Raw genomic sequence first — 72,089 nt, forward strand, 5'->3', positions numbered from 1 at the left:
TCCACCTTATTTCTTTGAGACAGTTTTGCCACAGAACCTGTGACCCTACTGACTGGCAGCCAAGTCCCAGTCAGAAAACATTTGCCCCTGGGTTCTAGGTGTACAGGCCATACAACCACACCTGGTTTTTACATGAGTGCTAGGAATCTAAACCTAGATCCTCCCCCTCACAGAGCAAGTGCTTTAATCCACTGAGCCATGTACTCAGCCCACACAATTTTTGTTTTTCTTCTTTATCTTATCTGATAAGGTATGGATAACATATTACAGGATTCAAATGTGAGATACCACAGGAGAGAAATGTCAAAGTGATCAAAACTGGTAAACTATAAAGACTCATTTAGTGTATTTTTGTGTGCACAGAACCACATGAGTATATTATACACATATTTGTGAATGTGCACACCTAGGTATTCACAAAGGAGGAAGTTGGTACCCTCTTTTCTTTCATTCTTTTGTTTTGAGATAGGGTCTCTCTAAGACACTCAGAAACTCAGGTTTTCTCCTCCTGGCTAGAAGGTAACAAACCCCAGCAATTCATCCCTTGGAGCTGAAGTTACAGTATTTGACTTTATGATGCCCATTCAAACCTATAAATTTATGGCTCTTAAAACTGTCCATCCCAGACTTCTTCTACATTCCTACTTGCTACCATGGATAATTGACATCTTATCTGCCATTTTTGTCTGAGACACCCACAAAAGCAAGCACTGCCCATTGCTGACTCCCCAGAACCAAGCCTGAGAGAGCATTAATTACAAGTCTATGTTGAATTGATTAGGTTTTGTGCTGAAAAAGCAAACCCTTAACTTTGAGCAAATACCCCTAAAAGTGATCTTCCTTTTATGTTTTTGTTTGATTGAATTTAATAGACATCCTTGCATTTTTTCTTATTTCTTGACTCATTGAATTTCACTATGGCGATCCATGTGTGTATAGGTGTGGATCCTGGTGGACTAGCCAATGGGTAAGCCAATGAAGTTAATGACTCTCTCTCCTCCTGCAGCTATCAACTCTCATCCGATTGGACGCTTCCAAGTCAATTCCAGAGTAGTAACTCTAAGTTCTATGTCTGAACTCTTTGCCATACTTAGCAACAGGGACTAAGCCTCACATTCTTGCAGGCAACCAAGAGCAACAACAATAGCTTGTATTGATGTGAGATAGTCTCTTGAACCACCCTTACTAACTTAATGGCTAGTGTTCTAATCTTGGCACTAGGCTTTTTGACTAGTAATCTATGGCTTCTGGATCCATATACAAGATAGAACATTAAAGTGTGTCTTTCTGAATATGTCTCTTCACTCAATGTAATAATATCTCCTTATTTCATGATATAATAGATTTATTTTTGAGAAGTCTCCAACATGATTTCCATTTTCCAGTTTTTATTCCCAACAACAGCGTATAAATATTCCCTTTTCCTCAGATCCTTCACAGCACCTGTTATCATTCTTCACTATGATTCTAGCCATTCTGACAGGGAGGAGATTTAATCTCAAAGTCATTATAATTTGTACTTTCCTGATGCCTAAGAATAGTGAACATTTCTGGAGGTAGTTACCAAGAACCACAGTGGATCAAAATGCAGAGAATCTGGGGAGTATTCGGCATTACATAGGACTTCTATATCACCCCCCCCCACCACTGCCACTGCCTATGTCTCCGGAAATATTGAAGAAGTGTTAGAAAGAACAACAAATTGGAGAGGATTATTTTCAAACAGTGTCTTCTAGATATGGCAGTACCACTGTACTCAGTAGCTCGAGACAACTGTGGTCACCTATACGAGATCTGTACAAGCTCTCTGGTCAACATTTTGGCCTTTGTAGGGGAGGGGCATGCAAGGCCTTCCACTAGGAGAGAGAGAGAAAGCATAGTTTGTCTCAGTGAGTTATTAAAAAGAGTAAGAGAAAGAGACATAAAGTTAGGAGGAGATCCAAAGAGTGAGAGGATCAAGGAGACACTGGAGACAGGAGGAGACAAGGGGCAGATGCAACTAACATACATTGTATAGATGTATGAAAGTCTCAATAACTAAATTTTTTACAAAATTAAAGGAGCATTTCTGACAAAGTCTGAGACAGTCCCACTCTATGGATATAAATATAAGCATTTTCTTAATTTCAAAATTTCTAAGAAATTTTTTAAATCCTTTTCCCTTCACCTCTCTAGTTCACCAAATCCAATACCTTATAATGCACTAAAATTTGAATCTCATCTTTCCTTCATTTCTATGAAATGTTACCTATAACCCACTAAGTAGATGTCTCAATCCATTCTTTCTCCTTTAAGCACACCATCCCTAGGTCACTATGATGCAATGACATAGTTGTTACAAGAAACACTTGAAATCTAATACTAAAGGGCCACTCCAGTATACTACGTGCAGAGATAGTACAGGTCAGCTCTGGGAAAAGAAAATTAGTTCACAGAAGAACTTGGACAAAAATCCCAAAATTATATATAATTTAAGAACCACAATGTGATATTACATACAGACAGTCTTGTGGTCCAAAAATCTACATCTGGTGCCCGACTTTGAATTAGAAACAGTAGATGTATGTAATAACTGAACATTTTGTCCATCAAAATCATACCTCAGTGCATACATCATACATCGGTGTCCTTCCATTCTGAGAGTCTTCTCCTGTTCACTTTCCACTCACCAGAGAGGATGCTCTAATTTTCTCCATGAGAAAAAGGAAGAGCTGTGTCCTTACTGACTCAGTATTTTTCACTGAGTGAATGTGGTTTTGATAGAATATAAGACAACAACTGAATTTATTTGGCCATTCTTGGTTGATTCTTCTTAATTCCTTTTAATGGGAACAAATCAAATGGCCATTTCTCTGTCTGTCAGAAATAAGAGGATTTTGACTAAGCAGAATAGGGATGCTTGCCTGGGCCTGTTTTCAACAGTGATGATTTGTGCCACCATATCCCCTTGTTGGGTAAATGCATCTCAACCAGGAGAAAGCATCTAGTGCTGCTAGATCACAGGCAGATCTCCTCAAATAAACACTCCCTGATCACAGCTTAGTAGACGTTCACTGAGAGCCAGCAATATGCCCCTTTAACAAGAACATCAGGTGATTCAATTGTAGGAGATGTGGGAAGAAGTCCACTTTCTGAAATGCCATGAATATCACAGCCAGCAGGTAGTTTACTGATGCCAAGAAACCTCTCAGTGATGGTTGCGCGATTCATCCTATACTAAATTGAATGCAAATTTACATCAAAGCTGGAGGGACAAACCCAGGTGTCTTTTATACATTATTATACATTAATGGGGAAAAATTATCAAACTCTATTTATTATCTGAAACTGCTCACTGGTTTATACTTAACACAGAACAGTGTGGCCGTATTCTCTGGGCATCTTTTTATAGTTTTATATATAAGAAATCAAGAAAACTGAGTCTTCTGTCTGTAGATCAGTTGAAAATTTAGAGAATTCAAACTCAAATCAAGAAAATTCCAACATGTCATCTTTCCCACATTATCACAAATATACTTAATTTGTTTGCAAATAAACAATTACATTTAAATCTGCATAGCCACATATGCTTAAGGCCAAAGAGAAAATTTATTTTGACTTCTTCTCTAGCAGCAATCCATTTCTGAACACAGATTCATTCACATGCAGGTTAGGCATTTAAAATGCTGAAGCCTGTTGAACAACAATATTGTATATAAGTAGAAAATTCTATGTCCGACTTTGTCTGACATGTCATCACCAAAATTTAGGCATATTAAAAACACTGCATAAAATGTTCTTCAAACATGTACAAAAGGTATTTATAAAATCCAATGAATTTCATGTTCATACTCAGATTTCATATATATTATATGTCATTTCTTATTTATAAACATTCCAAAATAAAAAGATGGCAAATTCAAGATGCTTTGGGTCCTAAGCATTTTAGATTACACATTGTAAGAGGTTGCACTTTTCCTCTCTCTGGTTAGTTTATCAGTTATCTGGCGAGTGCTATGATCTTGATATGTTTGGTCTCTGTTACTAGTTAAAATAGCAGGTAGACAATAACAAAAACTGTGTTTTAGATTAAGGGAAGCTAATTTGTACTTTATTAGCTCACAGTGAGGTTAATTAAAGTGCATTCAGAATTTGAGATAGAAGCACATCCTTAGCTAGGTTCTTTAGTAATAAAGATCAGAGAGCAGTAATTGTGGTCCCTGGACTTTCAAAACATATGATTAGTTTTATCTTTTCACTTGAGTAAGGCGATGCTTCAGGGAACTTAGAAAACATTTCATCAATAAGAAGCCACAGAACATAAAAATCTCATCATTTAATAAAGAAACCAAGACTCAGAACAACTCTATATGTCTGAATAAATATATGCAAGTGAAGGTATTGATTTTCCAAGCACAGAAATTTTATTTCATTGAACATCAAAAAGTTTAAAATAAGTAGCTGTCTACTAGGGAAGGCAGAAATACTTTTAGCAAATGAATGTCAGGTCCTTGTATCTTGGAAACACAGTTGTCTTTAGAAATCACATGTCAGCCAAGTACTCTGAGTCCTAATTCCTCAAGAAACATTTGTCCCTTATTACCAGTCCTCTCTCTAAATGTCTCATAATGGCAAACCTCCCAAAGAAAGGAAAGTACAGAGAGAAGAGAACACACTGATCCTAAGTTCTCTAACTGCAGAGTCAAAAAGGTGAACATCTCGGAAGGAAACAAGAACAGAAAAGAGGAAACATGCAAGTGTTCACAAAAATAGTTTGTGTTTTAGTCACCTCTAGTATTTGGCTAGTATACTCTATTCTGTGTTAACAAGTTAACAAGTGAAACTAACATCCACAAATGGTTTACCCTATAAACTGTGGCCATGGCTTTCACAACTTTTACAGCTTTCACAGGGATCATCCGCATACTTTGGAAGTCCTAAACTGAAAGGCCAAATGTTGGGTGAACCATTAAGATTGGCAATAGGAGTTAGATGTTCAGTGATAATAGGCAGAGAACTGTTGAAAAGTGAAGGAAAGGGGCAGCAAGGCAGGAGGAGAACACAGATGGTCAGACAGCCAATGGGAAACTAGTTCAAGAATTGCAGGAGACCTGGGCACCAGAGCCTGCCAATCCAAGAGAGGAAACTGTTCTAAAAGGAGAGGAAAAGTGGGAAGTAAGAACTTTAGATTTACCCCTTCATTCATTCAGAAATAGTAATTCATAGTAAATAACCCGGGAGTGGTGAAAGATGTTGGAATGAGAGAGTGTCTGCCTTGAAGAGCTCAGAATGACAACTATACAGAGGAAAATTAATACTGATATTCTCAAGCTCACAGAGAAGTTAGAGTTAGAATACCATTTGGTTATGGATCTATAGACTACAAAATTCTAAAACGTTCTGCATTTGCTTAAAAAAGGTTGTTGCTAGCTTTCAAATGATAATACAACGAAGTGGTGTTTTTTTTTTTTTTCCTGTGATTATTAAACATTTATCAAACCAGAAAAAAAATTATTTTGAAAGTATAAACTTGATTTTAAATTTATATAATTGTGCTATATACCAAAAGAACAAAAAATCAATTGCTCTATAGTTTATTTCAAATTGATAATATTACATACCAGGCATGAGGTATCTTATTTCAAATGGCCTGTCAGAATGGTCCAAGAGACTCCCAAAACAATATAGACTGTCCATGTAGTCCTTAGTGGCTTCTCAGAGGTTGAAGCTCGGCACCTATCACTGAAGACTCCACACACTCAGGACACACAACTCTGATCTGATCTGAAAGTCGCTTTCCTACAATCTAGCTTCCAGAAAATACTATGCAAGCTGTCAAGGAAAAGAAGCAATTAAACATGTCTACCTAGTTGCAATACCAATGAATGAGAACAATGACCAGCATTGCAGTATATCTGGAAAGGTTCAATAAGTTGCACTTATGTATTGATCATGAAAGACCAGGATAAGTCCTGACCCCCTAACAGGTAAAGTAGAAGACCCCTAGCAGATAGAGTAGAGCCAAAAAATGTAGGATAGCAGGTTCAGTGACTGTTTCAGGAACTGGCTGACCATAAAGAATTTATGGCCTTAAGGTCAGGGTGACTCTGTTTCAGAAACTGACTGACCATAAAAACATAAAAGTTAAATAACACATCATAAACAATCTTGAGATACCGGATGTTCCCCCTTGCGATTCGTCACTGGTAGTTTTCATGCTAATGCAGAAGGGATATCATTTCTACACAAAAAAACATAATCCTGGGAAAAGGAAAATTTGCCTTTCCTAGGGATGATTCCCTTCACTGGTGGTCCAATGAATAGTGGTCAACCCTGAAGCCATGTATTCATAAATAATAAAATGGAACACAGTAGGCTGTACTTAGCATATTTAACAGCACATATACTTACACATATGTACAAGCACACATATGCATTTTCTTGATATTTAATAATACCAATAATAATAAAAACCAGAAGACTATCAGTCTAAGAGTGGAAGGAAGGGAACGTGATAGAACTTGTAGAGAGGTACTTGAAAGGGCTGAAAAGAACAAAAGGACAGGAAAGATTATATAGTTAAATTTCAATTAGAAAAATTAATAAAGCTAATGATATTCCCCCTAAATAATCAGTATCACAGTATCCAGTTATTAGATTGCATAGTTGATACAAAAATAATTGATTTTTGACCCAGCTTCTATGTTTAGATGTTTTTCCCTGGTGATGCTATTCTAACTCCTTAATAGTCTTTCTTTTTGTGTGTGTTATTTAAGAATATAAACTTTGGGAGTCTTTGTCGTTGTATGACTCATCTGTAAATATCTACATTTTTTCCTTAATATAATGTTCAAAATCCTTACTTCTTCCACTAATTTGGGTACCTGCAAGTGACCTGCTCTGTACAGGACAGTGCCTTCTGTTCACAATCTCATTGTTCCTGTTGATAATGTATTTTTCCCATACATAACGCTCCCTGAAAATCCACATTTATTGGTAGTCTTGTATAATCTCTCGAATTAAAAAGTGACCTACACAAGACCAAAGCATGCTTCAAACAGAATGTGCATCCGACGACACAGGCTGTGGTCCATTGGAGATGTCCCTTAAATATGGCTTCCACAACAGATAGCTGGATCTTTTGTAGCATGAATGAAAACTCTTGCTTTATTGATTTTAACTTGGATGTTTCTGGTAATAGCCTGCTTTGTTTTATGTAACTTTAATTTTTAGGTGATTACAAAACAATAAATGTCATTATGACATTGTCACACAGATTAAAAAATATATAAATTTTAGTGGAATATTTTGCAACATTTAACAATCATGCTTTCTCTATGCCATGTATTTTCTATATTTTTCCTTTTTTAATTGGATATATTTTATTTACATTTCAAATATTATCCCCTTTCCTGGTTTCTCCTTCATACTCCTTGTCCCATTCCCCCTACTCCTGCTTCTATGAAAGTGTTCGCCCACACACCCCCTCCCACCTCCCAGCCCTGACATTCCCCTACACTGGGGCATCGAGCCTTCACAGGACTAAAGGATTCTCCTCTCATTGATGCCCAATAAGATCATCCTCTGTTATATGTACAGGTGGAGCCATGGGTCCAGCCATGTATTCTCTTTGAATAGTGTTTTAATCTCTGGGAGCTCTGGTTGGTTGGTATTGGTTTCTTTTATGGGGTTACAAACTGCAAGCTGGTACAACCACTCTGGAAATCACTCTGGAAGTTCCTTTAAAAAATTTAAACATAATACTACCTGATGACCCAACTATACCACTCCTGGGCATATACCCAAAAGATGCTCTAACATACAACAAGAACACATGCTACACTATGTTCATAACAGTCTTATTTATAATAGCCAGAAGCTGGAAAGGACCCAGATGTTCTTCAATATAGGAATAGATCCAAAAAATATGATACATTTACACAATGGAGTACTACTCAGCTATTAAAAACAATGACTTCATGAAATTCTTAGGCAAATGGATAGATCTAGAAAATAACCTGAGTGAGGTAACCCAATCACAAAAACACATGCATGGCATGTATTCACTGATAAGTGGATATTAGCCCAAAAACTCGGAATCCCCAAGATACAATTCACAGACCACATGAAGCTCAAGAAGAAGAAAGACTTAAGTGCAGATGCTTCAGTTCTTTCTAGAAGGTGGAACAAAAATATTCTCAGGAGGAAATATGGAGACAAAGTTTGGATCAGAGACTGAAGGAAAGGCCATCCAGAGACTGCCCCACCTGGTGATCCAGCCCATATACAGTCATCAAACCTAAACAATATTGCTGATGCCAAGAAGTACATGCTGACAGGAACCTGATATAGCTGTCTCCTGAGAGGTTCTGCCAGAGCATGGAATACACAGAGGCAGATGCTCACAGCAAACCATTGAACTGAGAACAGGGTCCTTAATAGAGGCATTAGAGAAAGAATTAATAATCTTTCTTATGGAAAGGCTACAAAACCAAAACCAGTCACAGTTCTACTGAACCATTTCCTAAAGGAAAATATCTAATGAGTGCATTAATAAAAGCAAAGGACTGCATATTTAAGTCAGATAGCTCCTCCACATTTTTTAAAGTGTATCTCATTCTATTGGCATGTTTCTCTAGAGCACCAAGTGGGAGCTCAGGCTAAGGGCTTTGTCTAATGAAAGGGATCAGGATTTGGTTTAGGAAAGCTATTCTGGACAGTGAGAAGAGATGAAGGAAGAAGATGCTGGGCAGAAAGGCAGTGTTATCAGAGTAAGTGCAGGTGAGAAAAGAGTGCAGGAAAGATCAGCAACACTTTAGGGCAAAGAAGCCAGTGTCATACCCTAAAAGAACAGGGAAGACTCCACTGCCTAATGATCAACCTAGCACAACGATTTGGAGATTATTATGATTACGGGCCATAGCAAATTCATAATTTCTTTCTAACTTCTAATGAAGAGTAATGGCTGAAAGACACAGCTAGTAATTACAGTGATAACAGAAGAGGACTTACTCTTCTAGTCAATAAGCCAGTTTTACAAACTGACTGTTATTCAATAAAGGACAGAAGCTTCTTTCAATCAGAGGAATGGCACAGACTACCTTGTAAACAACACCAAGCTTCTTACTCAGTCATTCAGAACACAGCTACTAACCACTTAGGAAGTCCTTGGTATGACTAATTGAAACTACACTACTATCTTCTGCATCCTTCTTCTTCGGGTAGTTAGTTCAAGTACAAGATCTTAGGCAGAATAAGAAACATTTACTAGTTTCTTGTCACTGATATAAAAAATTTATCATAAATTTTATGACTTAACACAGATTTATTATGTCCAAGCTCTGGAGGTCAGAAGTCAAAATGAGTCTCATTGAACTAAGATGGTAGTGTTGGCTCATCATCAAACACCTTCTAGAAGCTCTAAGGGAGAATGCATTTCTTTGGACTCAAGCCAAAGAACGTTATTACCTCTAGTCATTATCTTCGCAGTCTCTAGCCCCTCCAAATTTTTAAATCCAACAATGGCAGAATGAATTTTTCTCAGAGAAAAATTCTGAACACATCTTTGGTCATCGCCGCTTCCCCTCTGACTTTGATTCCTCTTTTGCATTCCGCATGCATTAATGATCTTGCGCTCATCCGAATTTCCCAGTGCAGACACTACAATGGACAGACATCTGATTGGAAACAATCGCACCAAGAATCATGCTCATTTCTTGCCATGTATATACCCATCCAAGACATCCAGAAAGTAGAATATAAACTTCTCTTTTTTTGAGCTTTTATATTTGTGTTTATTTTTTCATTTAACTTTTAAAACACTACTATAGTTGAAAAATAAAACAAAAACAATAGCTAAGTAGTGAGAATATTGTGATTACAGTCCTTCCCACATTCACTACTGCACACAGAATATCAATGAGTGACTGGACCATTAAGAGGTTCGACACTGAATGCTACCTCTGGGATGATGTTCATCATCTTCCTACACTTCTCCATTCTAATGATACTGTCTTTCCAGAATTGGATCAAAGTCCACCAGTTCTGCCTGATCCATTTTATCAGTCTCTTCTACTTCCTTCCTTTCAGGAAGAAGTTCATCTTTACGTTGCTTCTTAATAGATAAAAGAAAATTCCTCCCACATATTACTTTCCACACGTCACAGACCCTAGGTCAGGTGTTCTTTATGTCATTTCATCCCAAAACAACCTAGTCTATAAGGTTATTCTCCTTTCCAGTTTTATAGATTAATAAAAGCTAAAGTGAACAAGGAATAAGTAAGTCATTTACCAGAGGCTATGCAACTATTCAACAGTAGAACCGGAACTGAAAACCAACACCTTTTATCTCTGAGATCCGCATTCTTTCTCTCCACTGTGCTTCCTCCAAGGACCAAAAGCATTTAATTAACTGATCAGCTATTATGAATATTCCCAACAATCTATATTCTATATTGATCAGGAAAGTCCAATAAATTACTTAGAACTAAATTCTGAGTCATGTGAGTTATTTATCATTAGGTAAAAATGTAGCACCTCCTTCAATGAAATTGCAATCTGGGTTAATAATACTCTGTAATATTAAAAGGAAAATCAATATACAAAGAATAAATAAGTAGTTAATGTAAATGCTAAGGGTCTACTTGGAATACAAGTCTTGTTCATGAATGACTTGATGTTATTGAAAGATGCTACTGGAAAACGTTGAATTGCTGGGGTGAGATTGTTATATTCATGGCCTGAGCCCAGCTAAGCAAGCACATAGTACTGCCAGGCAATTTCATTTGACCACTCAGTCTTGAACAAACAGTAGCTGAATATCTACAAAATCTCAGTCACTGAACAGAAGGGGAAAGAATATGTTTTTATATTTCAAAAGGCGGCCTAAAAACCCATATAAAGAATTTTGAAGGATGAGATGTACCAACAAGTTTTATGCAGCAAACTAGGATGAATATGGTATTGATTGACACTGAAATAAAACAGAAAGGCAAGATCCTTTGGCCAACTGAGTGAACCAGAACAGAGGGAGACACCTGAAATAGGAATGAGAAGTATGTCCAAATTTCAAACATAACAAGGTCATAGCAAAGAGTCTATGAAGCTAGCTAGTCTTCTCCCTGGAAGAGGCTGTACCTTGGGGCATACCAGAGGATCTGCTGCACCCAGACCATTTGGTTAACCCCCCCCCCACTTCAAAGTCCTACAGGAATCTCAAATGGCAGAGAAGCACCTAAAGAAATGCTCAAAGTCCTTAGTGATCAGAGAAATGCAAATCAAAATGACCCTGAGATTCTACCTTACACCAATCAGAATGGCTAAGATCAAAACTACAGATAACAACACAAGGTGGAGAGGATATGGAGAAAGAGGAACACTCTTTCATTGTTGGTGAGATTGCAAACTGGTACAACCACTCTGGAAATCAATTTGGAGTTTCCCCATAAAATTGGAAATAGATAAATCTACCTAAAGACCCAACCATACCACTCTTGGGAATATACACCCCCCTTAAAATATGTCCCACCATGCCACAGAAGCACGTGTTCCACTATGTTAATGGAGTCCTTACTTATGATAGCCAGAAACTGGAAACAACCTAGATGTCTCATGACAAAAGAATGGATACAGAAAATGTGGTCCATTTGCACAATGGAATACTACTCAGCCATTAAAAATGAGGCCATCCTGAGTTTTGCAGGCAAATGGATGGAACTAGAAAATATCATCCTGAGTGAGGTAAGAAGAAGGAAGACCAAAGTGCAGATGTGTCAGTCCTTCTTAGAAGGGGGGAACAAAACTATCCACAGGGAGACAAAGTCTGAAGTAAAAACTAAAGCAAAGGCCATCCAGAGACTGCCCCACCTGGGGATCCAGCCCATACAGCACTAAACCCAGACAATGTTGTTGATCCTAAGAATTACATGCTGATAGGAGCCTGATACAGCTATATCCTGAGAGGCTCTGTTAGATCATGACAAATACAGAGATGGATGTTCACAGCCAACCATTGAACTGAGAATAGGGTTCCCAATGGAGGAGTTAGAAGAACTTGGTACACACACTCACACACACACACACAGAGAGAGAGAGAGAGAGAGAGAGAGAGAGAGAGAGAGAGAGAGAGAGAGAGAGAGAGGAGCAAAGCCTCTCTTGGGAAGTTATGCCCAGTTGTGTAGAATCTTGCAGAGCCTTCCAAGCATGAGCTAAAGTAGAAAGGGAAATCTAAAAGGGAAGAAGCTGTGTGAGTCCAAAGGCTCGGGTATGGCATATGAGTGCTGACCTGCAAGAGCCTCTCTGCTAAAATGGCATAAAGTAGAAAAAGAGAGCTCAAGGAAACAGGGATGCCATAAGTAAAGGGGAGAGGTCTTAGGAGAGGCCAGCTCTGTCCTCAGCCTTCACTGTGTAACTGTAAGAAACAAATGTCTTCTGCTTAGGACACTTGGCCTATGAGAGTAAATAGAGTTTCTAGTAAAGCTGGCAAGGGTGCTACAAGAATGTCCTCAAATCTAGACTGGCCAAGGAAAGAGGCAGAGCCAGAAGGGGGGCAGGGAAAAAGTTCCTCGGCAGGGTCAAAGGTCTGGTTGTCCAAAAGCTACAACAACTGGCAACTAACAGCTGTGCCTTACTTTCTGTGATGAAAAGGCCAAAAAATGTCTCTGATCCTAGACCCTTCTTTTGTTACACACTGCAACCTTTTACAACCACATCAGATCTTAAATCCTTTACTATGCTAGCAACACGGGTGTGTATTTTAAGTACACAACCACATATGCTACCTAGAGATATTTCAGAACAGGGTCTCTAGGGTCTGGAAATACTTTTAAACTTGGTGCTACTACGTTACCCTGCAATTATTCTAAACATACTTTCCTCACTGACTACATGCCAAGTTCTAAACTGAAAGCCTTTGATCTCCTCATGAAGGAGCACATTCCACCCTGCATAAGACACTGGTGCTCATCAAAGAAGCCTCCAGGCATACCCCAAAGACAGATCTAAAAGCTTGTTTGTTTAGTTCCACATCGCTGGCACTGGTGGTCTCAAAAGCACATGTTCTACTTCATGACTTAACAAGTTACAACCACAACAGACCAACTATTACACGATTCTGTACATACCTTCACAGCTGGTTCATTTTACTTTGGTCCTATATAATTACAAGAATACTAAATATCAATAGATGGCAAATGCAGACTTCCTGACTATTTAAGCTAGTTAAAAGATGCCATTTGCTTTTTAAAAAAAAATAATAATAAAGACCTTAAAACTGACATATCTATGGCAAATATTAAAACAGGAAGAAAATTTAATGGCATGCTACTTTAGCCGAACGGCATCTATTACAGAAAATAAGGTAATATGTTTAAGAGATTAATGTAGAGAGATTGCTAGAGCAGCTTACACTTGTCCCTGATCTCCACTTTTCTTACCTAAATCGGATCACCAGCCTTTGTAAAAAGAAGCAGAAAATACTATCCATGTCTAAGTACTACTGGAAAGATTTATCCCTTCCTTGGGTATAATCCACTTTTCACCCATCTGGCTAGAGGGATTTGGTGCAAGGACATAGCTAGAGGCAAGGACCTCCAGACATGTGAGGATCTCAGCCCCATTCCCAACAGGGAGGCTTTTGGCTGCCAGCACACAGCCTCATCTCCAAAGCAAATGTGCTTATTTTTGATTCCCACCTTCCATTCATCTTCATTTGTGTTTGCTAATGGCTCTTCCTTAAACTTAAAATTAAAGCAGCGCTCTCCAGAACATGTAGCAAGCTTCCAGGTTACTCTAAGAGATAGAGTTCAGAGAGGGATGGATGCTGGTTTGTTTCGTTCTATTTCTTTCTGGTTTTGTCTGACTGCTTTGATCCTAATTTGCTCAAATCATATATGAGCTGCTGTTAGACAGAGTTTTGATCTATACAGTTACTTAAACAAACTCCTTTCTTGAACATGGTACCAAGCAAGAGTGGGTTGTCACATATAAAAATGTTTCCTTTCTCTGGGAGGCTCTGGCTCAACCCCATGAGTATTTCTATGTGGCACGCTCCTCGACCAGCGAGGAAAGACGACCACCACCAGAGGATTCTTCTCATATCATGCTTTATGGGAGCCTCTTGGTTGAAGGGGAGAGCAGAAAGCGAGAGGCCCGAACTACCCTAGCTGTCCACTTATATAGGGAGAAGCGCATACGGGCTTGCCATGATTGGTTGTCACCAGTCTGCTGACACCAGAGGCCTCGGGATTGGCCAGAGATAGGTTATGTACTGTGCATGCGCAGGGTGCAGCGCCTTAGCTGACAAGAGCATTACTATATATGGAGTTGTTTACCTCAAACTGTGAGGGAGCCAGCGCCATCTTGTAATGGCGTCCGCATTCAGCTCCCCACATTTCTACTCCCCCTCCTTCCTGGAGGTAAGAGAGGACTTGGAGAAGTAGAGTTTGTCACTGCACATACAATTATCTGTATAGAAGATCAAAAGCCAAACCACCTAGGGATAGATAGATTAGAGAAAAGGCAAAGCAGCTCTGGTTCCTATTTTGTTTTGACATTGCAGACCTACAGACCATGGCTTCTTGCTGTGTCTGTCATGCTATAGAATGCACCATAAGAGCAAACCTGTATGTAATTTTCTACAGCAGCTAATCATTATGCAGAAAAGGGATACCTCAGAACACAAAGTTTCCAGGTTGCCTGGTTTCTATCTCACAAACAAACCTTTGCAAAAATAAGATATACAGGTAGAAGAACAAGTGTGTTTTTAGATACTACCACACGATGCTCATTTAATTCTCTCTCCCTTGCTTTACAATAGAAGGCTCCCACTGGTCAGTTACTAACTTCCTCAAAGACCCTGAGAGCTATAGATTCTAGGAGGTTTTTTATTTTGTTTTGTTTTTTCTGATGTCCTCAGTTGTCTAGAAAAAAACATTTTCATAGGAAACAAGACATATTTCTTCTGTTGTTAGGCACAGTATTGGTACGCAGAAATTAACATGAATGCATAGCAGCCACCAATGTAAATGTAAGTCAGTGAAACTGTAGAAAAAATAGAAATGAATTGGAACCAATCCCTTTGATGTTTCTTTATAAATGTTTATGACCATTTCACTTCTCTAAGTCATGGCTCTCTTATTAGTAAACGTACCAATTATGCAATCATTATAAGTTGAAAACATAAATTGAAATTGTCACACTGTACCCATAAATATCTTGGATTGTTATGTGTTGCTTCTTTGTTTTAATTGCTAAGAGTGTAGCATTTGTGTCCTATGTGTGAGCCCATAAGATTGTGCCTCAGCATCTCAAAGGAAGACAGGGAGAAGAGGAGGTAGATTAAGTAATTTAAGTACTATTTAAAATAATTTATTATTAATTAAATTTTTGATAAATTTATATATGTGTATAATCTATTTCTCTTATACAATGATTAAAAACAGCACCTGATTTTTAGAAGATACCTCAATTGATACAGTTCTTCTTGTATGGGAATAAAAATCCAGGTTTGATTCCCTAATGAAACACATGAGCAAGTACATGCCTTGTATGGGAATAAAAATCCAGGTTTGATTCCCTAATGAAACACATGAGCAAGTACATGCGCACACACACATGAAAGTATTGCCTTCTTGTATTGTCATTAGAATAATTTATTAAGAGAATCCACATATGCAAAGTACATAACTTGGTGCCTGGCATGCAATAAACGTTCTTGGTAATTTTAACCCATCAATATTTGCAAACTGTAGACTTATGTACTTTCCAAGTTGGATGGTGTTTTAATTATTTCATATCTTGGAGATTTGCTTCAATAATATTGATACTAGAAAAGATGATAGCAATTGTGACCCTACCCCCACACACACACCAAATTAAAATCTTTAAATAGGAAGTCTTAAGGAATAGTCACTAACAAAAGAAAATCTAAGTTTAGAAAAATTTAAAATAACTGGAGAGGTTGATTTCAAAATAGGTAGTTTACTAAGAGTGTCATTGAACAAGACAGTATTCAGGGAGAAGACAGAGAGCAGAAGGTTTGGTTTAAAAAGAAGCACATATCAAAATGGGCTCCGTGAGTCATTTCCAAGTCATGCTCACCTGAACAGCTCTCTCCAAGACTGAAAGTTCAATTACTGAAAACGAATATGTGGCTTTGAGAGCTGGACAGGAGCCCCATGGAGGGATCTGTGACAATGAGACGAGGCACTATGGAACAGAGAAAAGGCTGTATTGAAAGAACCATGCCACATTCTGTAGCTTGGAATAAAATGTAAAAGAACAAGAGATGCCTCCCAATTCCAAATCAGTCCAAGGGCTTCAATCCACTACTTCAGAGAACTTGAAGCACCCTGCAAAGACTAATGCTGTCCCATTTTCGGTGTAGGGTAAACGTGGAGCTAGGTGTTAGACACCACAGTCATGGTTGACTCAGTCTTTCAAAGCTACAGAGAATTGCTTCTCTAGGCTGTGAACACTACCAAAGTACTTTAGGCAAGTGTGAAGGGTAGAGCAGCAGAGGTAACAGGGAAGATCTAGTACAACAATGAGTGATGCTCCCCACCTGCTGAGCTATCCTTGATGCCCGTTCTATGCCTGTCTTTTCCTCTCTCCTCTCATTTTGAGGATAAATCAAACTTTAAAAGCTCCAGGATGAAAGTGAAAGTGGAGTGTCTGTGGTCTCTTTAAAACATTACCAGGGATGGAGCAGTGGCTGGGGGAGGGGTTAAGAATATACACTGTCTTTGCAGAGGACCCTGTTTAGTCCTTAGCACCACAATAGGCAGCTCACAACTGCCTACCTCCAAGTATGGGTGACCCACCACCTTTTCTAGCCTCCAAGGGCACCCACAGTCACTCGTATGCACAAATATACACAGAGAAATGCACAAATATAATATTTTTTAAAATAGAAATAAATCCTATAAATAGTACTTGTCTGGATTCTTAGAAGAAAAACTTAAGCCCAAGAAATTAAAAAGCAGTACACTTAGAAAGCTTCAACAGCATAGTCCACTACTCACTACGTGATAAATGTAGAATTATAATAAACACATATAACTTATTTTGGGGTCCTTTGCATATTTATTATATATATATATATATGTGTGTGTGTGTGTGTGTGTGTGTGTGTGTGTGTGTGTGTGTACATATGTGTGTAAGATATATTTCTTATGTGAACATGATGATATACAGTCACACCTCTTATTACTAAAATGTATTGTAGATACTAATCTAATTTTAAGTATTTTACATCTATTTATGATAAAGATGAGTTATTTAATCTTCACCAAAAACTATAGTGCAGAAAAATACATAATATACTGCTGCAGCAGTCCTACCTACTCCCAGAGTCTATGTCATTGATGCTGTGGCAACTCACCCCCCAATCCCCAAGAACAGGCAGGGTCGGACTGAGAGCTATCCAGGGCACAGACAGCATCTGGCTCCCAGCGTGGTTGATAGGCTACTTCATCTTCCTTGTTTTGTGGCTGCTTGCGAACCTCCTTTTCCGGGGGCTCGTTTTTTGCCTACTGCGGCAAGGACTGTGCTGGAGGGTCGACCTGCTCTGCTCTTCTCCTCGAGGTGCTGCTGTTGTGCTCCCTTAGTTTGCTTCTTCAGTGAGTTGGCCCCTTAGTGTTTTATGTTATGGGTCCCATGAAGGTGAGCTGGTGGACCTCATTTCTGCCTTCTTTGTCTTTTCTGCCTGCCCAGGCTGATGATCTCGCTTTTGGTCTCGGTTCGGTTCAAGGTAAGCATACGACAATCGTGAGGCTGGCAAACCCGAGACAAGTGTGCATTGAGCATGCGGCGAACTTGCGGAGGCCAACTTTTCATTGTTCTTTGTTTTTGAGCATGCTGTGGCAAGCCTGCTTTGAGCGCGCAGCAGCCATCTTTGTTCTTCTTTGACTTCGGTTGATCGTGCTGTGGCCATCTTTTGCTTTTGTTTTGTTTTGATTTTTCACTTTCGGTCTGGATTTTTTCTGGTGCCTGATGTAGGGGCTGGTTTCCCAGGTTGTGGTAACAGGGATCAGCTCCAGAACATCTTTTCCTTTCTTGGCACAATATCCAGGCTTTTGAACTGTACCTGAGGAAATTCCCTGCTTAGTATACCATGACTTTCATTGCCTCTTCTGTCATATTTGTCACATCTGTTCGTCGTTTGTTTCCTTTGTGCTCATTGTCACCATGGATACTTTCCCTTCTACCATCAAGGAACACCAGATTAGGGTTCTGAAAACCCTTCTGGTTACTCGTGTTCTCAAGGTTGCTATATTGGCCCCCTGGATATCCCTGGAGAACATGTGGAACCCTGCCTTCTGGATACATGTTCTCTTCCTTGCGCGAAAGTACAAGGTATAGTCTGGAATTATCCCTCCCTTGTTTTTTTTTCCCCCCCCCCATCCTCCTTATAGTCATTGCCAGTCTTAAGAATTCTTCCCCAGAGGAAGTGCTGGCTGCCGATAACAAGCACTGTCAGGATCAGGCTAATATTCACTTTTTCATTTCTGACCCTGTTCCACTTTCTCCAGGCAAACAGGTTGATTTTAGTGATGAGGATGAGGGCGCCTCGGTTCCAGCCCTCCAGCCATCAGGCACCAAGCCCACCTCTACCGCCGCTGTCCAGGGTCCCTCACTCACTAGCCCTTCTGCTCCGGCCCCATCCGAGGTAGCACCAGCTTACCCCTGGCATGATCTAGGGGGACTTTGCCTTCCAGAAGTCACTCAGGCTGTGGTCGCTCCTACAGTGCCCATCCCTTGTGCTGGACTGCCTCTTCCCCAGGGGATTCATACTCCTCAGATATATCACGAATCTTTCCCCGTCAATCTTGGCCCTGATGTGGCAACTAGGCCCTGGATTCCAACTCATCTGGAAGATTTGGCACTAATTAGAAAAGCTGCCAATTATTCTGGCCCAGATTCTTTTTATTTGGAACAGGTATGGAAGCAATAGGCTATGCACCTCCAGACCTATTATGATTGGTATAATCTCCTTAAGGTACCTGACTCCATTCTATTTTTTAATTGGAGGTCTGCATATCATGACTTGGCTGAGAATCAGGGTAGGACTAACCTGGAATATAACCTTAATGTTACTTTTGACATGCTTACTGTCCATGGACCAGGGGATGATGAAAAAGCCAGAGCACCAGGATGTGGAGACATAATGTACACATGGTGTTTGTTAATTTTTCTTCAGCCTGAAAGGGCTGATAAGCTCTGCGCTTTGGTGCGCTTTCTCTTGCCTGTGGCAGTTAACTCCCCAGCCTACCCTGCTCTTTTTTCTTCCAATGTGAGTTTGGGTTTGCCCTTCGTGGACTTAGTCACTATCCTGTCCACCCCTGCCTTGCTTTCCAGGTGTCCCTCAAATGAAATGCCCACTTTCATTGGACTTCCTATCCCTTATGAGTACTACCAGTCTGCACTAGTAATTCCAGCATGAATTTAACATTGGCCAAATTAAGTTTTCTGGACCAGTTCCCAGCACATCGTGAGAATTCTGACATCTAAGCCCATTGGTGCTACTCCCTAAGTGGTCCAATTTGAACCTCTTTTCCTCAAATCTTTGTTTCTGTTTTACAAGAAGCTCATTCATCAAGAAATTAGGGTAGAGATAGTTAATATTGTCCACAACATAATTACACTTGGGACATCTATTACTGCCCTTCAAACTCTGAAGAATACCCTTGTAGCCAAAGCTGTGGCCAAATTTTGTCATTTATGTCTTCACAGTCATATCAAAACGGATGGGGCTGTATGATGGAGAGGTTTAAAATTCACTGGGTACTACCCTATATTGTCATCTCACCTTACCCTTGCTATATAGAGGTTTACCTCACATGATGCTTCCAATATTACTCCCTATAGTAACAAGAATTCCATTAGATTCTGATATGACCCCATTATAAACAATTGTGATTTATGTGTCCCCTCTAATTGTCTTGATTTATGACAGGACTGTCTCTATGTAAACATTGGGGGCCATGCAACTGCAAAAGCATTTCCTGTAGGAAGACCTAATTGAGGGCTGCCTATGACACCAACATTCCTGAGGAGGACTGCCTGAGAGAGCAAGGATTTCTGGTACAAATAATGCCAGCCCAGCATCTCATTTAACAGAAGTAAATTGGCCTATGTATTCCTATTAAGTGTCTTCCAAAAATTCATGTATTAAGACCTTAGGACCCAGAGTAGCCCTTCTAAGATGTGGTGATAGCTTTTGAAGAAGGGACCGATTTCAGGCCTTTGATCACTTGGGGTACCATTGAGAAGCTGATGGGTTCTTGATGTTTCCCCTCCTTTTAGACCCTAGCTACAAATTGGGAAGTTTTACTTTACTGTGAGCTTCTACCATTCTGGACTGCCTTAGTACAATCTTCAAGGAATGAGGCCAAGGTTATGGGATTCATCCTCTGGAACTGTAATTTTTAATAAACTTTTATTCTTTTAAAAAAGTAATTATAATGCAAGCCAATCAGAAACTGATGTTTAGAAAGACATGCTCTTGGAACCACTGGGGGAGGCTATTAAAGGAGCTTGCAGCAGTGCTCAGATGAGCTTGCTACAGCATTTTCACCTTCTTCCAGAGTCTGTGTCATTGACTCTGCACCAACTCACCCTCAACCCCCTAGAAGGTAGGGTCAGGCTGAGAGTTGTCCATGGAACAGGCAACATCATATTAGTGCCACAGATCAGAATGCCTAGTCTCCCAATCCAGTGGATTCCTGAGGAAGGTTAGAGAGCACAGTGAATAACATGCTGAGCCCCTGCTGCAGCATGGAGTCAGGTCTGACTCTAGAACCTACACTGCATGAGAAACTTTATCCAAGAAATAAACAAATGTTTCCACATAAACTTATAATGAATAGCCCAAAAGATTTTTCAGCAACAAGTGAGTCTCAGTGGGCAAAGTGCTTGTCTGACGTCTTGTATTCAGAGCACAAGTAAAATAGGTACTGGTCCATCTTTATTGCTAGCCCTCCTAATAGCCAGTTGGAAGGTAGAGACAGGAAGAGTCTCTGAAAGCTCGCAGATCAGCTAGCCTGGTATACACAGCAATGAAGACTGTGAGATCCTGTCTCAGACAAGGGAGGTGGGGTATCCCAATTTGTCTTCAGGCCTAGACACATGCACTCAAGCACAGAGGAACACATGAACATGCACATTATTAATTTTTAAAAAGGAATGAATGATATGGAAATAGTTAACTTTCGGGCTACACCTAGATGACACTAAAAAGTAGTAGCTTCATGAGATTCAAATTCTTGTAGCTTTATTAGCATTATCATGCATCTGCTAGGATGACATTTTTTTCCCAGCACAGTGGAAGCTAACTGTACTCTCAGCAGTCATTTACAGTACCAGGTACTGTGACAAACACCCATGTCACGCATACCTGCATTCAAATGGAATTTCCCAAATGTAAATTTTTCTAACCAGTCATTATTTTTTAAACAGAAAAGAGAACTAGGCATATTTTCAAGATATCTGTAAATGCTTTGCATTTCTACAAAGGGTTACTTCTTACGCCTGCTAATATAAAAACAATCAGGTTAGTGTTGGGGTCTCTGCTAAGGTGGCTCCTTGCTGTCCAGGGGAGATGTCAGTCTAAGGCCAGCTCTGCTTTGTTTCCTTGTCCCTGCCCACCCTCCCCCTTTTTCTTTTTCCCTGCATGAATGGCTTACAGTCTCTTTGGTCTCCATCCCTGTAATTCAAACATTACATAGATCTCTTTTTATTTAGCTTTCTTTGAACATGGTAAGTGCTTTCCATCTGCGTGCTCTTTCTTTTCCAGCTCAGGAAACATATTTAATTATACATTTAAATCTTTGCTTCTGTTCTCCTTTCTATTTATTTTCCTCCTGGAATTCCTATAATGCTCAACTTGGTTCGTTATTTTCTATTTTCTTTTTCTCCTATTGTCAGTCTTGCCCTTCCCTTCACTATCCTGGTAAAACTTTCAAATTTGCCTTTTTAAGAAAAATAATAATGAGACCAACTTTATTGTTTGTGTTTTTTATATTTTCCCTAAATAGAATTACTTGCTGATGTGAATTGCAATAATGCCTATTTCTACCCAAGTGCAATTTCATCAAAGATGGATTTTTTATACTATTTTAAAATAACCTCATGTCTCTTTTCCTTTTTATTTTTATTTTTTTATCCCATGGAGGAGGCTAGGTTTTCCTTTGGGTCTGAGTTCTATAGTGAATCTGTTCCATGCTTATGTTTTCCTTTAGTATCTTCTAAATGGTGTTCTACTTCCACTATTTGAATATGTTTGAATATTTTTCAATATGTCTCTCTTTTAAAATAAAAAATCTGTCTAGACCCAACATCTTAAGAACAGGATGCATGCATAATGTTCCTCTGTCATTTGATTTCTCTATCAGGTTCTTTTTCAAGAACTATACATGTGGACATAAGATGGAGGTGCAGAGATATTCTAACTTCCCTTTTCTTTCCCATTAGGTTATTTATTTACCCACTTTTCATCCCCATCGCTGCTTTCTCCCACTTGCCTCCTCACATAGTCCCCCTCCTCCCCCTCCTCTTCCCCTCTAAGAGGGTCGAGCACCCTCCCCTGGGTACACTCCCATCATAACACATCAAGTTTCTGCAGGGCTGGGTGCCTCCTCTCCCACTAAGGCCTGACAAGGCAGCCCAGATAAAGAAATGGAATCTGTAGGCAGGCTTTAGGAATAGCTCACACTTCTGTTGTTGGGGGACCCACATAAAGACCAAACTGCACATCTGCTACAAATGTTGGGGAGACCTAGGTCTTACCTGTGTACATTCTTTGGTTAGTAGTTCAGTTTCTGAGAGCCCTAAGGGTCCATGTTAGTTTACTCTGTTGGTCTTTCTGGGAGTTGCTATCCCCTTCTGGTTCTTCAACACTTCCTTCTTTTAAAGTAAAGAACTCTTCACTGAGACAGACCTTCCCAACCCTGCTCTTCAGTTCTCTACTATGTGTGACCGAGTTCAATAAATAATGAAATACAATGTGCCTGGACCCCTTCCTCCTGTGGCCCCTTCTCTGCAATCACCCACCATCAAGTTTGGCTGCTGTAACATCTTTCCTTCATGTTGCACGGCTTCCTAGGAATTGTCACTGAAGTGAAAAGACATGTCACTGTGGTTCAGTTCTTTGTCTTCTGCTGCCTAAAACAGGTTTGCTTAAATCCTGCCTTCTTTTCTGTTCTCTAACTTCGGTTCCCCGTACCAGCTAAACTGAGCTGTAATTAAGAGAATAATGCAGAAGAAACTGAGGAGACAAAATAGAAATTGAAACTTAATTAAGATTAAGTAAAATTGGTTTTACTTAATAGACACACACACTAGCCTGCAACCATAAGCTTATTAGTTTTATTGATGTGAACTCATAAGCGTTTTAAAAGGTCTCTATTACTATTCTGTTCTTTAAAATGTTGCTCGGTATCAATATAAGCAAGCGGTAATGCATCCTAAAGACCTCATTCTTACTGGCTTTAGAAACTTTGAAGATTGGATCATCTTCCAGTGTAGGTAAATGGAGAGGTCAGAGAAAGCGGAGCCAGGAAAGAGGCACTATACCATGGTATGCATGCATTACCTCCTCTCCCCACAGTACACATACACTGTTTCCTCTCTCCATGCACATATTATATTACCCTTCTCTTCCCACCTTAAAAGCCTCTAAAGACAATTTCTATGGAAATAAAAACTGAATGTCTTTGTGGAATTTTAAACTTTGGTGACTCTGTGTTAGATACAGTCGGGGCAAGTTGTAATCTTTCTCAGAATGAATGGTCATTTTCTTCTTGAGGCCATTCTGATGAACACTCAAAACCATTCATAGTCTCGTCTGACCTAAATGAACACTTTTTTCTTTATTGAGATCTGATGGAAAACAGATCCACATGTGCAAATGCAAGATGTAATTACCAGTCTGATGAACGGTATTATATGTGTTTGTCCTCTATGATTCTCCATATTACTTCATGCTCATCAAAAGACAGTTTTTTAGAACAAACATGAAATCAACTTTAAAAAATACACAATTTATTTTCAATCTACTACCTTGAAAAAAATGGTGTGTGCTTACAGTTAAATAAGTAATTTCTACTAAATTGATGGATCATTCCTCATGTCTCACCTATAGTTGGTGTCTGCAAAGCCCTCTGAAAAGGTATTGTGAATGCCCACCTTATTCTGGTTTATACCTGGAATTCACATTAGGAAAGTGTTTCCCTTTCTCAACAACAACATATTCATATTTTGAGCTGAATAATTCTGTGTCAGAGGGGAATCACCTGAGCATTTTAAGTGAGCAGTAGCCTCTAATGATGTGATATCAAGGCATCTCAGCCCACACTCACACTAGTAACGATGAGCAAAATGTGTCTAGTCATAACCATGTATAAGTATCCCTTCTGAGGAAAATAGTTGGGGATGGACCTGTCCCAGATCCCTGATAAGTGTGCTTACTTTAAACACTGGTGGGTCTCTCCGTTAAAGAAAATGAGCCTTGGATATCTGATATATGGCATTACCCAAATGTGTTGTTGGAGCTCACAAAGTGCCTTCAGATTTTGAAATAGATCAATCTATTATCAATCAGTTATAGGAAATGCAATCTTCATGGGAGTTGGAATTGAGGGCTTTTGCTATTTGAAACTGACAAGTTTTGCTACTTCTCAGAGATGTTCAGGAGGCAGAGAAGTATGCCTACCCTCAACTGTATTTTTCTCCAGGTTTCAATTTCTTTCTTTATTTCCTTGGTATATTTAACTTAAACCTACAGATTTTTTTCCTATTTACAATTTCTGGAAGGAATTTTTCCTTTCCTTACTCCTATTTCTAGACCTCTTCCTAATAGCCCTCCTTCTCTAGCTGCTCAAAGCTGCCATATTTCCCTGTCACTCATTGTTACACTATCTCAATGTATCCTTGTAGGCAGCACAAGAGAAACCAGAGATCTTTTCCCTACCCACCTACCTACAGCAGCTCTGAAACAGAGGCACGACAGCAGGAAAACAAAGAGTGAGAACACTTGATTCTTAAATACTGAATGAGCTGCTGTGCATTTTAAGGCATCCAAAGTAGACATCCAGGCCTGATATGGAATCACTTAGATAAATGTTATTTGCTTATCAGGTTTTATGGAGATGCCTCTGGCCTAACCTCAGGGTGCAGGCTCCTTATCTGAATGCCCTTTTGATTTCTGGAGCTTAAGGAAACAGGTATACTGAAAAAGGAGAGGCCCTGACTCTTCTTGTGTCTAGTATCCTCTGCCCTAGTCCTTTACAAAAGATACATCTACTTCTAGGTCCTGGGTAATCTGTATATACCAGTTGACTCCAACACCAATTTAGGGTTGATTTTACTTCAGTTGATAAGAACTTGGCATGAATAGATGAACCAAAGTGCTCATAATCAATCTGTAGACAAAGGTGGTAGCTCCCAGGCTAAAAAGAATAATATTTTCCCACAATGGGCTAGAAGTGAATTTTTCTCATGAGACCCCTAAAAGTCAATTCATAAAGAAGGACTTCCCAACATTTTAATTAGTTGTGGGGGTAAATATTCAAAGCCCAGAGGATTAAGCTATGAGCCAGTGTCTCCCTTTCCTCTCCTCATCTCTCTCAATCAGTTGACTACTAAGGATAAGCTTCTCTCTTGTGTGTACACATCTGGTTCAACCCTGGTATCAGGCACCTCTCAGAAGTACAGAAAGCAAATTTGGTTTTAGTTTTTATTTCTGTTTTAATAATAAATTTGAGGTTTTATTTGGAATATCTATCTTACTGGTGAGTTTGAAGACCCCACAAACCAAATATCACACAAGACAGAACTATTCCTATTTATGAACAATTCGATCTTGTGAGCAAGTAAAGGCCAAGACCTAGAAATTCAGGTGTATTGACTGACCATATACAACCTAGAAGCCAGCTGGTCTCAACTCTTTGGTGGATGAATTACAGACTCACTTGTTATGAATGATTCTTTTCTGTAAGACTTTCTTACCTCCACACAAGATCCCTCCAGAGTACACAGTCAAAACATGTCTAAGAATGAGAGACCTCTGTAGGATTATTGATGATTTATGTCTAAATACAGTCAACTGAGCCCCTCTCCCCTGGCCATAGAAGTATAAAAAAAGAGACAGATTTTTTTTATTTCTAAGCACTAGTGAGAAAACATTCTCCTGAATTCTCAGAAAAACTAAAGCACCTGAAATTTCTAGAGAGACCTGACTTGTTCTAGACGCCCTTTTAAGCCTACTACCAGTATCTAAGCTTTGTCTACCAAAGTTGACTCTTTTCCCATGAAAATTACTTTGAGAGTTGATCAAAACAGGACAACGGAGTGAAGAAATAGAGGTGTGCTCTCCCCCATTAGCACATCTGCATGGTTGCTTCTCTAGAATCAACCAAGCTTCCAGTTCTTTGTGTTGCAACAGTTTTCTTGGAACATCTCTTGAAGTTCATTGATCAATGTCACAAACTGCTATGCTTTCCCTGAGCAATCATCCCAGCTTGAATGCAAGCTTCTTAAGACCTAGAAGAGTATAAACAGAGGTGAAATCCTCTACTTTTCTTGGAGTTTCATTAAGACTTGGGAAGTAAATAGCTCAAAAGCTTTATGAAATCATCGAAACTGAGCAGATTCAGTAAAGCCACTACCTCTGCAAACTTAACTAATCAGTAGGGATGGTGGGGAGAGTGTCTTAAACATGTTGAGTTGCCTGGAAGATGCTCAGAGTAACTGAGCTGGTAAAAGCCACCCCCAACCCTGCTGAGTTGTCCATTAGTACCAGACCTCTAGCTTTTGTGAACTGTCACCCATGCTGGGTCTGATGCCACGGTCTTTGAGTCATTTATGCCCCATAAGAAAACCCTCACCTATAATATTTTATCATTTACACTATATATGCTGTGATAGTTTAGTAAATGTAATAAAACTCGTTGAGTTACATAGTTGAATTTTGATCGTGGCCTTATTTTAATCTGTTGTCAGTTCCTTATTTAGGATGAGTAAATATTTGCTAATGTCACCCAAGAAATGGTGTCACACAATATCGTCTTCATCATCAAAGAGTATGAGTGCCACCTCTCAGGCTAGACAAACTCCAGTGAAATGTTTCCACCCACATGACAGCCTTTCCCATTTCAGACTGCTATGTCTTCCTGAAATACAGATTAAAAGAATATTCACCATTTTTCTATCAGTCTCTCTGTGAGCCTACTTGCTAGTGCCTTGTATTCAGAAATCTTCTTGGTAATTAAGATGACTATTTCTTAATTATCTAAAATGCCTAATAATGCCTGGGTTGCCACATTCATTAAAATAAAAAGCCTAGGTCTCTGAAGCTCCTTTAATTACAGAACAATAAAGCCATTAAGGATTAAAATAAATCATGTTAAGTAAATAAGACAATTTTAATAGTACTCAGCCACATGTACAAATGGAAGATGATCAAAATACATTGTATAGCATTCTCAAAGAATTAAAAATTGTATATTCAAGAAAGAAACTTAGTATCTGCAATTGGAAGGAGTAAGACTGGATTCACTTCATTTTTGTTGCAGATATCAATTAAGGACTCTATATGATAGTATTGTATTTATAGAAAATAAAACCAAAAAATGTGGTATTATTCTTCTTACTATTTTTAATACATTCCTTTAATTTTTTTTTTTTTTTTCTTTTTGCCAAATGTTAACTATTTGAATTGTCTCCCTTTATACACAAATAAGATAATGTAACACACAGTGGATACAACAATGGCCAACAATGTGACCTCAGAAGAATGGGACAAAAATCTGTCTGTTAGAGATGTAAAAGCAGTCTGCTTTACCCATTATAAAGAACAAAATTAGGGAATATAAAGGATGTTCTATAGCTAAACTATCTCCTGTGAAGCATGACATCCTGAATTCAGATCTCTAATATGCACATAAAAGCCAAGGAGGCAGTGTGTTTATAAATCCTAACACTGGTCTGCCAAAGTCAAACAGACCCTGGGAATTCCCTGGCCAGCAGGCTTAGTTGCTTGAGAGAGCTCTAGGCTCAGTTAGAGATCCTGTCTCAAAACATCAAGGGAAGAGTGACTGAGAAAGAAGCCCATTGTTGAGCTCTGGATTTCACATGCACACAAAGAAGCCAGTTTATTCACTTAGAGATGTGCATCCTCAGACACACCTACAGGAGTGCATAGTCACCTACACATGTGTATACTCACACATACAGGACTCTACAGTCTGCACACTCATACAGCACACACACAGTAATGTACAGTCACTTACATATGTGCACACTTATGCATACACACAGGGTACACAGTCATCTACACATGTGCACATTCACACATACACACTCACAAAGGTTCACATTCACCTCCATATGTGCACACTCATCCACCACACACATAGAGGTATACAGTCACCTACATATGTGCACTTTCACAACCACAGTTACCTATACATACACATACTCATACACACACACACACACACACACACACACACACAGAGGGGGGAGGGAGAGGGAGAGGGAGAGAAGAAACAGATACCAAGCTCCAAAGATATAAGCAATTAGAATAAATGGAAGTGAAAGATGCCCTCTGATAACAACCTTGTAGAAAAATAACCTCATTGAGTTCAAAATGAAAAGATTCCTTGTCTGGAAGAAATAAACACACAATGAATCTCTTAAACTCATTAGATCTCCAAGGAAATTAAATCTAAGCCAAAATAGTTATTCATTTCTACAGCTTAGCTTTCCTTTTTCTTGAAGATGCCTAATACACTAAAATCACAGAAAATATGAATGCTATATCTGGTTACTGTTTTGATGTTAAAGTGACCACTTGTAAAGCAGTATTTATATAGCAAACTCAACAAAACCTAAATTTATAAGTAGATTTACCATGTGTAGAATTTAATACTATGTGTAACCCACACACATACACATACATCCATGTACACACATATATATATGCATACACAACACATACATACACACATACCTGTATATACACAAATACACACATACACATATATGTATGCATACATACACACACACACACACACAGCCTGGAGAAGATACTTAAAACAAGAATTGGTTACTATATTTTTCTATAAATAGAGCATATAAATTTACAATTTGAGTGCAGAAGCAACTGTTTGGCTTTCTAGCAAATTTAATATCCAAGAGTTTCTATCCTAGGATTAATCAACCTCCCCTTTCAAAATTAGATTCTTGGAATTATCTCATATATGGATAAAGAACAAAGAAAAAACATGCAAAGGTTTTGATTCTTCGAGTATGTGGGGTTTTCATGGTTATTCTTCGAGTATGTGGATTTTAAACAATGTCTTTGGTGAAAAAAAATATAGTTTTAAGCCTTGTTGTCCAATCGTTTAAAAGAGATTACTCTTTGGTGAAAAAAGCTAATAAAATTGACAAGATACCATCCCAGATTACAGAAAGAGAAAGATACATATCTGTAAGAGAGACTAGGGATACAAGTGGGTCTCCTACTGATTCTATAATATGGAGAGCAAATTATTAGACCTTGACTAGAATTACTTCTTGTTCAGATCAACTAGAAGTTCTCAATTTTCTAAAAGTATGGTATGTCTAGTTGGGCACTGTGAATTATATGAAAATTTTTAGTTTATATGCATCAAGTTGCTATCCTTACACAGGAGAAACCCCAACCTCATTTGTGAATGACAGATTCTCATCAAGCCCCCACATAAGCCATCTCCACACTCCATAATCCCAGTTCCCATAAGAGAGGATTTCTGTCCCTCCCACAATAAGAAACGAAGGAAATGTGGGTATCTCTAGGTTTATGTAAAGGTGATACATGATTGGACAGGAGAGAGGTAGACACAGAAAGGTCTAGGAAGGCAGAAGAGAAAGCAGGAGGAGAAGAGTCCAGAGGCAACATGGAAGCTGATGTGCATTTCTTTTGGCACATCTCTAGCTTATTATTATTAGTTCTAAGGGTTTCTATGGACCTATTTATCTCATATAGATGAGCAGTTTATATCATTGTCTATTGGTTGTAAGCTTATTGTGTAGAGAGTTTGTGGATTGAGAATTTAACATACAAACCTGTTTGATAAGTTACCAGGCTGTGGAGTCAAGTTTGTACTGGGTGGTGAAGGAAAGGAACATGCTAGAGAATCATATCCACTTGGAGCAGAAGCAGCAGGGGCAGTAGAGTAAACCATGCCTGAGTTCTTAGAGGTGGCATAGAGCACCAAGATAGAGATCCCATAGTGCCAGATGGCTCCATGCAAGAGCTGGCACGGCACAGGATAAAAAGTTAAGTGCTATCTCTCTCTCTCTCTCTCTCTCTCTCTCTCTCTCTCTCTCTCTCTCTATCTATCTATCTATCTATCTATCTCTATCTATATATCTATCTCTCAACTGGATATTCTGGATATTCTCTGTATTCTCAGTATTTACATTTCAGGTGTTATCCTCTTTCCACCAATACCATCCCTCCCCACTTCCATTGCCTCTATGAAGGTGCTCTCTCTCCCACCACAGCGCCCTGGCATTCCCCTACACTAGGAAAATGAGCCTTCACTGGATCAAAGTCCTCTCCTCTCACTGATGCCAGAGAATGATATCCTCTGCTTCATATGCATCTGGAGCCATGGAACTCATTGGGTGGTGCTTTAGTCCCCAGGAGCTACAGGTATCTTTAAGAAAGATGAAGTCATACCTCTGCAGAGAAAGTATACAAACCAGGTACAAAATGACAAGTCCCTGGAGACCTAGACTCCTAGATGTAGCCCCTTTATTGTCTCCAGGTGGTTCTATATAAAAATAAATGACAGGACCTGAGAGTGCCAAAATGCTGCATTAGGCAAGAAGCTAACACATTTGTAACTCTGTTCAAATTTCATTATATATTTTTAATATATAAAGAATATGGGATTTTTAATAATAAATTAAACCTGTGATATAGTGTTTTGAAAGAAAATGCCCCCTATAGATTCATAGGGAGTAGAATTGTTAGGAGGTATGACCTTGATGGAATAGGTATGGTGTTATTGGAGGAAGTGTGTCACTAAGCATGGGCTTTGAGGTCTCAGATGCTCAAGCCAGGCCAGTGTCTCACTGTCTCTTTCAGCTGCCCGCAAATACAGATGTAAAACTCTCAGCTATTTCTCCAGCATCATGTCTGCTTGTATGCTTCCCACCATGATGATAGAGGACTAAATCTATGAACTGTAAACTAGCCCCAATTAAATGATTTTCGTTAAAATGGTTGCCATGATAATGGTGTCTCTTCACAGAAATAGAAATCCTAACCAAAGCATGTGGGAAAATGCATGATAAACTCAAAAGTTGAAGTTTGTTGACTGGTAGCAGCATTTACAACAGAAATCACCAATTACCAGGCATTTAAGAAAAACTCTATACATGGTTTCCCTTGTTAATGTGTCTATCAGCACTATAGGGTACATGAGCTCTCTTTACTTCCAAACTACAGAAAGGAAAAAGAAGGCAGAATCTGATAGCCAGTGTAAGTGGGAAACAGGACCTCTATCTCCGTACCACTTGGACATGGACTAGTGGTTTAGGTCATTGCAGCTACAGGAAGCTTAGACAGGTAGGAAAATGGCCACTTTGAGGATTGCCTGAGTTGAAGGCTAGCCTGAACAACCCAGTGAAACACTGTCTCAAAAGATGAAGTTAAAAATGACCTAGGAACACAGGTCAGTGTGGGAGTCCTTGCCTGTCATGCTCATGAACCTAGCTTTAACACCAAGAACTTGATATATAACGAAAGGCCTGCTCAAGGAACAAGTCCAGCGCTTGACCCCATAGTCACTATCTTCATTATCATTCCATTACAACCCCCCTCTTCCTCACGACAAGAAATAATCAGTCTTTTCATATTGAAATGGCTTGTTTTAATCTCTCATTTTGAGATTAGAAAGGTTGAATCCTTCAGTTTTAAGCTAGTTATTGAATTCCTTCAGACCAATGACTGTATTTTATTTCTCAAATAGTATGTTTTCAAGGTTCTGGGAAGAGTCCCTGGTATAATAATGGTTTAGAATCCTTTCAACCTCCTTGAAGAACAACAAGGCATTTCCACAAAATTCTATAAGATGTACATGTGGCCCCACTATGAGTACCATTAAAAGTTTTGACTGAACATGAACTAATGAGTAAGGAAAACCCATGTTTCCTTCCTGTATCCCACTTCTCATGCCCACCACACTGCCTAGATTTCTCTCTTTGTCTCCTTACATTTCTTTCTCCCAATGCTCAAGAGAAATCACAGTGAAGAGAACATTACAATAACTTGAGGTGATGTTGCAAACTCTGTACATGATACCTATGACTTTTAAAGGGAATACTGAGTTCCAAGAATCAGCTCATTAACCACATTCAAATTTTGCCAGTACTGCAAGTAAAGGTTTCTCAGTTCTCTTGGGGGTGATGAGGAAGTATGAATTTACTTCACTTTACCAGAGAAAATATGGGTTCACTTCATCTTACCAGAGGCAGATGACTGGGTGTGGGGTGACACATTCCTAACACTGTGTCTATGTGGCCCAAAGCTTCTGGCTTCTGGCTTCTAAAGCCAACCTGGACACATTTAGCCATGGAGTTCTGGGATGCAAACCATTGATCTTAGTACTGAAAATTCAATCGTTCAAATTGGACACTTGTTTTTTTCTCTAGTGCTATGTCCACCCTTCTATTCTTATTTTTCTTTCTTTTGCTGCTATTATTTTTCTTCTAATATCCCATGGTTTTTTCACCTACCACCTATATACACTTACCTGGTAAGTAGTATAATGTTGTCCCCATATTTCCATACCATGTACTAGGTTTATCATATTAATTTAAAGAAGAGCAACTAATTGATTTGATCCATTGCCTCAATCCTTCATTGGATGTGGTCTCAGCTTAGCTATGATCCTTAAATACCAAGCAACCTAACCATGACATTCTTCAAAATCAATTCAAATGATCAATTTCGGGATGTGTTACAAATGAACACAACATATGGATTTCGTGTGATGGGCTTCTTAATGGTATATAAGTGAACATTTCCACCAAATCAGCCTCACTTAACAGAACAGCCTGTTCTGGATTTGAAAACTCTTAAAAAGCATAGATTTTTCTGTCTGCTCTGTTATAAAAATAACTCTTAGTTCATTCAATGGGTGACTGCTGTACTAAGAGAAGACTATTCAGAACAGCAATATTAACATGAATATTAGCCTGCCAATATAAATTCAGACCATGTCCAGTAACCCATATTTTGGATGCACAGTTATCTGAAATACCCTGTGGTGAGTGGCAGATATAACAGTAAGTCTAGACTGCACACCAGCATCTTTAAGTGCAGTGTCTCCTCTTTCTGTTACTAATTGCTTACATGTAAGCCTGAAAAGACAGCTAAAGTGGAAGATGTCAGAAATTCCTTTATTCAGTGTAACTAAAGATTAAGAAAGCCCATACTTGGTATTGCAAGTCTAGACAAGAACCTATGTTTGGAATCTCCCGTGCCCCAGGGGCAAACCTATGTTTTGTTTTGCTGAATGAACATAATATCATATTTACTTTACATTCATATTTTCCTACCCATAGTTTGCTGTAGCTCTCAGAGCTCATCAGAGAAGCTTGTTTGTACAGTGGATGGTGGGTGGTTAATGTAGAGCATCACAATTGGTACAAAGAATCAGTACCTGTGGAGTTCTCAGCCATAGATGGAATATCTAAATACACCCCTCTGCCAGGACTTGGACTAATATTGGTAGAGGGAGTAAAGAGATTCTAAGAGCCAGAAATCAGAGAAGAATGGAGTGGAACTGTGGGTTTGGGACATAACAGCTATTAATGCCTGCACAAGACCTGAACAAGATGAAGCCAGTGAACTATCTAGCATGAAATAGGAAGGAGGTTCATCAACTAGATGGTGAACTATGAACAGATGATGGCTTTTGAAAAAGGAAGAAACAGTTTATTTTAAGGGTATGGTCCAGGAGAGTGGCCTGAGCTTCAGTGTATGGGCCCCCTCTTAAAAGTATATAAACAGCATAAATTGAAGTTGATGGGTTATTTTAAAAAAGACATAAAATTGAGATATAAAGGTAGAATGGTTATGTGAGGAATTTAAAGGAAGAATTACGAGTGATTGTAATGAAAAGTACATTGTATAAAGTTATCAAAGAATTTAAAAATATTTAAGTAAGACAAATTTATATGCATATAAATATATACATGCATATGTATAAGTACTTTCAGGGATATATATTTTCTATTTTTAAAATCTCTCCAGATTCCTTTATCAGGCATTTCTGACCTCCAATCATGCCAAATTTGTAAAATCCCCAAGAACCTCCCCCTTCTCTCTCCCTCACTTCCATTTCTGGCTCTTATGCACCAGGCAGTGTCAACTTACACCCTGGCTTCTTTCTTCAATTTCTAATATCCTGGCAAATTTTTTCTGACATTTCAAACCCTATATTATTTAACCAATCTGTAGTTCAGTCTATAGACCAGGGATAATGGAAGTATCTACTTCATGGAATGGTTGAGGGAGCTTAGCAGCCTAAGCAGACAGAAAACTGTAGAATTGCACAAACACGGCAATAACTTTCTTTGCTAGTGTCAGCTTCAAGTTGAACCCTCATATTCACCTGTACATAGGACATAAAATTTAGAAAAACTTCCCTGGACTGTACATGAGGGTATTTTAGTATGGGTGTCTTTTCTGCATTAAAAGGAACATGTCCAGATAAGGAACAAATTAGTTTAGTCTTTGTTATTCTTGTTTCTGATCCATAGTTGTTACTCATGAATTCTCATCAACCACTGGTTTTGGCTTTTGGTTTAAGACACCAAATAATAACTGTGGATAATTATGCTATTTGTGGTAGTAGTGGTAACAATATCAGGATTCTGAGATTCTTAAGATCTTACTTGTGCTCTGAAGAACTTATTGTTAAGATCTACATAGTATCTAAGCTTTACTTTATAATATTTCAGCAAATCAAACAGAAAGAAAGTAGGTCATCCTAGGTAGAGCAGGGCATCAACATGCTGCTTACTGTTTTTTTTGGAGGCTCAAGTGGGTCCTTCATAATTCTTTTCTCTCTACTTTCGTTAACATCTATTTTTTTTCTTCATTTACATGCTAGCATAAAGGAACTAAAAGTTTCTATAACAACATACAATAAAATGTCAAAACATTAACTTTTGCATAAAACAAAACCTATGTCAAGATTCACTCACTACTCAGAGGAGTGTCCACCTGTGTAAAGAAGTCTTTTTCACAAGTTTAGAACAGGTAAGATGCCAAAACATCCTAGACTTCGTAGGGTACCATACTGTCTTTAGAAATCTGCTTCAACTGTACAATGGAGACCAAAATCGCACTTTCAGAAGAGCTAAGCAGGATAAATAATTAACAGCAATAAGCATCCTACTAATATAAATGCAAATGGTGATCCTTGAGCCTGTTCAATTTATATGCAAATGTCTTTTTAAAACTCTATTGATAGTCGAAAATCGATAGGGTTAGTAATGAGAAAGTGATTTCCAAAGCCTTTTTGGATGGCAAAATCAAACAAACAAACCAAAAAGATGAGTAAAGCAGTTCTAATGGCTCCTACATCCCCTCAGGCTACACAACCCAGGTTTGGGGATCAGAATCTCCAAGTAGATGCTGATTCATTCTGACCTCTGGCAGTGCATCTGTGTCCATGTTTCCCTGGGAAAGCAGTGAAAAATGTCCAGAGGCAGAGATACTTAGAGGTCATCTAGACCTGAGCAGATGCAGGACTCCCTATGCCGATGTACTTGCAGGAAAAGGATCCTGCAGTATCCAGCTAGTTATGACCTCATCTTCTCAGGTTGTCAAGATCTTATGTGCTCCAGTTTTCTTTGGTTCCAAGAAGCCTTTTTTCCCCTTGTCTGAGTTTAACAGACAATAACCGATAGCCATGTCATGAAAGCAACTTCTGTGTGGATTCATCAGTTCGTATCACTTTGCATAACAAAAGGGTCAAGTCAGGACACATGCTGCGTGGTAACTGTTTGACACTGAGACAGAATTATGGAGCACTAACTGTATGGCATGCTCTATGATAATCCATGCCTTTATTGTATGATCAAGACAAAGTGGCTATTATAGCTTCATTTGTGTTAAGTATTACTGAGTGCTAGGCACATCTTAACACCAGTAAAAGCCACAATCATCTTTTAACTGACTCCTGAAATAAAGATGCTTAGACTAAGCCAGAGCATGGAAACCACCTACAATAAAAGGACTTGTCTTCATTTCTAATAAAAAATAATATTAATTTCAATTTCAGAATGCAGAGAGAGGGGGGGGAAGAGGAATGTCAGAGGGAGATAGAAAGAAAGAAAGAGAGGCCGAGAAAGAGTGAGAGAGGCAGAGAGAGGGGGGCAGAGGGAGAGAGAAAAAGAGAGTGGGACAGAAAGAGAGCTAGAGGATGAGAGAGAGAGAGAGAAAGAGAGAGAGAGAGAGAGAGAGAGAGAGAGAGAGAGAGAGGCAGAGAGAGGAGAGAAGCTTAAAATGAAACTCTCACTCCATGATTGGAAATGAAGACAATTCTCTGTGGAATCAAAATCTTATTCATGAATGACAATAAGAACAGGTTTCTATGGAATCTGTTATTGAAAGCCAAAAGGTCAACCCACATCATAAAATGAGACCCTACAGCCTCACCATGTGAAATCAGTGGTTTTATTTTCAGTACACACAGCTTATATTTATAACTGGAAATTAGTAATACACTACAGAAATGGACCTACTTTCCTGAGCTGTCAAAAAAAGATGTCCACCTGTCCTCTACTTTGTAATGCATATTTTGGCTGATTTGTCTTTAAATTGAGCTCATTGTAAAGGAGGCAACTGTGGGGTTACTAGAAAAAGAAATTACAGGTCTTTCAGAAACTAAAATGCTTACAAGGAGCCAGAGATCACCACTAGGAAGAGACTGTCACATGTACTAATCAGAGAAGTATTAAAACAATTGTATCCAATATAAAATCCTACCAAAGCCCTCAGTCAGAAGTTGCTTTGAAAAATGTTCAAAATGACACAAGAGAACTCCTTGTCCAATGGGGCATTTCAATTACTTGTGACCTGCATTGCAGTGAAGGACAGAATACAACACAGAGGTACTCATTGGAGCCCAGGTGTTTCTCTATTTATAAAAACTTACTCTGAGTGAGTGCCTTTCTTTCTTCATCCATCCCTGACCCTTTGTGATAGTAAGCATTTACTTAACCACAGTTGGTAGCTCTCAAAACTACTCTCTGGAAGACTATGGCATAAGAATTGGATATTTCATTGATTTTTACCCTACTCTTCTATGGGATAAGAATGATGTCAGGACCTTAGATGGCAAGTTCTCCCTTGGACAATAGAAGCATTTTGGAGTACACCTATCCAAAGACTCGGGTTCTTACATCTGAAATAGGACATCAGGGTAGAAATCTTTGAAAGCTTCTATATTCCCCTTTTAGATGATCAATGTCTTTGCTTCAACAAGGAAGCCAATTTCCATGAAGTCCTATTTCCTGCTAAGAAGACACAGACTGAATCATTAGCTCTGAGCCAGCATCCTACGTCACTGGAGTTTAACAGAATCTCTTCCACACCAGGAGAGTTGTTTTTCACACTGAAAGACACCCTGGCTGTCAGCTTTAAAACCACTCATACCTTACCCAATTAATAAGAGAGGAGGGATCAGGAAAAGGCTCCTGGTAATTTGCTGATAATGGTCAATATTGAGGAAAAAAATGATCACTTGTGGGATGCAGTCCTTTGAGCAAAACAGCCACCATCTTAAGCAGATCCACTGTGCCTGTTTGCAAAAGACTGTCATCAATTGTCTCACTGACTGATGACCTTTTCTCAGAGAATAACTGGGTAAAGAAAATCACTGGACCCTCAGCTGAGATTCCTGCACTCTCTCCTGCACATCTCATCTACTTGTCTGCAATTCTTCTCTAGCAAACAGCCTTGGTGGTCTTCTCAGAGGTACTAAAGGATAGAGGCTGGGGAAAGTTAACTGAAACAGACGACTTCATCTATGCCACAGTCATCATCCAGGCTGGGATATAAGTACATCCCTCAGTGAAGCTCTGTGAGTCAACCTAAGATTCTCACTGGGTCCCCAGAATGACTCTGGGGGAATTGTAGTTTAGTTTGTTGTCAGATCTTTAGGAGGAGAGATAGACATTGTTTACGTCTCTCAGGAAAGGAATTCTCAAAGCAATGATTAACAATGACTGAGATTATACCAATCACTACAGGTACCCAGTGACCACAATCCCTTTAACTTCATGTGATGTCCCTAAGGCCATATCCATTCACTTGGGAGTCTTCGTTTTAATACTGGAACTTCCTTCTCCCTAGAAGGACCCCATCCAGACCAACACTTCACAGCTGTCTCTATGGTCTACAATATAATCTCTGTGACAGGGACTAGGATTCCCTTTTCTCTGGTTTTCAGCTAGGCTTAAACAATAGGGATGCTTACATGAGATTATAAAATATGAGAAAGGAGAGATTACAGAATGTGCTCTTAAGTTAACTTTTCATTTGTCCTTTGAATCATCCCTCTTCAAAATGTATAACAAGTGTCAAGTGGTGCCTCTGTTAGCTGTGCTTCAAACAATATTCCCTCTAAGGCCCAGTGACACAGACTCTCCCTTGTCTTACGTTTAGTGGCAGCAAAAATACTCACCCGTTCCTCTCCTGGGTTCTACACTAGCTCTTGTTTCTATAACCACTTACTCTCTGGAAACAAAATCATCAAATTGTCCTCATTTCAGCCTATCTAAGGGTGCCATCTGTTTCCTGCTAGAACCATGGTAGATGCACTCTGTGCTCATGAGGGGAAAGGTCCTCCACTTTGGAACCTCACTTAAGCAGCTTTCTGTAGGACAGAGATGTTGAGCATCAGATGTCTAATAAAGACTAAAAGGGCCAATGGGTACCAATCAATCAGCAACATAAGTGCCCTCAAAACATCATGCTAGTGTGCTGTTAGTTCAGATACAGTAGCTGGTGAATATAAGAGAAAATGTTAGAAACTCTCACAGCAAATCCATAATGCTGCAAATTTGATGTCTGAAAAGAAGTTGATGACACAGTAGAACTTACATTCTTTGAAAGGTGTCTTCCTAGCAGACAGTCTGGCATAAAACCAAATATAAGAGTGATAGGAAAATCTTAACCCATCCCTTCCTTTTGAGAAGCTGACTTAGAAGCAAATGATTGAGGTAAGGCAAATGAAAACCCATGTGCTCTGTGGAGTTATCATGTGCCAGGTATGTTTATAATGTGCACCACTCTTTATACTGTCCATCCTTTAACCATGCCAATCGGAGAACAGGGGGATGTGGCAGAGAATAAGGAACTGGTCTGGACCACAGTGAGTCTGTGGCAGATTCCAGCCAGGCTTCAGTGGATGATGCCAGATTTTCCATAACATCTCTCTATTCACAAAAAGATGAATTTTAAATAGTTAGCAACAGCAACATAATTTAAATAGATGTCATCTCTCTATGTCTCTTCTTAACCCTGAGCTGGGTTAGGAGACAGGTTTAAGTATCTTTGGCTTTATACCTTTAACTGGATCCTCTGTTGCTTTCCTTCAGATATTTTTAGAATAGTTGGTTACGTCACTCAAAACACACTGGCAGTGTCTATGCAAGAAGGAAATACATCTTGTTCAGACAAAAATCACGCACAGCTTAATGGCACATAATGTAGCCCATTCACTCAGCCTCCTGTGTGCTCAGCAGTAATTTTCTGGGTGGCTTCAGAACATTTGCTTCACGCAGTCTCCAGCTGTCTACTCTAAACTGGAAACTCACTATTGAGCTATAAATGCTCACTCCATTCAGGGATAGGATGGAAACTAAGAGTAAAGGTGCTTCAGAAATAAGGGGGCAACCTGGATGTCAAATCACATTTCAGGTTCCCAGTGACTTTTGTGGATAGCTCAAGTCTATCTTTACCTAATGAAGGAGAACATGTAAGAGGGACGGACATATCTCTGCCACCATTCCTGAGTAGATAAGAATGCATGAGACAATGAGCTACAGAATTTCAAATCAAGCTATCTTTCCTTTGTCAGAAAACCACACCCCTTGAATTCCACCCCAGTGACGACATCGACATTAATCACCTTACTAGATAGTGGGTATTTTCTTGATATGTCTCCAATGAGGAAGTTGATGTCTATTGACTGGGTTGCCCAAAACATTATAAGATATATTTGGGACATTAGTTTTATATTCCATGCCTAGAGAAATACTTGAATTTTTTTTCTCATGCCATGGTTTCTTATATTTACTATATATCTCTGCAAACTAGATTTCTATATGGAAACTAGTAAAATTACAGCATACAATTTTTTGGCCCTCTTGAGCTGTCTTTTCATTTTCTAAGGATAAGTTGTAGAAAAAGCTGAGTGGGGAAATAGTTAAGCATATCCTACAGAGACCACTATGTCTAAGGAGAGTCATAGCTTTAGAATTCCCAGTGTACAAACCTAGGTTTATTAATTGCTCTCTCTGTTCCCAAGCAGCCTTGCCTATAAAATGAAAACAATAAAATGAAATTCCCCTTAGCCTTGTGAGATAACTCCATGGGCAAGTCTTTGGACAATGTCTAGCCTGTGTGAAGCATTTGAATCACTATCACCTAGCTCAATTTTTCCTCAGATTCCTTCTGTGAAGACATGTCTATACCTTTGTAAAACTAATGAGACAGATTAATATTCTCAAAAGATAATTATATCTTAGTGTGAAGTTTACACCAAAGGGAAAGAAGATAGTTGCAAGTTCAAAGCCAGCCTCAGCTCTATCGTGAGTACCAGGCTAGCTGAACTATGAATAAGATCCTGTATCAACAGACACCAAGAAACAGACAGTTATTGAAAATGTGGTGATGTCTGTTATTTTCTTCCAGAAGATGAATGAAGTAATCAAGACAAGCACAGAGAAAGCCAAGAGGTTTTACTTAATGACATTCCACTGTGAGAGCGCTCTCTACAGAAGAAGCTCAGACCTGCAACAATGGGATGGGACATGGCAAAGTAATCATTTCTATGGATCAGCAGAAGTGCTGTGAAGTAGTCCACACCATCTACAGAGTGCTCACCTCATTCTGAAGCAATACAGAACTCCCACCTGCTTTACTAATATCCTGAGAGAGTTCTCTCTTTATTTTCTCAGCAGGAATCTGCCAGCACTGAGAGTCCCAATGCCCTAGTCATTTTGTAAGTTAAAATTATTTCAAAAAGACTCACCTAACTCTGCCTTGGTAAACTCACTCTAAATGAGGCATTACACATGATTCTTGATTTAAACCTTACGTCATAAACAAAAGTTAATTTTAATAAATCAGAGACTAAAATACTTACAATAAAGGTATAAAAGTTTAAGAAAATACAAATATAAAATTCGAGAATTTTCCTTAGGCCTTGAGTTTTTAGACACAGCTGGGTAGAGCATGCACAAGACCCTTGTTTTAATTCTCAGTACTGAAAAGAACGTGGAAAAGTTTAGAATTAATGCCAAAAGCACATTCAAGAAAATGAAGAAGAGAGAAATCCTAAGTATCATCAAAAATTTAAAACTTTTGCTCTGGATCATTGAGAGGAAGAACAAAAGTTGCAAAGCACATTCAACAGATTGTATCTTAATGACTCCTGGAATCCAACACTTTTTTTTTAAGCCTCCAATTTTAAAAAGTAGTGAATAGATATTTCACCAAAAAAAAAAAAAAAAAAAAAAAAAAAAAAACATTCACAAATAGAGAATAAGCCATGGTAATAAGCTGGGGTTTTTTACCTACTTTAGAAATGCCAGCTATTGAAGGTGAGCAGAGGCACATAAGAGACAGAGAGAGGACAGGGATGGGTAGTGTGTTCTGACCATGAGGAAATCCCAGTGCCATCCATGTGTAAATGCCATAATGAAACCCATTATGTTAATTACTGCCTTCACCTCTGTAACAAAATCCCACCAGAAGCATCTTAAGGATCAAAGGGTTTATTTTATCTCCAGATTTGAGGATTCGGGTCCATCACTGTGGGGAAGGCATGATGGCAGGGCAGGGAAGGAGCTGGTCATATTGCATTTACCCTCAGGGGAGGGGGGGAGGTAGGGAGAGAGAGGGAGAGAGAGAGAGAGAGAGAGAGAGAGAGAGAGAGAGAGAGAGAGAGAGAGAGAGAGAGAGAGAGAGAGAGATGCTGTTGCTTTTTGTTTTCTTCCCAGTTCAGGACCACAGCACATAGAATGGAGCTGCCCATACTTAGGTAAGTTATTGTACCTTAATTAACTCAGTCTAGAAACTCCCTCAAAGACATGCCTAGAACTTTGTAGGTTTATATTAAGGCGATACATGATTGGACAGTGGAGAGGTAGGCAGGGGAAAGGAAGAATGAAAGAAGAGGGATAAGGGAGGAGATTGCTGGAGGAGATAGAGGCAGACCTTTATGTCTCGGTGCATCTCTTCATAAACAAGGTTATTATGAATGTTTTATAAGGGATGGAATTGTACAAGATTAATTGATTTATCTACGTGGGCAAATTATATTTTACCAATTAGATCAGAGTGTTTTGGTGAGTTCTTTGATGTGGCGACTTAATTGAGTTCAAAGGGTGTACTGGCGGGACACATGCTCACCATGGAGCTGGGGTGTGTATGTGTAAGGCCTGACAACACACCAAGGGGAACTATATGAAAACAACGTGTCAGGGCGGTCGTGTCTACCCAAGACAGAAACAGCAGGGGCAGGTTGAGTGAACCACCTGGGAAGGAAACTGAGTGACAAGAGCCCATGTGCTTCGCTCCACACTAGAGTGGCGTCTGCGGGGGACCACTAAAAGGTAAAGCCATCCTTGTAATATTTACTGCAACAGAACATTATCCCAGTAGTGGTTCTAAATCCAGTCATGTTGATAGCTTTAACCACCATATACCTATTATTGTATACAACAACTAAAAATATTAATTTAAAAAAGAAAGAATACACACAGAGGTAAGAAAATAATAAGCATTGGCAAAGATTGTGACAACATATATTATGTGTTCTAGTTTGATAACTGTAACACATTTGCTGAGTAAGTTTGATCTCGAGATTATTGCAAACAAGCCAAGTGGAGTGAATAAAATAAAATTTAGTGGCACTAGCCAATATCAAATGCTAGCAAGGATGTACAGAAACAAGATCCCTTGTACATACTTATATATTGCTGGGACTAGAAGGTGATATAGCCATTCTGAAAGAGTTGGACTGTTTTCTAAAACAAAAAATAAATGTGCTATACTACGTAACAGTTTAACTCTTGACTTCTTATTCTGCAGAATCCAAACTTACTTTCAAGAAGAGAATTGTTGAATAAATATATACATATACCACCAGTGAAAAGGAATATCAATCTATCATTAACATAGATAATTATGATGACTGGGTAGAATTATGTTTAAAATGATTCTAAAATAATCTCAAGTTTAAAATGCAGAAATCAAAACTGCAGACTAGACACTAATTAGTGTTGTGGTTTAAATATGCTTGGCCCAGGGAGCAGCACTAGTACAAGGTGTGAACTTTTGGAGTAGGTATGGCCTTGTTGAAAGAAGCATCATTGAGAGGGTGGGTTTGGAGACCCTCTTCTTAGAAACCCTCTTCCTGGAAACAGTCTTCTCCTTTTTGCTTTGGAACAAGATGTTGACCTCCTCGCTCCTCCTGCACCATACCTGCATGGATTCTACCATGATCCTACCTTGATGATAATGAACTAAACCTCTAAACCCATAAGCCAGCCCCAAATAATTACTGTCCTTATAAGAGTTGCCCTGGTCATAGTGTCTGTTCACAGCTCTAGACCTACAACTAAGACAGTAAATATTACGTCTGCAGGGAATAAGCAGAAAGAAGACAGCTCTATTGTCACAAGGAGTGAGAACTGGACTGATGAGCAGGGTCATGTCTGTAATTTCTTCGTTTTCTCGCCAGAAGAGTCTTTGCTGCTATTCTTACATATTTCACTTTTAAAGAATGAAATCAAAACTATAAAGATCATTAAAGAGAAAACCGCATTGTACAGAGACTTCTTGGAAAGTAGGTATGTACCTGAAGTGCTTCCTGTTGGTGTGGTCTGTACCATCCATGGTGTGATCTTTATCAGAGTACCCTAGAAGTGCTGGTGCCAAGATCTTTGGGGCTAAAACACAGAAGAGAAATGATGGGAAAAAGAAAGAAAATCCAGGAACAGGAACTAGAGAGGTGGCTTGGCCACTTAAACATTAAAAACACTTGCAGCTTTTGCAGAGGGCCACATTTTCATTTGCAGCAACCATATGATATGGTTCATGACCTATAACTCCAGATTCAAAGAATTTGTCATCCTCTTCTGGTCTCCAAGAGCACCAGCATTCTGACATGCATTCACACAAACACATGTGCATAATTTATTTTTAATTAAACAAATCTTTTATAAAAATAAAAAAATAAAGAAAGCTAAGAACAACATAGCCACTGACTGTGTACCAGGTAAATTATGGAGAGACCTTAATACAAAGGAATGAAGAGATAATGGCAAAAGGTTCCAAGAGGAGTGGTGCTGATGTTGTTACTATGCCTCCATCAAAACCTAGACAACATCAGGACAGAGAAGCAATCTAGAGCCTGGGTAGAAGACCCTAAAGAAGGTACAACCAGGAAGAGAACAGGACAAGGGGGTGAGGAGATACCAAAATAACATCTTAAATATACAAAAAGAACAACTCTGGTGTCTTTGGTGGTTTGAATAGGAATGGCTCCCTTAGGTTCATATATTTAGATGTGAGATCATTAGGGGTTGGCCATTTTAGAAGGTATAGTCTTGTTGGAGTAGGTATGGCCTTGTTTGAGAAAGTGTGTTACTGTAAGAGAGCTTTGGGGTTTCAAAAGCCCAGTGTCATGTCTTTCTTTCTGCTGTTTGTGGATCCAGATGTAGAACTCTCAAGGTATTTCTCCAGCTCTGTGTCTGGCTGCACACTGTCATGCTGCCTGCTGTGATGCCAATGGACTAAAGCTCTGAAACAGTAAGCCAGCCTTAAACACTTTCCTTTGTCCTAGTTGGTACGGTTGTGGTGTCTCTTCACAGCAATGGAACAACAGCTAAGACTGTGCCCCAAGGCAATCCCAGCAAATCTTACATGCAAGCCTCAAACAACATAAATAATAAAAACCTTTGGTAACACGGTCATTCTTTTAGTTTGGATTTCTGTGTGTAAATCCACAGATTCAGAGGCAAAGAGCATCAGCACTGTTTTGACAAAATTATCCATCTAACCTCAGGCTCATTGTCTTATGGCCCCTGGGAATACCCAGGTTCACTTGCCAAATGCCGAGGTGGATGAAGAATAATGTGTTTCTGTACAAAACTGAGTCCCAAGGAAGAGGGCCTGCAAGCTGGAGCATGGACTTCTATGACCGAGATTCAGACAACATAAATGATCTCTCTGAGCTTCCCCTTCTCCATCCATAAGTTGGGAATAGAAAACCTACTTTAGAGAAGTACAGTGGGCAGTAAGTGAAATAGTCTAGGAAAGGCATCTATTACATACTATATAATATATTATATATATTACAGCCGCTTCTTAAATGTCAATGAGAATAACCGCCAAATGTAGTTACTCTCAGCCAAGTAAGAAAACAGAAAGGAGGAAGAGGAGGGGAGCAGGAGGAGGAGAGAAATCATTACTTTCCAAGTAAGATTTTAAGATAAATAAAACATGCAGACACAATCTCAGACCTGAGCATTCACTTTGCAAGCCCAAACTAAGGAGGCATTTTCATAAAGACAGACTGTACCAAAGCAGTACTTTATTTGGCTGTGCATCTGTTTATGAACCTTCACCGCTGTCTCTGAAAATGAAGAAATATGGCCCTCGTTTGGTTTGGAGTGTACACGTCTTTGCAGTTTCCACAGAAGTTTCTTTATCCTTCCACATTACAAAAAAAAAGAAAGAAAGCCATTTCAGGTCAATCAAAGAGTGCAGTGAGAGATGTAGTCTCTGAGATCAGTACAGATTAGAATCTTTACATTCCAGGCGCACAGTGAGACCCTGTGAACTGTAACTTCATCCTCATCAATTCGAGCCATGTTGTATTAAGTCATGGGTAAGCTCTGGTCACTGGCCGAAAAGCATTTAGACATTAGAAGATATATTTAAGCTTAAAAATATGTCCAAGCACTAATGTTTTTTATGTGATTTCAAGAAGACCAGAGTGCTGATCATAGGATGATGTGAGAATCAAGACAGAAATGTGTGGCCAGACCCACAGAGAGAAGATGTGCCAATTTCAGAGAAAGTGACAGAGGACAGAATTCTAGCCTGTTGGGGTGTGGTCCTGAAGATGACTAACTTGGACAGTGTCTCTTCAGGGAAATGGCATTCTAGGTCACAAGAAAGATTTGGAAAATAAGTCACGTGTGTGTGTGTGTGTGTGTGTGTGTGTGTGTATCATCTGTCTTTCCTCAAAATAGAAAAATAAGGAGTTAGGGGCTGACTCTGATTTTGAAAGTTCAGTAAGGGAAATGCTGCCTCTATAAGTCTGTTCTATTCTCCCTGGAAAAAAAATAAGGCTTTTTTTCTTTGGCAGTCTTGTAAAGCAGCCCAGTCCAGAGTCTCTGCCTATGAAGCGGAGACTGAGAGAGACCTCTGTGCTTTAAAGTATAGAGATGTGGGTGAGTGTAGAGCGGACCTCGGCGTGAACATAGTACTTTCATCTTTAAAGCTGTCTCTGAGTGCTAATTAATCCACCCTTCCCACACCTAAATACAACAGTAAACAGTCAGCAAAGAAACTGGACAAAATTTTGCAGGATGAACTCAAAAAGGCACAGAACACTGTAATAAATATTGGGAATAAGACTATGAATGATATCTCAAACCATGACCACCCCCACTTTAAAAACACAAAATTGCATTGAGGTACTTCGGAGAGAGATGTGGTCATCTTAGGAAAGAAGCATGGATTGCTACCCCATGCCAGTTTTTAAAAATAGAATTAGGAAAGAAGATAAATAAATTTAAATTTAAATAATCCTCCTTGTTTCTGTGTTCATTCACCTAACTGTGAGCAGAAAATGTCTAACAAAACTAGAAAGCATTAAATGAACAAAGAGAAATTGGGGCTCATAGGAAAAAAAGATAGATATAGGTAGAGTGTAGAATTACTCACACACATGGGGAGGGAGGGGAGACACATAGCCGCTTACTTATTGCTATAATTATTTGGTTTATTTGTTCTTAAAGTTGTATTAAAACATCTATTTTCAGAAGATTTAGAACCTGACCTAGAAAACAATTCTTTGTGTGTGTGTGTGTGTGTGTGTGTGTGTGTGTGTATGTGTATGTGTGTGTGTGTGTATGTGTATGTGTAATGTGTGTGTGTGTGTGTGTGTTTTAGTGGATCATAACAAACTATTCAAATTTTTTAAAAACCATTTGTTAAAAAATATTCTCAGGTGTGAAAAGTAGGCATGAATATACAAAATTATACAAAGGAACTTCATTTATAAATGTACTTGCTCAGCAACTACCATTTTATCATTTTTTTAAATATCAAATGACCTAGAAGGACACTATCTATTGTGAGTTGCTATCATGGCTTAGAAATTATGAAAAATCAAATGTAACCATTGTTATTCTTTTAATATCTCTAGCTGAATTCAAATCTTGGAACTTGTAATATTAGTAGGCAGTTGTTTTAAGAGAAAGTGATTAGAAACAGTGTGTGTGTGTGTGTGTGTGTGTGTGTGTGTGTGTGTGTGTGTGTGTGTGTGTGTCTGTGAGTACCTGTATGTATGTACATTCAGTACTTTCATGTGCATGTGCAAAGTCCAGAAGATGGCACTGAATTTTAAAACTAGAGTTGCAGACGATTGTAAGCCACCATATAGGTGCTAAGAACTGAACCTAGGTCCTCTGCAAGAGCAGCAACTGTTCTTAACCACTGTGCTGTCTCTCCTGCTCATAGGACATATATTTTGAAAGAAACTTCTTTACAAAGACAAAGACTGAGTGAGTAGTGGTTTATGGTCACTACAGAACAGCCCATGAAGTAACAGTTTACCGCTGGTCATCTCAGGAGAGATTTGGAACACATAATCCCGCCTCTCCCTCACACTTTCCTCCAGTCACTCAAATCACTGAACAAGCCTTAAAACACTAACATTATAATGGTCCTTCCTGTTATAAAATGTAACTGGGTTCATTTTGCCAATCCACTCCACCCTCCAACCTACTTCCCAACCTGCTGTGATAGACCCCATTATCTTCTTCTGCCCAAACTGGTAATGTGAACTGAGATACCTCCTTTGCTCCTCTTACCTAGGGAAACCTATATTTCCAAACCTGACCAATCACCATGCCTCATTCCTTAGACCAATGGAGTACTTAAGGAAGAAACAGAAGATAAAGGTTAGTCCAATCAGAACAGATCTTGGGAATGAGAATGGGGCCCCCTTTTCCAAAAAGTCCCCATCTTCCTTAAGGATAGAGACAAGAGACACAAGTAATACATATTTATCTCAATTAGGGTTTCTATTGTTGTGATGAAATACCATGACAAAAAAAAGTTAGGGAGCAAGTAATTTATTTGGTTTACATTTTAAATCATAGTCCCTCATTAGAGAAAGTTGGGACAGGAACTCAAGCAGGGCTGGAACCTGGAGCCAGGAGCTGGTGCAGGAACCATGGAGAGGTGCTGCTTGCTGAATTGCTGTCCCTGACCTGCTCAGCCTGCTTTCTTACATAATCCAGTACCACCAGTCCAGGGATGGCACCACCCACCATGGGCTGGGCCCTCACCCTTGATCACTAATTGAGAAAATGCCCTCCCTATAGCTGGATCTCATGAAGGCAGTTCTTCAACTGAGGCTCCTTCTTCTCTGATGACTCTAACTTGTGTCAAGTTAATACACAAACCCAGCCAGTACAACACTTGACCTGTCAAGTAACGTTAAAACCTCTTTAGAACACCCTCTATGGTTCATGCTATTACATTCAGTGATTATTTTGTTCTCAAGGGTAAATTAACTGAGAAATTGAGTGATGTATGAAGCAGATATATATCACCAAATTAGCACAAATGTAGAAAAGTTGAATGAGAAGATACCTACCTTATCAGTAGATAATAATGTCTAAAATCAGCTATGAAGCGTCCTCATCAAGATACTGTTCTTTAGCTGTGACTCACCCCACTTCTCCCATGGATTGAAATAGAAATTACTGAAGGTAATTTTCTTTTGCATTACTCATGGCTAGATGCAGTGTGCCAAATTAAAAAGAAAGAAAGAAAGAAAGAAAGAAAGAAAGAAAGAAAGAAAGAAAGAAAGAAAGAAAGAAAGAAAGAAAGAAAGCAACCCCCTAACATTAAGTGCCCATTAAGCAGTTCAGTTTTGTGGTCTTGAGACATCACTCCATAGGAACCTAGCAATTGGTTCGGTTTTGGCAGTGTCTTCTCAAATGCTTGTTGTATTTTGTGTTTTCTGAACACTTTCATTGTATTTGCATGTGTCCCCACATGATCTCTGTTTGGTGATTTCAACACACATGGATGACAGATGAAATATAATGAGTGTTTCATTTTCAATTTTCATTGAGGAGGAAACATTTATAAGAGACATCAATAATGACTCCATAATCACAGTCTATTCATTCTATTTTGAACTGGACTAAGATGTCTCTGCCAAAGACAATCTAAAATGAGGCATCAAAAATATGGTCAAAGCCACAACTAGGTTTCTAAGTTGACGTAGGGTCAGACACTGAGAGAGGGTAAATGGGAACATAGTGGGACACTAAGAGGTGGTATAGCTGATCCTACCCAACAACCAGAAAGCTCTGTCTGTGGATAGTCACCGAGTGTGTCTATTATGTGTCCCTTACTAAAAAGTTAAGGGCAAAATTACCCTAGTAATCTATGGTACAGAAATTCTAGCATAAGAGTTTCAAAACCCATATAATTCATAAAAATATTGAATACCTAAAAGTATTTTTCTAAACCCTCAGAATTGAGAAAAATGATTCATTGCCTGTATCTACCTTAACCTTTGGATGCAGCAACAACCAAATCTGAAGAAGGTAGAAATTCTCTGTACACTATCTCTGTCAATGACTCTTACCAACTCTGACTATCTATCTATCTATCTATCTATCTATCTATCTATCTATCCATCTATCTACTACCTACCTACCTACCTGTCTGTCCATCCATCCGTCCATCTGTCTGTCTCTGTCTCCCACTCTGCTTGTCTGTGTGTGTCTCTCTCTCACAGATATATGCACATACACACAGTCAATTGCACACATATATGCTCACACAAACATTCAGCACCCTATACTACTTACCCCTGCCACATTTCACTTGACCAGTGAGTAGACAGGTAAAGTTAAGCCACCAGGCCCTTCTTTTCCTCAAAGTCCTTGTTAACACATGAAGATCTGAGCAGTGTTCATCTTCAGTATCATCCATCCCTAAAATAACATGAACAAGCCTCCCATTCTCATGCAAGTGCTTGTGTGTCTGTAAATTATAGGGTGGGAAACACTTGTGCGATGTTGTATCAATGAATGTCATCATATATAATCCATGTACGTTCAGTCTTTAAAATAGTAGAAAAGGAGGAGGCAGAGACTTTATGTGTGTTTTAAGTTGGACGAAAGACAAGGAACAAAATCAATATAAAATCTAGTTAGTGTTAGCTTGAAACTTATGTACCTCTTGCCTCTGTTTCCCAAATGCTAGAATAACAAGCATGCACTACTGACTACTTATCTTTTTGTTGCTGGGATAAGAATCAATGAATGAGTAAATAAATGAATGAATGAATGAATGAATGAATGAATAAATAAATAAATAAATAAGCAAACAAATCCACCATGATCTAAAGCAACTTAAGGAAGACAGTTTACTTTGGCTTATAGCTCCAGAGAACCAAATGTCCATCGCTGTGGGAGAAAGAGCAACAGCTAGAGGAGCAAGTTGAAGGATCACATCTCAACTGGCCCCAGGAAGGAGATAGCAAGTGACGAGAAGCTATTTATCTTCCAAAACTGCCATAGGAAACACACTCTCCCTAACAAGGATGTGCTTCCTAAAGGTCCCATAAGTTCCACAAGCAGTGCCCCCATCTGGGGGTCGTGTGTTCAAATACACTAGCCTAAAGGAGACATTTCTTATTCGAACTCTCCCTATGTGTTCCACATAGTCCTCTCAGGCATGGGGACATTTTCAGAACAGCTCCTGCCCATGATGGTCTATTTTGGTCCAAGTATTTATTAGTGAAAAGTTTTCAGGCAAATGGTTTTAACTTCTCCAAGTTCAGTTCCTTGACCGGGGAAATGAGGAGTTGTGGTACATTTTGCAGGAAGGCCCTTGAGGATGAGATAGAAAGTGGTGGTACAAATATCCAAGTACCTAACACAGTCGCTCTCAGAATCTCGTGACGACAGTTAGGTTGCCCCACATCTATGCTCAGAACATCAAGGCCTTCCTGTCTCCCTTACAGCTCCACCTCACATTCTGATCTCCTTCCACAAAGTCCCTCAACTCACTGCTGTCCCCACAATGGCCTCCTTCAGGCTCTTATCTACCTAGAAACCATCTCATTTGCTGTTGTCTAGCACATTCCATTTCCAGGAGCCCGGCCAGGAAGACCCCACTCCCTTCAAATCCTCCTTACTCAGAAGTTTAGCTCTCAGAGAGAACTTTCTTTACCCCCCCATACACAAGAAAGCTTTATTTCACCTCCCTTCAAAGACTTCATGTTCTCCTCCCCCACTTTTCTCTTTCCTCTTGAGTATCTTCTTGTATTCATCTCACTGTTTTCCCCACACCAGGTTTCTTGAGGGACACGGACACTGAAGCCAGAGAACTGCTATAGTCTTTTATAACCGAGACTTTCACTGTACACCATGTATTCACCCAATCAGTGAACTCGTCCTCGTCCTCCCATCCTTTATGAACATTCACTTACCATAGCTTTTTAAAAACCTTAAAGCTTCACACTTGCAAGCTCATGGTTTCTCCTCGTTTGTGAGTATTCTTTCCTCTCTTCTCCTTGTTCTTGCTCTTCAATAGAATTAATCTATCCCAACTATTTGCCCTGTTTCTATAGCATGTGGTTGATGGTTTTTATGTGTAGCATGTTGGTTTTATTATATTTGATTATTATAGCTTCTGCAATAATCTATATGCAAATATACCTATCCATATAGTGTATTGATGGTAGACTGTTCAAAATAAAATATTCAACATATATTGAATATGTATATATGTTTACATTGTTCAGTTGATTGGTTTCAACTATTGCATCTTGCAAAAAATATATTGTTTAAAATAAGTTTTATCTGCTCTTAATTTTTGGCAGTCTCTTAATAGAGCAATGTTAAGTGATATGTATACTTATTCTATATTTTAAATTTTATCCCCCTTTGAAATGAAGGAAGCAAAATGACTGCAGTTTTTTTTTTTAAGGTTCTAGTAACGTGTGTGATCTGTTGTCCTTCAGAAGCCCCAATCAAAAGTTCTCAGCTTCAAATTTGAATTTCTAAGATGATTCTCTTGTTTTCTCTAACACTGCAAAATTAGGTTCAGTTCTTACACATGCCTTCCTGCCAGCCTTACCGAATCAAGTGCAGAAACATGGGATTTTAAGAACCTGCATAGCATGTGCATGTGCCTAAAGTAAAATACATAAAATTTTGTAATAAGAAATATGTAAGAAAAAAATGTTCTTCAAAATGAAGATCTTCTTTCCTGGAAATCTTTAGAGAATTCACAGCTCAAATATGGCTATTTTTTATAGCACTAATTATAAAATCCTGGTCTCCTCACCTCCTGTACATGTAACTACTACAAACAGGGGAAACCAATGGCTCTTTTTATAGCATCTTCACATAAAAATCTCCACACCATTCAGATGACTGATGTCAGCACAGTGCGTGAAGGGCATTAATAGGCACTGGGAGATCCCTGTGAATCCATCATCCTGAGAGACAGCACAGTGCCCACCGTGACTCCAAAGGGACTGAAATGAAATATGCCGTCGGCTCTCCAGAGGTTAATCGATCATACTTCTGGTGCTACTCGGTTTGACATAACCAAATTTGCACTGAAAATCAAGTCATCTATCTTTGTTCTGGTCAACTTAAAATTTTTAATCCTATTTGACCTTTCCTGAGGTGCAGTCAAAGAGAAACAGATTTGGGTTTCTTTTTTTTTTTTTTTTTTTAAGTAGGGCCTGCCCCTTTTATCTATATTATGGCCACCTGAGCAGTTCCATCTCTGTTTTAATTCAAGAGCACTGAATGGCCTGTGACAAATTTGCTCGATGGCTTGTTAGGGCCCTGAGGCAAGAAAAACTGGAAGACTTTATTTGTTTTATTTTGAAATGATAGAGGAAATTTACTTTAAGGAAGATTAAAGGGAGAGAGATGGCCAAAGAGAAAGAATGATATAGTGCTCTGACTCACTGATGCAGGAATAAATCCATAAAAATCAGGAAGCCTCCACCATCAACCAACCTTCCTGTTGAAATTATCACCTGAACTGTTCTCTCCCCATGGCCTCCAGAAGGCAGACCAAGCCATTTACCTACATGTGTTTCTGTTCATCAAACTTAGCACTTACTGAAAGAATGTGCTCCTCAGTAGAAGTAGCGGTTCTCTCTCTGAAAACATAGAAGGTATCGAGTTTTGTTTCAAAGATGAAGGGATTCTCTATCTCCCTCTCCATCTCTTTCATCAAATACTTTTCTTTGTCTCCTTTGTTTAAAATTTAAAAGTGCCTCACTGTCCCATACACATCTTTTATTACAGAAATTCTCCCCCAAGGAATCAAAGCATCTCTGTTCTCTGGAGATTATGGGCGGACCTTGTATTTTAAAATTATTTGAACTACAGTTTATTTGTGGGGGGCACATGCATGCCACAGCACTTGTGTAGAGGTCAGAAGAAAGACTGCAGGAATAAGTTCTGCCTTCCATCCTGTGGTTGGTTCCTGGGGCTCAGACTCAGAGTGTCTGTCTTGGCAGCCGCCTTTTTTTACATGCTGATCCATCTCTCTAGGCCAAATTTATTACGTTCAAAGCTGGGCTAAGTTTATCCAGGACCATACGAGGGGGAGGACTGTCAAACCAGCAGCAAAGAACACCTAGACCCATTCATGTTGGTGATCAGATGCTGACTGAGCAGAAAGAATGAACAGCTGTCGGATTCGCCTATGAAAAGCTCACACTCAAGTGTGACCCTGAATTCCTGCTAGACACACTTCATCCAGATAGCTCAGGCTTGCCATATGACTACCACTGAGTCTCCACCATCAACCGGCTCCCTCGTTGAAACTATTACCCCAACTAGACTCTCCTCATGGCCTGCAGAAGGCAGACCAGGCATGAATAGTGGTTAAAAAAAAGAAGAAGAAGAAGAAGAAGTTATAGTCCTCTTTAAAATTTGATTTTCATACTTAGCTCTGGCTATGGACACAGTAACACTTTAGAGCAGTCAAACTCAGACCAAAAAAAAAAAAACTTTAGCGTGTAGACTTTTAAATGCCAGCCACCTTTTCAAGGTGAAGAATGATGATCCAGAAACCATAAACTATTTTGAATCTAGTTAAAGAAAAAAAAAACTAATAAAAAGCTAAAATTAGTTCAGTTCATACTCTTCCCAAGTTACAACTGGAGAGTGGTCCAGGGACTCCCCGGGAGAGAGAGGAGGTCTTGTTCCCATGTGGTTGGTTTCAAGTCTCAATATCTGTTAAGCATCCCATTTGTGATAGTTTGGCCAGAACCCATTCAATTGTCCTCTTAGTGATTAATCTTACAGTGGAAATAAAAGCAACACACACAAGCCACACTGGCCTTGCTTCTTAACTGAGCGACACCTTTGCATCTTTCAACTGTATGGCAACTATACCCGGTAAATACAGACAGCCTAAACTAATATGTCAGCCATAACTAATTTTGTATGAATTAGTAAGTATCTAATTAGCTCTTACTGCTCGCTGGCATAAATTCTGCAGACAATTGACTTTGTTCTGCTTTTCACACTTTGTGTGTAAAGGCAACTTAAAACAGTAGCTGAGAGAAAAAAAAATGTACAGTGAGTATGATTTGGTTAAATAGCATTTACTTTGGAGAGCACTAAAGACCCTGTGGTAGTTTCCACACAACCGTTGAACATATTTATCATGCATGTCTCCTCTAATCCAGTGGAGGATATTTAAAACCTTGGAATCAGTTGTCCCTGGTCCTGGAATCTGTGAGTGTTCATTTGTCAACCTTTCCTTCTTTGATGTGTGAATGTTTCTTATATGCAGTCATTCTTTCAGACATAAGCAAGTGGGGGCAGAATCGGGGCAAATTCATGGGATCAAAACTGCCTGGAAACACACAGAGGGGTCTGATCATGTTCCAGGAACTAGAAACTGTGTGGAAATTCAATACCATGTATCTGGCCAGTCTATATTTAACATACAGAGGTAAAGAGAACTTAAACAGCTGGATAAAAATCCATGGGTATTATTTTCAGACTGTCTAAAGGATCATTTAATTCCAAATTATTCCTAATTCCCATGATTATAAGCACCACTTACAGAGATGTCAACATCATTTACAACACCTGAGGATCTGAAAAGTTTTATACCATGAGGTATAAAACTACATAAAGGAGCCGAGAATATGGATAAGCGGGTAGAGCACTTGTCACAATGTGAGGACCAGAGTTCAGATCCCCAGCAAACATGTAAATATCAGGTGGCCATGGAGACCACTTTTAATCCCAGCATTCAGAAGTCAAAGACGAAAGATACTCAGAGAAAGGAAACAAGTTAAAATAACTGGCAGGCCCTGGGTTCAAGTGAGAGATCCTTAGCATACAATGTGGAGAATGTTTGGGGAAGACATCTGATGTCAACCACTAGCCTCTACATAAATGTATACTGCATGTGCTACATACATGTGAATATACATCTACACATATACACACTACACATATAACCATGCAAAATAACTCCTACTTGTGAAATAAGACCTTTTCCCTTAATTTTCAGGGGAGGCAGCTAGGACCAAGTTGGATAAAACAGTTGGCTTGTAAGACCCATACAGAAATGAAATTAGAACCAGGATCATAGAGCAGAAACAGCCAACATGTCTTATAAGAAGACCATATTTAATAAAAAATAAAGGTAAAATAGCAACAGTAGTCATGCTGACATTTTCAGCATAGCTGGGAAAGACTAAAATAGCATATGCACAGCATTTGGAAACAGCAGTTCATAGAAGATGAGGTCCAGTTGGAAATATGAGTAGAGATTTTCTATCTAAAAAAAGACCTGAGGCTCATCATCTATGGACTTACTGGTCCTCTCAGTTTCCATTAGCCACAGAGGGCCAGCTACCTGAACTTACCAATCAGCATCTCTTAGCTGGACAGGCAAGATGGATGTCTTCATTTTACAATGTCTTCAGCTTCTGAATTTATGGTCCCTGCAATGTGCACAGCTCTTTCGGTTTTTACAAAACACTGATACACAAAGCATTGCACTGTATTTCTACAAAAATCTTATGAATGTGTCAGAGTGGGCAACTGTCCAACCCTCAGAGATGCCATGTCACACAACTATGCACTAGAGAGTTAGAAAACAACAGAGATGCTATTTTAGTTGGGCTTTTTGGTCTCAAGCTTATGTGGTCTTTCCTACTAGTATTATTTCCCATATGACAACATGTCTAATTTTAGTATGTCAATAGGACTTCATCTCTTAAGTGATACTATGAAACAAAAATACTTGTATGAAAGACATCACTGCCCATATTGCAATAAACTTACCACACAAATAGATTCTTTTCTAAATTCAATATACATTGGGGTTCTTGTTTTTTTCTCCCTTTCTCAATACTAAGAACCTAGGGCACCATGAACGTCACCAGGCATGCTCTGTCACAGACCTATTGTCCCAGGCCTTCAGTGGACATTGTTAAAATACCCAAGCTAGAAGCCCATTTTTAAAACAATTTAGGGTTATACCTTCAGATGGGAGAATGCTACAATATCAGTAAAACCCCTTTAAAAGAAAATATTTCTTCCTTGTCAAGAGAATGCAATCTCTTTTATAGGTAGAGATGTGACCTTCCAGTTGAATAGGTCAATAACTAGGCTAACAAACCACCTTCTCATGAAGGTAAATCTATTTAGGTTGTGCTGAAAAGATAGGAGACTATTTATTCTTTTAATGTGGTGATGAGTGTTTCCTTCACAGAATTTCTGGCTCATGATCCAGTCGCTGCTGCAGCACAGTGACATTCTATTGAATCTACCCAACCCTGATGAGTTCTGGTACAGTAAAGCATCTTTCTCTTTTATTCACATCTGTCTGTCTTTTACTTGGTGGTAAAAGCCTAAGGATTTTTTTTTCTGCCACTTCAAGTTTCCTTAGACTTTCTGAGGAACCAGCCCCTAAACCCTCTCCCCTCTCTTTGGCCAAGCAGTTGTTTATCTGTCCTATAGCTGTAGCTGACCTCCATGCCCAGCTTAGAAGGCATGATTTCTCTCTTCTTTTCTAATCTCCTGCCAATAGGCAGTTGCTGAGTTTTACAGCTTGTCTGTCCTGGAATTTTTCTTGTAAATGCTAATAGAATTGTCTCTCAGCTTCAAAACAGTGAAAACAGTATTATTAAAAACAAAAGATTGTCTTTAAAAAAAAAAAAACTGTAATCCAAACCAATCTGAAAAGTCTATGCATGGTACAATTTTACTTGCTATATGATATTCTATCTAGAAAATAAAAAACAAAAGTCACTGCTTATCAGGGTTCAGAGGGATGGAGGGACAAACAGAACACTGAGGGTTTTCATGGCAGTGAAACATTCTGTATGATACTACTACGGCATATTTGTTTTATATATTTATATACCTACAGGATGTATAAGAACAAGAGAGAGCCCTAAAATAAAATCTGAGCTTTGAGTAATAACACATAATTATGCATGTACCACATAGCCTTGAAATTGACACAATAAGTTTGCTTTTAGTAATGGGTGCTGCTCGTGGAAAAGCTGAGAGGATATCAGAGGCTTCATAAGAAATCTCTGTTCTTTCCTTCAGTTTCCCTGGGGATCATATTCTGTTCTAAGAAATGCAGCTTGTTCTTAGATGTATATCAATATTTTTATGAAGTCTACTTATTAAAAGACAGAGATAAATGGAAGACGAAGATTGCACCAATAAAGGGATACCAGGATGCTACCTGGTGGGGAAGAGGGGTCTGGTGGTAAAATGTAATCAAGGCACTTGAAGGAAATGAATGCAGACTGCAGAGAACGCAGTAGCACCTAGCTTTATGCTTGAATGCTTCCGACATTTTTAATGACTTCTTGGAACAGCCAAGCAAGGGCAGTCTCTTAGTATCGTATGCTTAGAGAAAACAAATGAGAAGACTTGATCCCTCCTCCCAGCACATTCCTTTTCACTGAGATACTTTTTTAAAAATCCAGAGAATCATTTCTTGCATTTAAAAAACCTTGTCTTCTAAGAAGCAAATAGATATCCTTCTTGGAGATGAGTGTTCTCGTTCCTAGGTCAGGCTTCCACGCAATAACACATGCGTCTGAGCTGTTCTGGGAAGCAGCTTCTCATGGAGAAGAATATGATGCTACGGAGACATGAAGCAGATCAAAGATGAGGAGCCAGCTGGACACACCAAGATAAATGCCAGCCGCTTCCACATCTTACCCAGACTGGTCCCTCCTGGTGGTCCCCAAGCTTCTCCTTGGTGGTCCATCAGTGGGTGTCTTGAGGAATTTGTGTTTAGAATGTGACTCTGCCTTTGGTTCTCTGTCTGGAATGAATTAATTGTTTAGTAGGGATAGTAAATGAGGGTCAGACATTGCCTTTCAACACATGCTGTTTCTTTTGCTTCATCGGTGCTTGAGAAACCGCGGTGCTGAAGAATATACTCACAGATGAAAGGTGGCTATCACAGGATCTTCTCTTTTGATATAGAAGGGAAAGTGTGAGATGCCATTTCTCTGTGTGTCTCTCTATATATTTGCCTCTCTGTGTGCCTCTCTGTCTCTCTATGTGTCTCTGTCTCTGACTCTCATCTAGTTAAACAACTGTCACCTTAGATTTTCAGTCATATCAGGGTGCCACAGGATTTCTAGCCTCCATATGATCTTTTGTGACCTTTATTGCAGGAAGCAGTTACATTCTTCAATATTTTAGACAGACATGGTTCTTCCCATAGAAGGCCTTTCTGGTTTCTTCTCAGAAGGATAAATATGCTGACATGGTTTCTCACTCATCTTTTTTATAACCAGTGCAACACGGAACTGAACGTTCACATTTGTCTTTCTGTTTGCATGAATTGTAGCATATACTCACCAAATTTGCTCACCAACCTACAGCATATCTTTCCCTTCATCAATTTGGTTCCTCTGGGCATTTTTTTTCTGACAGAATGTTATAGTTGTGGTCAACTATGGGATTTCCCTATAGCTAGACCATTCAAATGTACCTTTTTCTCTAAAGTAGATAATCTTCCATGTGGCAGATAATCAAGAAATTTTCTCAGGCATCTTACATTATGACAGCTGCAATCCCAGAGAGAGAATGTAGGCATGGCCAAGCTTTGAAAGGGCCAAGTCTGTGACTATATCGCCCCACCACCTTCTCCTTTTACCAAACAAGGCAAATCAAAACTCATCCCAGAACAAGGGAACTCTTCTTCCCAATGAAAAGAGAACACAAATGTGAATGCGCACTTTGAATCTACCACCTCAACCAAGGAAGACTCTAAAAAGCTTCTGAACAAATGCACAGTCAAAGATTTGGGCAATGGTAAAAACTAAGGAGAATGTTTCAATGAATAAAACACAGTTTTAAACTAAAATCAGGAGAAAGAATTTCCATAAACCACACCCTGAATTTTCAAAAAAACAAAACAAAACATTTGTCTTCATCATTGTTTAAGAAAAACAGTAGGAAAGAGGGGTGGGGACAAATTGTCTTCAGATGCCCAAGAAGCCATAACCACCACTCAACCCATCTACCTTTTAGGTGCCTCAGACCCCTGACATTATCCATGCCCTACTGGAATCCAAAGCTCCACCTAATGTGAGGTTAACTAGGTATCAGGACGCAGGTCTCCAGACACAAATGAAAGGTTGGTGTATTTTACATAATACGTACACTACTGTGCAAAGAACTAAAGGACATGAGCACTGGAAGTCTAGGGGTTTAGTTTGAATATGGAGCAATGTACTTCTTTAGCAGTTATAGTACAGTAGCTCAGTCCCATAAGATCAGCTACTTAGGAGGCTGAGTCAGGAAGCTTATACATTCAAGGACAGCCTGCAACTTAGTGAGACCCTATGCAGCAGAGGATACCATTTTCTGGCATTAATGAAAGGAAAGGCCTTTTGGTCCAGTGAAGTCTCGTTTTCCCAGTGTAGGGGAACACCAAGGTGCTGAGGTGAAAAGAGGGGTTTTGGGAGAGGGAGAACCTTCATGGCGGCAATAGGAAGAGGAGGGAGGGTCTTATGGGGGAAGGGGATAGCATCTGAAATGTAAATACAGAGAATGTCCAATTAAAATAAGAAATAAAAGAAGAAAGGGAGGATGGTTATAAACATATCTCAGGCAAGAACTATACTTGTCTGGTAAGGCAAGTAAGAAATTATGATGGTCCAGTGCCATATAAACAAAGTACAACATCTCAAATCTGTTATCCCAGCAGTGAGGATATGGAGGCAGAGGCATCAGAAATTCAAGGTCATCATATATAGGAAGACAGAGGCCAGCCTGATCTACATAAGACAATAATAATGAGGAGAGTACTTTGGCCTCAACATGGGGTCATGCAATTAAATAAAGTTTAGGAAGTGATCTTTTTGTATCACTTATTGGTATAGTGGGCATAATGAGGTTCAAGCACCAGTAAAGAATTGTCCACAGAAAAAGTGTGGGGAAGGTAATTTTTGAGTGAAACATGATATGACATGGAGAAACAACTTGGAGGTTTTATTACATACCAGTTTATTGTTTTTCCTAATAATTTATACTAAAGAAAATAGTCGGTCAGCCCAGAAGGTCCTTGTGTGCAGAAAAAAATGCTCAAGCCGTTTTCGACATAAAACAGTTGAGATCCAGGGACACAGGCCTGGTACACGAGAGAGACGAGAACCAATCACTGACAACAAGACCACATATAATCACAGAAAACAAGATGGCAAGAAGAAAGCAAAAGAACTTACACAATGGAAACCAAGACAATATCAAATTGTCTGGCAATATCAAAACCCAGCTCTCCCATCACAGCAAGCAGCAGAATGCCAAGCACTCCAGAAAAAGAAGACTTAGACCTAAAATCATACCTCAAGATTATGATGGAGATCTTTGAGAAGAACATGAATAACTCACTTAAGCAAGAACGGGAGGAAAACCATAAAGCAATAGAAGCTTTTAAAGAGGAAACACGAAAAACACTCAAAAAAATCAAAGAACTAGAGGAAAACAGAAATGAAGAGATGAAGGAATTAAGAGAGAATTGAAAATGAAAATGGAAACAATAAAGAAAACACTAAAAGAGACAACCCTGGAGGTGGAAAATTAAAAAAAAAAAAGAAAGAAAGAAAGAAAGAAAGAAAGAAATCACGTGTCACAGATGCAAGCATCTCCAACAGACTAGAAGAGATGGAACAGAGAATATCAGGAGCCAAAGTCAACATTGAAAACATAGACAAAACAGTCAGAGAAAATGCAAAAGCCAAAAAGCTTCTACTTAAAAATGTCCAGGAAATCCAGGGCACAATTAGAAGACCAAACCTAAGGATAAGAATATCAACTAAGAGACACAATAAATATCTTCAACAAAATCATAGAAGAAAAATTCCTGATTCTTAAGAATGAAATGACCATGAGCATAGAGTAGACCAGAAAAAAAATTCATCCCGACACATTATAATCAAAATGCAAACTGTCCAAAGCAAAGAAAGAATACTAAAATCAGTAAAGAAAAAAATGTCATGAAACATATAAAGGCAGACCAATCAGAATCACACCTGACTTCTCAACAGAGACTATAAAAGCTAGAAGATCCTGGAAAGACATCATGCAGACCCTAAGAGAACACAACTGCCAGCCCAGGCTGCTATACCCAACAAAACACTCAATCACCATAGATGGAGAGATCAAGATATTCTATGACAAAACTAAATTTGCCCAATATCAGACCAAAAATCCAGCACTACAACAAATTATAGGTGGAAAACCAAATACAAGGAGGGAAACCACATCCTAGTAAAAAGAAGAAAATAACTAAGCAAGATAATCAAAAGAAGAAAGACACACAGGCACAATTCTACCTCTAAAAGCAAAAACAACAGGAAACAGCAACCACTGTTCCTTAATATCTGTTAAAATAAATGGACTCAATTACCCAAAAAAAGACATAGGCTATCAGACTGGATACATAGACAGAATCCAGCATTTTGCTACATACAGAAACCTCATCTCAGAGACAAAGACAGACACTATCTCAGAGTAAAAGGTTAGAAAAATACTTTCCAAACAAATGGCCCCAAGAAACAAGGTGGAGTAGCCATTCTAATATCGAATAAAGTAGATTTTCAACCAAAAGTTATCAAAAAAGATAAGGAAGGACACTTTGTACTCATTGCAGAGAAAATTTATCAGGTGGAACTCTCAATCCTTAACATATATGCTCCAAATACAAAGAGCACCCACATTCATAAAAGAAACCCTACTAAAACTCAAAAAATATATTGCACCTAACACAAAAATAGAGACCTCAACACCCCACTCTCATAAATGGAGAGATCATGGAAGCAGAAACTGAACAAGGACACAGTGAAACCAGCAGAGGTTAAGAACCAATTAGAATTAATAGACATCTACTGAACATTTCATCCTAAAACAAAAAAATATACCTTCTCAGCACCTCAGGGCACCTTCTCCAAAATTCACCATACAATGGGTCACAAAACAAGCCTCAAAAGATATAAAAAAATGGAATACTCCCATGCATCCTATCAGATCACCATGGACAAAGGCTGGTCTTTAATAACAAAAAAGACAACAAAAAGCCCATATACAGGTGAAAATTAAAAAGTGCTCTATTAAACAATAGCATAGTCAAAGAAGAAATAAAGAAAGAAATTAAATATTTTCTAGAATTTAATGAAAATGAAAACACAACATACCCAAACCTATGAGATGCAATGAAAGCAGTACTGAGAGGAAAACTAATAGCTCTGAGTGCATCCAAAAAGAAACTGGAGAGAGCATACTCTAGCAACTTAACAGCACAGTTGAAAGCTCTAGAACAAAAGGAAGCAGACATACCCAAGAGGAGTAGACAACAAGAAATAATCATCTCAAAGCAGAAATTGACCAAATAGAAGCAAAATAAAACATTCAAAGAATCAACAAAGCCAAGAAGAGCTGGTTCTTTGAGAAAATTAACAAGATTGATAAACCCTTAGCCAGACTAACTAGAGGGCAAAGAGAGAGTATCCAAATTAACAAAATCAGTAAGGAAAGTGGAGACATAACAACTGAAAATGAAGAAATTCAAGAAATCATTAAATCCTACTAGAAAAACCTATACTCAAGAAAACTGGAAAATCTGGAGGAAATAAATGAATTTCTAGACAGACCAGATACAAAAGTTAATCCAGGACCAGATAAACCATCTAAATAATCCCATAACATGTCAAGAAATAGAAGCAGTCATCAAAAGCCTTCCAACCAAAAAGAAAAAGCCCAGGTCCATATTGGTTAAGTGCAGAATTCTATCAGACATTTATTGACAACCTAATACTAACACTCTCCAAACTATTCCACAAAATAGAATCAAATGGAAAAATACCTAACACATTTTTCGAGGCCACAATAATCCTCCTTTCTAAACCACACAAAGACCCTACAAGGAAAGAAAACCTTAGACCAATCTCACTTATGAACATCAATGCAAAAATACTCAACAAAATCCTTGCAAACTGAATCCAAGAACATATCAAAAGGATCATTCACCATGATCAAGTAGGCTTCATCCCTGGGATGCCAAGACGGTTTAATATATGAGAATCCATCAATGTAAACCAACATAAAAACAAACTCAAAGAAGAGAACCACATGGTCATCTCACTAGATGCTGAGAAAGCATTTGACAAAATTCAACACCACTTCATGTTAAAAGTCTTGGAAAAAATAGGAATCCAAGGCCCATATCTAAACATAATAAAAGCAATATACAGCAAACCAATAGCCAACATCAAACTTAATGGTGAGAAACTTGAAGCAATCCAGCTGAAATCAGGGAATAGACAAGGCTGCCCACTCTCCCTTTACCTATTCAACATAGTACTGGAAGTCCTAGCTGGAGCAATTAGACAGCAAAAGGAAATCAAAGGGATACAATTTGGAAAGGAAAAAGTAAAAATATTATTGCTTGCAGATGACATGATAGTGTACTTAGGTGACCCCAAAAATTCCACCAGAGAACTTCTACAGCTGATAAACAACTTCAGCAAAGTGGTTGGATATAAAATTTACTCAAAGAAATCATTAGCCTTCCTCTACTGAAAGGACAAACATGCAGAAAAAGAAATTAAGGAAAAGATACCCTTCACAATAGTCACAAACAATATGAAATACCTTGGTGTGACTCTAACTAAGCAAGTGAAGAACCTGTATGACAAGAACTTCAAATCTCTGAAGAAGAAAATCGAGGAAGATATCTGAAAATGGAAAGATCTCCCATGCTCATGGATTAGAAGGATCAACATTATAAAAATGGCCATCAAACCAAAAGCAATCTACAAATTCAATGCAATCCCCATCAAAACTCCAACACAATTCTTCATAGAGTTCAAAAGAGCAATGTGCAAATTCATCTGAAAACAAAAAAGCCTAGAATAGCAAAATCTATCCTCAACAACAAAAAACATCTGTGGGAATCGCCATCCCTGACCTCAAGCTTTATTACAAGGCAATTGTGCTAAAAACTGCATGGTACTGGTACAGAGATAGGCACATGGATCAATGGAATAGAAGATACAGAAATGAGCCCTCACATATATGGCAACTTGATTTTTAACAAAGGAACTGTAAACATTCAATGGAAAAAGGACAGCCTATTCAACAAATGGTGTTGGTCCAACTGGCACTCAGCATGCAGTAGAATGAAAATAGACCCTTTCTTATCTCCATGTACAAAGTTCAAGTGTAAGTGCATCAAAGATCTCCACATTAAACCAGGTACACTGAAATTATTAGAAGAGAAAGTAGGGAAAACCTTCGAACACATAGGCACAGGAGAAAATTTCCTGAACAAAACACCAACGGCTCATGCTCTAAGGTCAAAGATTGACAAATGGGACTTAATGAGATTGTAAAGTTTCTGTAAGGCTAAGGACACTGTCAAGAAAACAAAACGGTAGCCAACAAATTGGGAAAAGATCTTTACCAACCCCACATCAGATAGAAGCCTAATATCAAAGAAATCAAGAAGTTAGACACCAGAGAATCAAACAATTCTATTAAAAATGGGGTACAGAGCTGAACAAAACATTCTCAATTGAGGAATATCAAATGGCTGAGAAGCATCTAAGGAAGTGCTCAACATCATTAGCCATCAGGGAAATGCAAAAAAAAAAAAAAAAAACCTAGGATTCCACCTCACACCAGTCAGAATGACTAAGATCAAATATTCAGATGACAGCAGATGCTGGCGAGGATGCAGAGATAAAGGAAAACTTCTCCATTGTTGGTGAGGTTGTAAACTGGTAGAGCCACTCTGGAAATCAGTCTGGTGGTTCCTCAGAAAAGTACTACATGAAGACCCAGTTATTCTACTTCTGGACTTATACCCCAGAGATGCTCCAACATACAACAAAGACACATGCACCCCAATGTTCATAAGAGCTTTATTCATAGTAGTCAGAAGCTGGAAAGAACCCAGATGTCCTTCAGTAGATTAATGGATACAAAAAATGTGGTATATTCACACAATGGCATACTACTCAGCTATCACAAACAATGACTTTATATGAAATTCCTAAGAAAATGGATGCATCTAGAGAATATCATCTAAGTGAGGTAGCCCAGTCACAAAAGAACAGACATAATATGCAGTCACTGATAATTGGATACTAACCCTAGAAAGCTCTGAACACCCCAAAAACAACTCAAAGACTATATGAAACTCAAGAAAAACAAAGGCCAAAAAATAATAATAATAATAAAGCCTCAGTCCTTTTTAAGAACAAAATAATGTATAGCACCCTCTCAGAGTGTGGTACATTTGGACCTCAAATCATTAATAATCCAAGAGCTAAGATAATAAATAACCTTGTGGCCATTTTTGCTATTCACAGATCATTACGCTTAATCTATACCCAACAAGAAATCTGTTTCCATGTTACATTCTGTCTTATATGTACTTCATGCTTATGGTAACTAGTAGGATTTCTATGCATGCTATCAAACCTCTAAAATAATTAAGTATTGACAATTTATTCATATAATGTTATGCCAAAATGCCTTTAAAAATCTGTAAATGTATCCCTCTTTTCTTAAAAAATAAAGTGGTAAGGAAAAATAAATAAATAAATGTTGTTGCAGGAACATAAAAAAAAGAAAATAGTCATGGTTGTTTATTGTAGTGGTAGAGATAATATATATCCAATCAATATGAATTAATAATATTAACAATAAATTATAGAATAAAGTAAGATTACAAGGAGCCATTGAGCCTATAGTATGGAAATGCTTTTACTAATATGAAAAATTCTCATGTGATGTAACCATTCAAAAACAAAATGGGAAACTGTTGTATAGGAGATACATGCATGCATGAGAAGATGGAAACATATCAGAAACTGGGTGTGATGATCACACCTTTGCAAATTATATCATATCAAGGAGATTGTGAGAGGGTGGCTGCTGCTGGGACACAGCGGTGGCTGCAGAGCAGCCACAGCTGAGTTAAATGTATGTTAGTTCTATATGGCCCTCGGGTGTCGGAACGAGGGAGCAGGATGTTGAGGTGCCATGATGGATCAGCTTGAAGACCACCCAGGTCAGAGAGTACCAGGGGGCAGTACGGAGCGATGACTCACTGGAACTGGTTGTGTTGTATTTTTTTAATATTCACCATAAAGATGGCTCAATGGGTAGTGCTTGCTCGCAAGCCTAATGAGTTTAATTCCTGGGACCTATATGACAGAAGAAGACTGTTTTACATTTATATACTGTAGCAAGCATGCACACACAGAGAGACACACAGACACATACACACACATAAACAAATAAATATGCTAAGGTTATTTTTTAAGTAATGGGTCCTATTATCAGGTATGAGTACCAGTTGTAGAACTAGAAAGGTCTCATGAGGAGGGAGAAAAGAGGGTAATATAACACCTGCAGCAGATGTTAATGGGGGGGGGGTTGGAAACAGTAGTAGGGACAAGAGATTAGCAAAATGAGATCGACATTAATTAAGTATTATCAAAGTTGTTTATTAATTTTTTTGCTGAAGCAAAATAATTTACAATCAGGTAATATGAAAACTGTTCTTTACTAGATATCCCAGCAGACTAAAAACAATGTTTATTAAGTCCAAAGCCATTGAAATAAAGCAATGTTCCAGGCCCAGTATATCATAAAATAAACAGTGCTTCCTTCATGAATATGCAGTGACCTTGGACTACAACTGAATCTGAAATGTCTATAAAAATGCAAGACAGAAAAATGGAGACCTAACTCTAGACTATATCCCACAAAAAGAATTTTTTCTGAGCCACTGAAAGAAAAATAAAAATAAATGAACAAATAAAAAAGATGACAATCAGTCATCCTAATACTGTCCTTGAGAGAGAAAAGACAGTGATGCACACGTCGTTACTTCTAACTCTCAGAGACAGAAGAGGATTAGAGTAAGTTTCAGGACAGTCAGGGCTGCACAGAAAAATCTCTGTCTCAAAAAAAAAAAAAAGGATGATGATCATCTGTTCCATTGAAGAGAATGTCTTAAAGAAATCAATGATGTCTTAAATAAATCAATGATAAGATCACAGGAATTATCAATTGCCTATTTGCATCTTCTGCTGAGATCACATGACAACCCATATCCAAGGAACTCCTGAAAACCATTGTTGGCATTTTAAATGTGTACATATACAAATGTGTTGGTATATGCTGCAGAAGCTGACACCATGTGGGAAAACTCATCCAAGAAGATCCAGACAAGAAAGGCCAAGAATGAAATTTGAGGCATAAAACCACATTGGGGGATGGAGCTTAAATGTCCCCTCTGCCCATATATCTCTTTCATCTTCATATGAGGATTTTATTCTGTGCAGAGGCAACTGAACTGTACCCTACAGTTCAGAGTACTTTGAAAAGACATCATCATGAGGTAATCCTGGTGGCCAAAGCTGAGGCTCATTTCTGAATTCTACAAGCCACATCTTCACTCAAACACATACTTAACTTTTATTCTTAGTGTCTTAGCCCTTGTTTAAGTGTCTTAGGACAGAGGATTTTGTTTTGTTTGAGCGAGCTCTCACTTCTGGCTCCTGTATCCTATCTCCCTAGAAAGATCTGCTTCTTTTGTTTTCTTTGCTTTTTCTCAGTCCTGAGTTTCTCCACTTGCCTATTTACTACTTTATTACCCGTTTGTGGAGTTTGTCGGATTGTTTTTCCTAACTTCTTTGTGATATACACTCTTGATTCACAAACCTTCCACTGAGCAGTCCCAGAATCTTGATGGGTAGAGTTGATGGGTAAAGGGTCTTTTTCTGAAGACAATGTCACATAAGCCCTGTCAACATTGTCTGGATCTTCTTGGATGAGTTTTCCCACATGGTGTCAGCTTCTGCAGTGGGCTCCACCCACTATTACTTGGAAACAGCCAGGTATGATTGATTCAGTATAAAAGAACTACTTGCCCCCTCCTCCCTCTCTTGCTTTCTTACTTTTTTCACCCCTTCCCTCTCTGTCCCTTATCTTTGTTCCCCCTCCTCCCTCTCTTTCTCTCTGCTTTTCTCTGTCTCAGGTCCCCTCCCCATGCCCTATATAAGCTTTATTCTATTCCTCAAGAGGAAGGAATGCCTCAGCATGGACCTGCAGAGGCACCCCTTTCCCCCACACCATACCTCATTCTATCAAACATATCCTGGTTCTTCCTTTTATTTCTATAAAACACAATAACCCCAATTTTATGTGCGGAAGTAGCAAGTTATAAATAAATTGTCTGCTGACTCAGTGTTGGCTCAGCCTTGATAGTTTATTTCTTGATATAACAAACTGCATCTCTCTGTCTTCTCACTGAGATGTTTCTCTTCAAAGGAAAGAGAGACTCCTGTAGGCATAAAATTTTGGAAACTACTTTTAATATGGGTTCAAACTCTCTCTAGCCTACACAACAGAGGTAATAGAAGAGAAAGTTATTAGGATATGGGGGAAGTTGAACTGTTCAGCAAGAGTAATTTGGGGCATATTTAATCTTATTTTTCAGCAGTTCAATCCTGTAGCAAACACCAAATCAGCTCAGCTGCTGCAGATCAGTCCTTTAGGCAGGCAGATACAACACACAAACTGGGAGCTACAGTTCAGTCCTTTCTATATGCAGACACCAAACATAAACCAACAGCTGTAGTTCAATCCTGAAGAAACAAAATTCCCTAGACTTATAGAGGACATCTCATTCAAGCCACACACTTGGGTCCAAGTCAAAACACACCCCAGCCAGACCATAACTTTTCCTTCTAGTGTACCCAGTACCCATAAGTGTGTCCAAGATTAATCTCCCTTCTAGCATACTACACCAACCAGAAGTGACCGCATTCATGCAATTTTAGTTACATTTTTGTTTCCCTTATACATTGTATTATTGACCTTTATATAAAAACTCATGTGAAGATTATAATAAAGAATTGAAATATCACATGAACTCAAAATAAACTATTTTAGTATATTAAGATAAATATTATTCAAGATGTAAAGTATAAAGTTCTTACCCAACTAGTTCAGAGTCAGCAATATGGGTACAACTCAAGTGAAATACAATACCCAAAGCTTAGAATCAAGGAGGCTGCTCACTGACTTAAGGAACAGACAAAAATGCTATATTTGTTTTTCTTTCTTGAACTTTTAAAATGTATAGCGCCCAGCACAATGGGATTAGAAATGACCAGAAAATTCTCATGAATATTTAGGTCTACCACACTTTCTGTTGAGTATAAAAATGTTATGTCCAGGCTAACAAGGTGATCATTCGACAGCACTGGAAACTTCCCTGGTTTACTGGAAATTAGATCATACCCACTTTAAGAGTCATGATTCTGGTTTTATATTCATTACCAACTAATTTCTCAAGCCAGTAGGATGGTGTGTGCAGTTTGTTAGGACTATGTGGTTAAATGTGTTACTTTTCTGTTGCTGTAATATAATAACATAGCCGACAGCACCTTATAGACAGAAGTGTTTATTTGGGTTTATGGATCCATTTGAGCTAAGATTCTTTCATGGCAAGATGTCTTGGCAGTAAACTGCAAGAACAGGAAGCTGAGAGATCACATCTCAGCTGCGAACAAGGATCAGAAAACTGGAAGAAGGATGATGCTATTTAACTGTATAAGTCCATTGCAGTTACGTACACCATCCAGCAAGGCCCCACATCCTCAAAGTTCCAGAACTTACCCTGAACATAGATATCAAATGGGGACCAAATATATGAGCCTGAGGACACTATTCATTCAAGCCACAATGGTGGTTATGTATATGTGTGTTTCAAGGCATAGGTCTAGTGACTATTATTAAAAAGGCAAGCAGTAAGAAGCACTGGCAAGGACATGAGAGGAATGACTATTCATATAGCATTAGTGAAAATGTCAACTATAACAGTCATTATGGAAAGCGCTAGAAAGGGTCCTCAAAAAGTTAAAAGTGGAATTACATTATAAACCAACAACTGTGTTTCTGGGCATTCATCTGAAGAAACCAAGGTCAGTAGCTTGAAGAGATGTTCATGTTCATCTTTTCTCTTTTCACCAAAATGTTATTTATCATATGCATGATGTGGAAACTACCTAATTGTCTATTGGCAGATAAGTGAATAAAGAAATTTTGATAACTATACATAATGTGATCATTTTCAGACATGAAAGCAGAATGAATGGATGAACCTAGCAGAGTTTCCTTAAATGAGTGAAGTAAACCAGATCCAGAAAGAAAAATAGCATATGTGAATCTGAAACACCCATTCTTATAGAAATAAGACAACAGTGGCTGGTGTGAGCATGGAATGTGGTGCACAGGGAGATTTTGTTCAAAGGATGCTTCAGTGACAATGTGAACAAGTTCCAGGCTATGATGATATCAAACACTTTGCATGGAACACATTCTGAGGATCTAATGTTCTGAGGGGGCGGTGATGGAAGTCTTAATCAGCACGACAGTATTAGCTGTCATATGATAATGTGCATACCTGTCACATTTCCACATTATACATTACTACTGGAATACATAGTCCTGGGTGGCACCTGCTTTAATGAAAAAAAAAATGCACAGGCAGAGGATGATCAGGGATGCTCTAGAGCAGTGTGGTTCAGTTCCTCATGTGGTAAGCCCCAACCATCAAATTACTTTTGTTGCTGTTTCACAACTGTAATTTTGTTACTGTTAGGAATCATTATGAAAATATCTGATATGCAGGATATTTGACATATGAACTCCTGTAAAAAGATTGTTTCATTTCAAAGGGGTCACAACCCACAGGTTGAGAACCATCGTTCTAGGGAGATATGTCAGATGGGACATAATTGGTTGCTCATCTGGTTGGCCAGATTCCGCTCTTATAAAGATTGCATTCTGCAAAATGCTTAAATAAGACAATTCCTACCAGTAATTGCTACAAAGGAAAGATGGGCAAACAGTCTTTCTAGTGCAGTAAGCTAGGCAAGGAAGCTGGATAGGGGAAACCTGAACCAGGCAACTGCCAT

This window comes from Micromys minutus (genome assembly GCF_963924665.1).
Source record: "Micromys minutus genome assembly, chromosome: 19".
Classification (NCBI taxonomy): Eukaryota; Metazoa; Chordata; class Mammalia; order Rodentia; family Muridae; genus Micromys; species Micromys minutus.